This window comes from Anguilla rostrata, chromosome 16, assembly GCF_018555375.3.
Source record: "Anguilla rostrata isolate EN2019 chromosome 16, ASM1855537v3, whole genome shotgun sequence".
Classification (NCBI taxonomy): Eukaryota; Metazoa; Chordata; class Actinopteri; order Anguilliformes; family Anguillidae; genus Anguilla; species Anguilla rostrata.
The window spans coordinates 10612443-10684531 of NC_057948.1; the positions used below are offsets into that span (position 1 = coordinate 10612443).

Consider the following 72089-nt stretch of genomic DNA (forward strand, 5'->3'; position numbering starts at 1 on the left):
CTTATGTAGTTAGTGCAATAACCCACAGAGAACATTAGCCATGACCCAGGCCACTAGAGTGCATCAAGTCCATCATTCAAATTTAGCCACGACTTCCTCCATTTAAATGAACAGCCAGTCACCATGAGGGACTCATTACGCTGGTGTGTTCGAGGCAGTTATGGGGTTATGGGCGTTGACATGGGTGTAGATGTTAGATATGGAGATATGGGGGTAAGGGGCAAATATGAAAGTATTAGCAGTATGGAAGCAGGCATAGGGGGGTATGGGGCAGTTATAGGTGTATGGGCAAAGATATGAGGTAAGGGGGAAAATGGGGGGGGGGGGGGTATGGGGCAAATAAGGGAGTAAAAAGGCAGGTTTGGGGGTATGGGGGTAGACATGGTGGTAGGTGTCATGCCCTTCTTGCATGGCCAAGGTTGCTGCACAACTCATTCGCGAACATCAAAAGGTGTCACGGCGTCATTTGTAATGACGGCAGATATACATAGTATTTTTATAAATTCAAATAACAAAACGGCCGATCAAACCTGGCCTTTACCGACCTTTTTGGAAACAAAATGCAATTCTTCCTGGCCACGAGATGGCGTAATTTTACCTTATTTATCCACGGTTGTAGTTTCTGACAGAATGCTGTTGCCGGAAGTGCTGTGTGGATCATCGTAGCAATAACCAAATATTATAATTGGAGGATTATATGTGCAAGATTATATTTAGCCTATTTGCGCTCAGTACAACAAAATAATTATTTTAATTAATTGAAAGCGTAAATTGTAACGTTAATTGTGAAATTTCTGGCTCACGCGCGTACCGGAAGTCACTGTCTTATAATTGCCCCACACTTTTATCGTAAACGATTTAATTGCGTGAAGAACCAAAGAATTATTTAAAAGGTGTGTATTTGAACCTCCGCGTTAATTAACATGAAGTATCCTGTTTGAGCCCCTCTATTACAGTTTATATAGTTGTTGTACTTCTCAGTTATCCCATCCGAAGTGGGAAAAAACTAGCATTTTCCTTTTCTGAAGAATAAGGGAAATACACCCTTATGAATCGTTAATGTACATAGGAAATACACCTGTGTACTGTCTATCAAATGAATGCACCAAGTACCAAGTGAGTTCACCTTTCAGACATTTTTTAAATCATATTGTAATGAACTCTTGTGTAAGAATGCTCTAGCCACACCTCTGTCGGCATCTTCTGGAGATCATATACGTTGTTGGAAATTTGCTTTGTATTGTTTTTTCTGTCAGAATATGCTTCAGCAATAAACAGTTGTATGGGTTACTTATGCAACTGAAACATTTGAAATTCCAAGTGAATATTCCACTATGTACTTCACTCTTACCTTAAGATACTGCCACATGTGTGTAGTACGTGTTGTGTCAGGTGTTGTGTAAGGCTTGTGTTTTAAGTAGCTGAGGTGTATGTATTACCTGAAAAGTGCTTGTGTGTATGTTGTGTGTTTGTGGACTACAGCAGTGGTGCATTGGAAGTTCCGTTTTGGCAGCCAACCCAGTCACATGTAGTTCACTGTTTTTGGCCACCAGAGGGCATGATTTCCCTGAATGTACCTGAGATTGGATCGAGAACCCCAGAGGGAGTTATGTTGTGTTTTTGTGTTATGTACACATACAGAAGGTGTGTGTGTGTGTGTGTGTGATTTAATGAACCATGTATATCTATATGTGTATGTACAGTACTGTGAAAACATTACCGATTTCCTCAAATGATGCACATTTGTCACACTGAATGGTTTCAGATCTTTTGTCAAAATGTAATATTAGACATAGAGAACCTGAGTACACACAAAATGCATTTTAAAAATTATTATTTCATTTATTTTATAAAAAAAAGTTATCAAACATATTACCCATGTGAAAAAGTAATTGCCTAAACTTAATAACAGCGATAACTGGAACTAAACGCTTCTTATAATTTGATAACAGTCTTTCACGTCACTGTGGAGGAATTTTAGCCCACTCTTCTTTGCAGAGCTGATTTAATTCAGACAACTTGTTAGGTTTTCAAGTATGAACTGCTTGTTTCAGGTCCTGCCACAGCATCTATTGGGCTTGAGTCAGGACTTTGACTAGGCCTCTTCAAAACTTTAATTTTGTTTATTTTTGGGCCATTCAAATACAGACTTGCTTTTGTGTTTTTTGGATCATTGTCTTGCTGCATAACCCAGTTACTCTTCAGCTTCAGCTCACAGACAGATAACTGGGAATTCTCCTTAAGAATTCTCTGGTACAGAGCAGAATTCATGGTTTCATCAATAATGGCAAGTCATCCATGTCGTGAAGCAGCAAAGCATCCCCACACCATCACACTGCCACCACCATGTTTGACTGTTGGTATGATGTTCTTACTGTGAAATGCTGTATTTGCTTTATGCCAGACATAATGTTACACATGTCATCCAGAAAGTTCCGCTTTTGACTCTTTTGTCCATACAAAAGCATCCCAAAAGGCTTGGGGATCATCCAGGTAATTTTTTGAAAATATGAGACCAGCATTGACGTTTCTCTTGGTTACTACTGGTTTCCGCCTTGCTACCATCCCATGAATCCCATTTTTATCCAGTTTCTTTCCTATTGGGAAGTCATGCAGACTGACCTTAACTGGGGCTAGGGAAGCCTGCAGTTCTTTGGATCTTCTTCTGGGATCATTTTTGACTTTGTGGATGAGGTGCCAGTGCGCACTTATAGAAATTTTGGCAGGCCAGCCACTCTTGGGAAGACTCACCACTGTGGGAAGTGTTCTCCGTTTGGAGATAATGGCTCTCTCACTGTCATTTGGTGGAGTCGCAGACCCTTTCCACACTGATATATTTCAGCAAGTTTTGTTCTCATCACTTCTGGAATTTACTTTAGTCGTGCCATAGTGTGCTTGTGGAAACTTTGTGGTGACTGCCTCACTCTGATGCTAAGGATCAATATGAGTGAGGTTTAGATTCAACAGGGCTGGTTACAATCAATCCTGGCTGTGTTCAATTAGTTGATTATAATTATCAGTTAAATGTGGTTAATACCTTGATTAAGTAACTCAGTTGCTTTTTCACATGGGTGATATGGGTGTTTTCAAATATTTTTTTAAATATATCAAATAACTTAAATATGTGTTTTGTGTTTTACTAAGGTTCTCTTTGACTAATATTACATTTTGTCTAAAGATCTGAAACCATTCAGTGTGACAGATATGCAGTAATAGAGGAAACCAGAAGGGGGGCAAATACTTTTTAATGGCACCGTTTATGGTACTGTTATGGTACTGTGTTTGCACCCTGGTCTGTTTATTACTGCAATGTGTCTGTAACTGTATGTGTGTGTCCGAAATATTCTACTGCATTTTGTATGTGTGTGTGTGTGTGTGTGATTTAATGAAGTGTGTGAATCTACAGAATATATATGTTATGTATATATTTTGTTGTGCCATTGTGTTTGCACCATGGTCTGTGTATTACTGCAGTGTGTGTCTAAATCTGTCTGTGTCTGACATGTGCTACCGCGTTGTGTACGTGTGTGTGATTGAGTGAGTGACTGTGAGAGAGAGTGAATCAAAAAGAGAGACAGTGAGAGAGAGGGAGAAAGAAAAAGAGAGAGTGAGAGAGAGAGAGAGCACGGTTGTAAATTTCCCTCCAAATTGACTGCCGTGGCGACCCAGACACCGAGGAGACTGGGTTGTTGCCAGGCAACCACAGGTCTGGGCAGAAGAGGTGGACAGAGAGAGAATGGGGGGGGGGAGGGATGATATAGGGGGAGTGACGGACATTTAAATACCAAGATCCGGCCCATCTGGGACACACAGCTCATTTTCACCATTTTCATCTCATACTTCTGTATGATCATAATCCCTGTCACCAGTGTGTGAGAATCTAGGGATGTTTTAGTTCCGTGCCGCACAACTCAATATGCTGTCCACAGTATCTGTGTGTATAATGTGAGTGTGTGTATGTGTGTTTGTGTGCATTCATATACATGTGCTTGAGTGTGTGTGTGTGTGTGTGTGTGTGTATGTATGAACCAGTGTGTTCTGTGTTTACACTTTCAATTTTTGTATGCCAATGTGCCTCCAATGTGGATCCCAGAAGATAGCAGTGAAAAGTGGGAACTGAGAACTGAATTTTGGGTAGAACTGTGGTATTTTTTGAACACACTGTTCAGTGGGATTAGTTGGTGATCAGTGAGAGAATGCATTTTTCATTCACTTGAGAAGTTCTGACATGTATTTTTTACTCTGTGAAAAGGGAAGTGAAATGAATTAACCTCACTGCGAACCAGAGTATGGCCGGGAAAAAGTGTTCAGACCGGTCATCCTCGCGTGAGGCCGCTCCCTCTGCAGGCCGCTACAGGTACTGCAAGTACAGCGTGTTACCTTAGCCTTCCGTTTGCCGAATCTGCCTGCGCGAGCGTATCTCTTTCTCCCTCACCACCCCGCCAGCGAACCACAAAGAGAGAGTGAGAGGGATTAAGAGAGAGGGAGCACGCGGTAGCCGAGAGGGAGAGAGGAAAGGAGGAGAGGAGAGAGGCGACGGAGTAAAGTAAGACGGGGATCAAAAGCCGCCGGTCCGACCAGATTAAATCCGTGTCCCAGATTGACCTAATTTCTGCCCCAGGAGGCTGCTGCTGTGGAACGGGGACAGGAGGAGGAGATGAAAGGGTGGCGGAAAGGGGGAATGAATAATAGATGCTGGAAGATGGATGAGGTCACGGTGACGCCGCCCACATCCTTCTCTTTCTCCTCTCGTTTAAAAAAAAACATTTTTTAATCCAGACTTTTAAAAAATCTCTTTCATAAAAAGACAAATTATAAATAACTCTACTGACCCTTTTTAGGGCGCAGGCTGACGTCTGAGGCGCGCGTGCCAAAAACGTCAAAGAGGTGTCTGTGTGTGCGTGTGTGTGTGTGTATTTATGTGTGAGCATATGTGTGTGTGTTTGTGTGTGGAGAGACAGTGTGCATGTGTGGATGTGTGTGTGTGCGTTTTTGTGCGTGAGACTGTATGTGTGTGAGCGAGGAAGAGAGATCGTGTATGTGTGTGCCTGTGTGAAAGAGAGCGTTTGTGCGTGAGAGCGATTGAGTGTGTGTGTGTGAGAGAGCGTGAAAGTGTGTGTGTGTGTGTGTTTTGAGTCAGGGAAGGTGAGGAGGGCCATGTCTGTGAGCATATGTCTGCATCTCAAGGTGTGGTAATATCATTATCTCAGTTCTCTCTACTTCCTGCTTACTTGACATAGACATTTGAAGGCTGATTGGTGTCTGTTCCTCAGATGATTTTCCTGGAGTCAGGCACCTCTGATATGATAGTAATCTGCAGATGTGTGTGTTCCAGCAGCCTGTCTGTGTAAGAGTCTGTCTCATGCAGTGGTTCGGCTGGCGTGGTCAGTCTGGGTCCTCATTTGCGGTACAATCTCTGCAGAAAAATCCTCTCGCAGTCAAACTGCCATTTCTTTGCCGTTATTGTTCCATCGCCTGATTCTTTGAATTCTTTGCAATCACGGTCAGTGGCACAGAGTCAAATCAGAGTGACCGTCACTGTTGCAGTCGGTTGCACAGTCACGGTCTCTGAGCCAGAACAGTCACAGTCTCGGAGTCACGGTCGTGGACAGAGACCACCACAAACACCAGAGAAGCAAATAATTATGTGAAAAAAGCATCTCCCCGAAGCCATGCTTTCTGAAGGCCCACACTTGAATGTAATACACTTAGACTATTTTTCCTCGACACGCGCATTTTTACAGTATTTTATAGAGAAGTGACAGGGCCGTCGGCGTGCAGTGTATGAGAACAGAGCGAACAGCGACTGTGACCGAACACAGACCGCTAGCGAAGGAGTCAGGGCAGAGTCACAGGCGAGTCAAAGCGCAGTGGGGTGAAGCCGGGTGAGTGCGTCCGTCTCTGCCTTCCCGTGGGATTTAGAGAAATATCCCATAATCCTCTTTGCTCGCCGGGATCAGTCTAAACTCCCGTCCGACAATGATTTCATTACTGTAATCTCGGTGGTGAAATTGGCTTAGGGTCCCCCTCTAATAGCAAGGAGACTGGGATGCGTAGTGAAGGAGTGACGGAGTCACTGATCTGGGATCAGTTTGCGGTCTGTGCAGTAAGGGTTTTAAGGTTCTGAATGTCCCTGGAGACTGATCTAGGATCAGAGGTATGTGCAGACTGTTCTGCCCCTGTGTTGTGTTGTGGTGTGAGGTAGTAGTATGTTGTGGTGTATTTTGGGTGGGCTGTGGTAGGTTGTATTGTGGCCATCATGTAGTAGGAAGTGTGAAGTGGGATTGTTATATATTAATGTTTTATGCTTTTTGACAGGCATACCGTGGTCAGAAACATGCAGTGGGGGAAAAAAACTGCATTTTGGAATGTACCATTCAAAATTTTGTGAGGGGGGCTTGGCCGTTCGTGAAACAGCTGTGACCAGCAGGAGGGAGAGACAGGTGAGGAGGATTTGCCCTGAGAGAGAGGGAGACTTTGCTGCCATTTTATTAGAACATTATAGTCAATTCGATTAGAATAAAGATAAAAATAAAAATAAAAGAGAGAGCGAGAGAAACGCTGGTGTGCCCCTTTCGTTTAAAATGTGGAGATGTTGTTAATCGGGTGTGACATTGTTAATGTAGGTGTGAATTTAGTTTTTCTGGAGCTAAGAGCTGAATATGGAAGCTCTCGTGTTTTTCTCCTCCCTCTTTCATTCTCTCCTGCCAGCTCTCTTTCGCTTTCTCCCTCTCCCCCTCCTCCATATCCCCCCTGCTTACATAGAGCAGACTCATTGAGCACAGCAGATCCCAGGGGACAAGCCCCGCCCTCGTACATCTGGCCACGCCTCTCATGTGATGGAATAGAATACTGAGTCAAGGTTGCCATGGCAGCAGCCCACCCTCACTGGGAAGATTTAAAGATGCAGTTTTTCTGCTCTCTGTCTCTCTCTCTGTTTTTCTCTCTCTCTCTCATTTTCTAGGTTTGTATTCAACACAGAGCAAATATAGAGTGAAACAGACACTCCAACACTTGAAACTGATTGGATGATGTATGTGAACTTTAACCCTCCCTGTAATGCCTGATGTCACTAGGGGATTTGGGGGAGGGGGAGGGGGTATAGGAAAGAAGCATGTATCTCACAGGGATTCACAGATTTATCGATTTTTAAAAAGATTTCCATCCATAAATCTGTCAGTACCACCCTTGTATGCATCCAAATACAAGGCAGCAAAGGAAAAGACTCCTAAAGTGTGTGGTACAGGACAGACTGAGAGAGAAAGATAGATGGAGAGGACAGACAGAGAGCGAACGACAGGACAGACACAGTAAATTACACGTATAACCTGGAAGAACTACACAACACAGGCTAACTTTCAAACACTTTCATTATTTTCTCCACATAACTGAAAAAACAAACAAATCCCCCAAAAAAAGAACAAAAGTAAAATTTAAAAATTAAAATTAAAGAGAGAGGAAGGAGCAGGGCATGCTGGGGCATGCGATGATGTCACAGGGGGCGGAGGCAGTGGGGCGGGGGGGGGGGGGGGGGAGTTCTCCAGGGGTGAATGGTACAGTATAAAAACTACCAGAGCAGGTAAATCGTAGCATTCATCAGGTTACCATGGTTTCAGTCGGACACTTCTCACTGAGGTGCAGGAACTCAAGTCCGGTAAAAGCGCACGTCGCTCCAGAAACAAAACCTGACCTGTTTACTGGGCTTTCGTTCCTCTACATCACTGGAGAGTTTAGAGTTTTTCTAGACAGAGAGAGAGAAAGAGAGAGCGAGAGAGAGAAGGAGAGAAGTACATACAGCCAGTGGGTGTGACCGATAAGGGGGGGGGGCAACATAGAGGAAATTTGGGGAGTACAGGCCCCTCACACACATGCTATAAAAACGTCTCATCGAGTCATTGTTCATAAGCCAGCTATAAAAAATAAACAAAACACTTTTCTTTTTTTTTCTTCTTCTTCTTCTTCTTCTTCTCTCTTTTTCCCGCTTCGGCTCCGGGTCGCGGCGGCAAAGCCGCCAAAAAACGCTGGCCTCCGCAGCTCGCGCTCCGGCCCGTCCTCTCCCACCGAGGAGTCCGTCGCGGCGAACGCGCGGACGACGTCGGAAAAAAAGGTCGCTTTTTTTTTTCTACTGACACATCGGACCCGGAGAAGCCCGACAACGTTGATGTTAACACCGGGACCAGCCGCGATCCGTTTTTCGCAAACCCTCGCACTGCTTCCAAAACTAGAAGAGATTTGTTTTTTTTAAATATTTTTATCTATACAAAACTAAAACATACGTGAGCATGCAATTTTTGTTTTTACTTTTTAAAAAACAAGGCAGTTGGCGTTTTTTCAGACATCTTGCAAATAGCTAGAAAATTTTTTTTTCCTCAGTAAATAAGTTGTTTTGAAAGCAGCGGTTGAAATGTAACAGTCTCTGAACTCTATGTTGGGCGGGGCCGAGGCCGAGGCCACGCCTCTGGGTGGGCAGGTCGGAGGCCACGCCCCCAAGCCCAGCACCTCTCCGGTGCTTCTGCGGAAACATTTTCTCATAATAATGGCGGCAACTTGAGCTGCAGGGGAGGTGATGGACGTGTGGACTGGGGGCGGAGCTATGGGGGCTGTTATGGATGTGATGGCGGGGTGGGGAGAATCAGCTGTGATTGATGGGGTGGAGCTGGAGGGGTGATGGACATATTGGATTGGAGCGGAGCTATGGGGGCTGTTATGGATGTGACTGGCGGGGGTGGGGACGAATCAAGCTGTGATTGATGGGGGTGGAGCTGGAGGGGAGGTGATGGACATATTGGATTGGAAGGCGGAGCTATGGGGGCTGTTATGGATGTGACTGGCGGGGGCGGGGACGAATCAAGCTGTGATTGACGGGGGGCGGAGCTGGAGGGGTTGTGATGGACATGTTGGAGAACGCTGTTCATGTGTGCGTTTGCATATGTTTGTGAGTGCGGCGTGTGTGTTAAGTGTGTCTGCGTGTGCAGAGTGTCTGTTTATGTGCTTGTGCACGTGTGGGTGCACGTGTGTTTGTGAGTGCGGCCTGTGTGTTCATGAGAGTGTGCGGAGCGTGTGTTTGTGGACATGTGTGGGTGCATGTGTGTTTGTGTGTGTGCTTGCGTGTGTGTGTCTGTGTTCATGCGCATGTGTGTTTTTGTGCATGTAGGTGTGTGAGTGTAGGTGTATGTTTCTGCGTGCTTTTGTGTGTGTGTGTGTGAGTGTGAGTGTCTGTTCTGAGCAAAATGTCTGTTTATGTGCTTATGCACATATGGATGCATGTTTCTATGTGTTTGTTTGTGTGTGTGTGTGTGCATGTGTGTGTGTTCATGTGCATGTGTGCATGTTCATGTGTGTGCGTGTGTGTGTGTGCGCGTGTGTGTAAGTGTTTCCTGGTGCGCGTGATCATTATGGTGAGAAAATATTTCTGGGTTTCCATGCTGACATGAATGCAGTGATGAAGCCCTTTCAGACAGCCTGTCTCTCCTCTGTTGCATACGGTTGAGAGTGAGTAGCCCTGTTTAAGAATCCCTTCTTTTCTCCAGACTCCACCAATCCCACAATCCCCCGGGGCTGTGGAAAGGGGGGAGGGGCCGGTTCCTGGGAGGGCGTGTCCAAGATGGGGAGGGTGGGGATCAGCATCCGCTTGACCATCTGTTCTCCGGAAGGAGTCACAGACGCGTCCTGCTGGGACTCCCCTCCTGGTGACGGCGAGTGGGCGTGGTCTCACCATGGGAACCACTTGACAGGCAGGGGGGGCGGAGCTTCACCCAGGGGCCACAAAACTACACGGTTTTAACAAGCCCGCACCAGATTTTAATCTCTTTTTTTTTTAACTTCCCAAGAAAATATATAAAGTAATAAACCCATCAACATCATCGACAGAGCAAAACAAGGCAAGTGAGCAATAAACAGTAATAAAAAAAAAAAAACAATAATTTGCAATTTATCATAAATATCTTTAGCCAATAAATAAATAAGTTAAATTATAAGTTAAAGTGGTCTTTAAAAGGAATGTGGAAATAAGTGGGTAATGGAGGGAGCTGGGGGGGCTTGGGGGGGGGGGGGAGGTCAGGAGCAGAATGGTGAAAATTGAGCCTTTGCCGCTCTGCTAATTTTGACCTCACACATCTCTTTAATGGAGTTTCTTATTCTGTGTCGACCGTATTATGTCTCTTTGCCAAAACGGGCTGAAGAGGGTTTGGGGAGGCGGGGGGGTGAATAGCCGTGATAGTTTTCATATTAATTCATAACAATAGTATAGATAAATAAGAAGAATTAATAGGCAATACATTGTTTAAATAAAAAAGTGAATAAACAAAATGGCCACTCCAATGTTGAGCAAAATCACCATGACAACCAGAATAGAGCTGGAACCCTGCGTGGGACATGAAGAGAGAGAGAAAGAGAGAGAGGGACAGAGAGAGAGAGAAAGAGAGAGAAAAAGAGAAAGAGAGGGAGAGAGAGAAGCATTAAAGCACACGTTCAGCCCACTCCCACACCCACTCCTACTCAGGCACCCACACACCTCCATTCACACACTCAGCCCCTCCAGCCCTCCCCTCCCCTCCCGTCCCCGCTCCCTCCTGTATGGAACAGTCTGTAACTGGCTCTCTGTGCTGAATGTGCAGTCCAAGGTTGGGCGCGCGCGCTCGCTGGGTTTGAGAGTGATATTGTCTCCTTCGTGCCAGAGCATGCACACTGAAGGCTCAGATACCTTGCAGTGATTCAGCGTGTGGTGGTTAGCGGTGAAAAAAAGCCAGAGACACATTAAAAGCTGAAATAAGGCTATTTACCTTCCTCAGAACTTGTTAACTACCTAGGTGTGATTGAAGAATATCATTTTTGATAATTCTACAATGTGTTACAATCCACTTTTCTATCTATCTATCTATCTATCTGTCTATCTGTCTATCTGTCTGTCTGTCTGTCTGTCTGTCTGTCGGTCTGTCTGTCATTTTAAACATCAAGCTCTTTATTAAATAAACAAATAAGTCCAGATAAGATCAGATTTTTTGCAGATGTGATGATCCATTGCTGTCGGTGTCCACAAAAATAAAGAAATCTGCATTCCAGCAGACAAGGCATCAGCAGTAATAAAACAAAATTAAAACACAGACTCAGACTCATGAAACTAAACGGCCATCAAAACCAAAGCGGAAAATATAGCAGTCTCTCTACCTCCGTCACTTTATTTCAACAGGGTCTGATAATCACCCGTATGTACACGTACCTCTGCCTGTGCGTACCTTTGCACGTGTTACCAGGATGATTTCATGCCACACACACACACACACACACACAGAAATAGAAACACACACAGAAACGCGTGCGCATGCATGTGTGTAATCGCATGTGTGCATTTGCATGTGTTCGCACAGTCAGGCTCGCCAGTGTGAATGAAAGTGTGTGTGATGCGTGCGCCTGTGTGTGTGTATGTGTGTGAGAGACAGCGTGTGGTTTCAGAGGAACCTGCCATACTGAAGTCTGCTGCATTGCTTTTCTCTTTGCAGCAAACATCAACCCTACCCCCCCCCCCCCCCCTCCCTCCCGGGCTTAGAGCCAGTCCGATTGGCTGCTGCTGGAGAGAGGCATAAGCTGTTCCCTGGCAACAGAGTGCAGGTTAGCCAATGGGGGGGCTGCTCTGTGGAAGGAGCCACTTTGCCAACGCGCTGTTACTAAGGTGCTGGGAGCACGGAGAGGCTGTGCGGCAAAGGGAACGGTGGGGCAGCCAGGCGGGGCACCCAGGGGTCAAGGGTCACCACACACCAACTCGCAGTGCACGGTACGGTCCTGAGCAATCTGTGCGACACTTAACACCGCACAGAAAACGCAGGCTTGCCTGTTAGGTCCCGCAGCTGTGAACAGTTCAGTGTTCAGGGCAGTCTGTGCAAGCGAAATACACAAGTACTGTGTGTTTATACTTTTTGACATACTTGGATGACATTGCAGTGAAAATATTTCAAATATAATGATGAAATGCCTAGGTTCGATAGTGAATATATGTCTGAGATGAGAATGTCCCTGCAGATATAAGAAGATAGCCGATCTAGCGTACCCTGTAAGTTGGTGTGATTATGTGTGCGACGTGCGTGGGTTGATTGGCTGTTCGTGGTAGCTGTGCGCTAGCTTGCGTGTGTACGCGAGTGTATCTGTGTACTCGTGTGTTGATTGTGGTGCGTGCGTGTGGGTTTCGGTGGGTGTGCGCACGATGTGTGTGTGCGTGTGTATAATTGTACATGTGTGTGTTTGTGCATAGTCTGTGTGTTTATGTGGGTGTGCATGAGGATGGTGTGTGTGAGTGTGTGTAATTGTGCATAATTTGTGTGTGTGTGTGTGTGTATGTGTGAGGATGCTGTGTGGGAGTGTGTGTGTGTTTGTGGGGGTGTGAGTGTGGGGACTGATGCACTGAACCTTCACTGCAGCTACGGAGTTCTGGAACACAGAGAGCACAGCGTTCTGCTTCTCGTTGCTTGTGATTCATACGTGCTGCATGTCCATACCCTCTACAGCCTGCACTACCAACAAAGCAGAGAGCCACTTCTGTCTATTCTGCACAAAACCCCACCCCCCATCCGCCTCACTGATTGCTTCTCCCTGTTTTAATTACCGGCCCTACAAAAACACACACACACACACACGCACACACACACATACACACACACACACACACACACACGTATACTCATACACACACACACACACACACACTCGGAGCCCTTACCGAGTTTGATTTGAGCTGGGTCATGTTCTCCTCGTCCTGTTCTAGTGCAATGGGCGGAGATTTCTGTGGGGGGGAGAGGGTGAGGTCCCGACAGAGAGGCCGCGCCTCCAGCTTCTGCAACGGGTCGGGCGGGAGGCCCGCGGGCCACGCCCCCTCCCTGCCCTCCCGGGCCCCGGGGGGCCCCGCCCCCTCCTTGCCCTCGCGGCCCTTGGCCGGCCGCAGTCTCTGCTGGGCGTGGGGGCGGGGCTCGGGGTGGGCGTGGCCGTAGTGTTTCTGAGAGGCGGAGTCCATGGGCAGCAGCGGCCGCATCTCCATCTCGTAGTTGCTGAGCTTCTCCTCGTCCTGCTCCAGCAGCCGGGAGCGGGCCAGGCCCTCGCTCAGCGCCCGCTGCGCCGTCCAGCCCGCCGCCGGGCAGTCCGCCCACCGCTCCCGCGGCTTGTGGTTGGACTGGGCGTGCCGGTGCCCGTTGGCGCGCCCCCCGCCCCGCCCCTCGTCCTGGGCCGAGGGGGTGACGGAGCGGCTGCTGCCCCGGCTGCCCCCGCCCCCCGGGTGCCGCTTGTCCTCGCTCCAGCTGTTGGCCCGCAGGTAGTCCCCGCCCCCTCCGCCGCCGCCGCCACCGCCGCCGCCCCGCCCCTCCATCAGCACCTGGATCTCGGCGGCGCCCCGCTCGTCGTCCACGGCGCTCTGCCGCAGGAAGCGGGCGTTCTTGGTGCGGTGGGAGGGCTTGGGCGGGCTGCAGGGCGGGGTGGAGGGGCGGCTGGGCACCGGGCTCAGGTCGGGCGTCAGGTCCGGGGGCGTGGTGCCCTTCATGTAGAGCTCGGGGCTGTCCGGCGTGCAGCTGGAGATCGCCTCGATGTCGTTCTCACTTGAGTTCTGATGCTTTGGCCTTTGGCACTCCACTCCTGACAGACAGCAGGAGAGGGAGAGTTAATATACAGCACTGATACATAGCATGAGAGAGATTACAGCACTGATACATAGCATGAGAGAGATTACAGCACTGATACATAGCATGAGAGAGATTACAGCACTGACACATAGCATGAGAGAGATTACAGCACTGACACATAGCATGAGAGAGATTACAGCACTGACACATAGCATGAGAGAGATTACAGCACTGACACATAGCATGAGAGAGATTACAGCACTGATACATAGCATGAGAGAGATTACAGCACTGATACATAGCATGAGAGAGATTACAGCACTGACACCTAGCATGAGAAAGATTACAGCACTGACACATAGCATGAGAGAGATTACAGCACTGACACCTAGCATGAGAAAGATTACAGCACTGATACATAGCATGAGAGAGATTACAGTACAGGCACATAGCATGAGAGAGATTACAGCACTGACACATAGCATGAGAGAGTTTACAGTACTGACATGTATCTTGAGAGAGATTACAGTACTGACACACAGCACGAGAGAGATTACAGTACTGACACACAGCATGAGAGTGATTACAGTACTGACACATAGCATGAGAGAGTTTACAGTACTGACATGTATTTTAAGAAAGATTACAGTACTGACACACAGCACAAGAGAGATTACAGTACTGACACGTATCATGAGAGAGATTACAGGATTGACACATAGTGTGAGAGAGAGTTACTATTCAGCACTGACACAAAACACGAGAAAGAGTTTCCAGTACTGACACATAGCACAAGTGAGATTACAGCACTGACACATGTCATGAGAGAAATTACAGTACTGACACATATCATGAGCGAGATTACAGCACTGACACATATCATGAGCGAGATTACAGCACTGACACATAGCATGAAAGCGATTACAGTACTGACACATAGCATGAGAGAGAGTTACTATTCAGCACTGCCACAAAGCATGAGAAAGAGTTTTTAGTACTGACACGGCATGGGAGAGAGAATACTGCACTGACACACAGCATGGGAGAGATTACAGCACTGAAAACATATAAAAAGGGACTACAGTAATGTGTCAGACGCTGTGTCCAGAACTACAGTTTAATTGATTATCTTGTTCTGTGGTAAAGGGCGTGCACAATGGCTTTGATATTCTTAGTCTCCATGTTCTCATTAAACTGACACAGTAACGCACAGTAATGCTGCATGTGACTAATATCATATTAGTAAATACTTCAGCTACTGCGCTGAAGAAAGTGTAATCGCTATGAAGACATACAACTGTTCCCATCACAATTAAAGCAGTAAATAAAATCAAAACAAAACTGTAATTAAACATATAAATCATTCAATTTATTCTTCCCAATAAACATGTGAGGAGAGTGTGTGAAGAGTCTGTACACTCTCCCTGATTCAGAGTCTTTACACTCCCTACCTGATTCACAGTCTGTACACTCCCTACCTGATTCAGAGTCTGTACACTCCCTGCCTGATTCAGAGACTGTACCTCTACCTGATTCGGTCTGTACCTCCTGCCTATTTGAGACTGTACACTCTACCTGATTCAGAGCTGTCGCATCTACCTGATCATCTACATCCTCCTGATCAGAGTCTGCACTCTGCCTGATTTAGAGACTGTACACTCCCTACCTGATTCAGAGCCTGTACACTCCCTGCCTGATTTAGAGACTGTACACTCCCTACCTGATTCAGAGCCTGTACGCATCCTACCTGATTTAGAGACACTGCAGTATTGGGACTGCCTGACACATGTGACACACTATCCCCTTTATTTGGGTCCATACAAAACAGCACCTATAAAAATACTTTCCAGACTGCTGCTGTTCTCTCATTGGTACACAGTATAGATCTAAGCAAAACCCATCTACTTGCACTCGCGCGCACACACACACACACACACACACACACACACACAATCAGAATCCCATTTTGAACTGAGTATAAGCTGTCAACCTGCTTTCTGTGGTGTAATCTACAGCCAATCTTGTAACATAATCTCTTCCCCTGGCTTCTGCCATGAATTATGACATCACTTTCTCCTGGTTCTGCTCCCATATTACCCTGTTTTATTGGAGGATAAGTGGGTCCGTGAGCCTATCAGCAGTCATAGGATGGTTCTGCTCCAATATCGTCCTCTTTCATTGGAGGATAAGTGGGTCTGTGAGCCTAGCAGCCATTGTAGGGTAGTTCTGTTCTTGTATTGTCCTCTTTCATTTGAGGACAAAAGGGTGTTTTAGTCAATCAGCAGTGATAGGATGAGGCTTTAAAAACAGTTTTGGGAAGGGGAAAGAGAACTTTGTGTTCTTATAGTGCTTTGTTGTTTTCTCATTCTCCCAGTAAATCACCATTTGCAATTAGCTTGTTACACAGTGTTTTTACAGGGGACATTTTCCATGGGGAATTAAAAAAGCTGGAAATTGTTTATTGATTAATAGATTAGTCATATATAAATATATGTATTGAATTGTTCACTGGGTCTGTTTGGTCCACCGGTCTTGATGATTATGGGGGATGCAGATTACGTCATGTACCGCCGGAAAAAATGGCTCATTTAACCGATGTGTCAATAAAACAGGTCAATATGGCCTCGATTTCTCCTGCGTGTGTGTCTGCGTGCACATGTACATGTGTTTGTATTTTCAAGTGCGAATGATTTTGTGTGTGTGTATAAATATGGATGTATTGTGTATATTTACAGTATGCGCATGTTTGTATGTGTGTGTATATGTACATGAGCATGTTTTGCAGATGTGTGTCCGTGTTATTGTGCCTGTGTGTACTGGGAGTGTGTACATGTGAGTATGTTTGAGTGTGTATGGGGTATGCATGCATATATGTATGTGTGTGTGTGTGTGTGGGGGGGGGGTATGTACAGTTAAATGCAAAAGTATTGGGACAGTGACACAATTTTTGTCATTTTGGTTCTGTACTCCAGCACATTTCATTATAAATAAAACAATAAATATGAGCTTAAAGTGCAGACTGTCAGCTTTACAGGTATGCAGGTATTGCATCCATATTGGGCGATCCATGTAGGAATTTCAGGAGTTTTTATACCTAGTCCCACATTTTATGGGAGCAAAAGTACAGGGACAACACTTTCCATGATGTAGGCGTAGATGTGTCAAAGTCTGCCATAGAGAGAAGACTACACCAGCGTAACATCAGAGGGTTCACCACAAGCTGCAAACCCCTGATAAATCTTAAGAACAGAACAGGTAAGAGTTTAAAAAAAGAATAGTGAAAAACTGTAGAGTTCTGGAACAAGGTCTTATGGACAGATGAAGTGAGTATTAACCCGTACCAAAGTAACGGAAAGAGAAAAGTGTGGAGGAAGAAAGGAACTGCTCATGATAAAAATCGCCCCCTCATCGGTGGAACATGGTGGAGGTAGTGTTATGGCTTGGGCGTGTATGGCTGCCACTGGAACCGGCTGACTTGACGTTACTGCTGAGGGCAGCAGGATGAATTCTGAAGTGTTCAGAAGCATCTTATCTGCTCAGATCCAACCAGATGCCTCAAAACTCACTGGATGGTGCTTCGCCTTGCAGCAGGGCAGTGACCTCTAACACACTTCTAAAGCAAAAGTTTTTCAGGACCCAAAAGTGGAATGTTACTGACAGGCTAAGCCAATCAACCGTCCTGAATTCAAATGAATATGTGTCTCACTTGCTGAAGACTAGACTGAAGGCAAAACACCCCGGAAATAAACAGGACCTGAAGATGGTTATAGTGCAGGCCTGCCAGAGCATCACCAGGGAAGATACCCAGCGCCTGATGTCTATAGATCTCAGACCTCAGGCACTGAATTATCTTCATCTGTCCCATTACAATTCCTCCAGTAAAATGTGGGACTACGTAGAAAAAGGGTTGTAATTCCCACGCAGACCACCCAAAATGGATGTAAGTACCCTGAAATTAGTCGGCACTTTTAATAGTCTGTACTTAAGTATTTATTGTTTTATTTGAAATCAAATCTGAGAGATTGCAGAGCCAAAACAAACCGTCACTGTCCCAATACTTTTGCATTTAACCGTGTGTGTGTGCGTACGTGTGTGTGTATGTGTGTGTGTGTGCGTACATGTATGTGTGCATGTGTGTGCATGTATGTGTGTGTGCGCGTGTGTGGAGGACACAGGAAGTGCAGTGAGGCGTGATATGTAACAGGAAGGCCTGGGGGTCCCTGCGGTGTGACATGCTAATCTGGGATTGCTAAACACTCGCTGGAAAGTATTATGAAACACTCCCTCGTCCCCTCCCTCCCCTTCCCTCTCCATCTCTCAGTCTTTCTCTTTTCCGCTCCCTTTCTCACTCTCTTTTCATCTTTCTTCCTCCCTCTCACAAATTCACATTCAGAGCGAGCTGCACTGGCATGACAATAGAAATAAGGGAAAGGGTGAAATACACGGCAGAGCAGAGTTTTGTGTGTGTGTGCTTGCGTGTGCGTTCATGTATTCATGTTTGTAAGTACATATGTATGTTGGTATGAGTTGTTGTATGTACAGTAAATGCATACAGTGAGCTCCATAATGTTTGGGATGAAGGCATATTTTTTTTCTTACTTTGGCTCTGTACACAATTCACATGCAGTTGAAGTGCACATTCTCAGCTTTTATTTACGGGTATTTTTATACATTTTGGTTTCACCGTGTAGAAATTACAGCATGTTTCATACACAGTCCACGGCATTATGATGTTTAGGACATATTGATGTTATGTAAATGAAAGATTCATGTTCAGTACTTTGTGATATATCCTTTTCTTGGAATGGCTGCTTGAAGTCTGTGACCCATATTCATCACCAGGTGCTGAGTATGTTCTCTGGTGATGTTCCGCCTGGCCTGCACTGCAGCCATCTTTAGCTCCTGCTTGTTTTGGGGGCTTGTTGCCTTCAGTTTTCACTTAACCATATGAAACACAAATTCATTTGAATTCAGATCAGGTGAATGACTTGGGAAGCACGGTGGAGCAGTGGGTTTCAATCTTGGTCTGGGCCTTTCTGTGGTGAGTTTGCATGTTCTCCGCATGTACCTATTCCTGCCTCTCGCCCAATGCATGCTGGAATAGGCTCCAGCCCCCCTCCGTGTCCCTGACCAGCAGGTATAGATAATGGATGAATGACTTGGCCAGTCAAGAATTTTCCAGTTTTTAGCTTTGAAAAACTCCTTTGTTGCTTTAGCAAAATGCTTGGCATCATTGTATTGCTGTAGGATGAAGTGGCATCCAATGAATTTGGAGGCATTTGGTTGTGCTGATAAGATGCTTCTGTACACTTCAGAATTCATTCATCAATATTAACAATTGAGCCAGTACCTGGTGCAGCCACATATGGCCAAACCATAACACCCCCCACCACCATGTTTCACAGATTATGGGTGGTGCGTTGGTTCTTGGGCAGTTCCTTTTGCCCTCCACACTTTGCTCTTGCCAAAAATCTGATACAAGTGTGTCTTGGTCTCATCTGTCCACAAGGCCCTTTTTCCAGAACTCTGGAGGCTCTCTGAGTTGCTTCTTAGCAAACTATAACTTGGCCATTCTGTTTTTGTGGCAAGCAAGCTAGCAAACAATTGATTTTAGAAAGCCTAAGGTTTGGCCTAAAAATGTTGGACTTTTTTCTCATCCTCATAATGGTTTCCTTTACTTTCATTGGCACAACTCTGGTCCTCATGTTGACAAATGCCATTCAGCGACTCCAAAGGCAATCAAAAGACTAGAATCAAAACTAGATACTGATAACTCTGTTATGCCTGCACTAAGGAAGCAATTGAACACATCTGACTAATCAGGAACCCCTCTGACACCGTTTGTTCCTAACATTATGCCTGACATGGGGGGGACTATGTATAAAAAGTGAATGGTAATGGTAAAACCAAAATGTATAGAAGTACCCTTAGATAAATGTTGAGAATCTGCACTTTAACCACATGTGACTTGTTTCATTACAAATCTAAAATTGTGGAGTACAGAGCCAAATCAAGAAAAATATACATGTCTGTGTCCCGAACATTATGGAGCTCACTGTATGTATGTTGGTGTGTTTGTGTGTTCTTGTTTGTAAGGACATATGTATGTGGGTGTGTATTCTTGTGCGTGAGTACATATGTATGTGGGTGTGTGTGTGCTTGTGTGTTCTTGTGTGTAATTACACATGTATGTGGGTGTGTGTTTTTGTGTTCTTGTGTGAAAGTACATATGTATGTGGGTGTGTGTTTGTGTGTTCTCATTTGTAAGTACATATGCATGTGGGTGTGTGTGTTCTCATTTGTTAGTACATATGCATGGGGGTGTGTGTGTTCTTGTATGTAAGTACATATGTATGTGGGTGTGTGTGTGTTTGTGTGTTCTTGTGTGTAAGTACATATATATGTGGGTGTGTGTTTTTGTGTTCTTGTGTGAAGGTACATATGTATGTGGGTGTGTGTTTGTGTGTTCTCATTTGTAAGTACATATGCATGTGGGTGTGTGTGTTCTTGTATGTAAGTACATATGCATGTGGGTGTAGGGGAATTGTAGGTTCTGCTGTCTCAGTTGTAAAGGTCATATCTGGCCTCCCTCCAGCTTTCTCTCGCTGCTTCCATCACTCAACCAAAACGCAAAGCATTCTGGGTAACATATCCGACTAAAACTGCCCCCTTGCCCTTCTCTTCCTGTTTATTCGCTACATGTTAAATTCATAAGCCGGGAGCAGGTGAAAATATTCACTGGGCAGGAAAATATTGGCTGTTTGCATTTTGGCTCAAGAACTGCTTATGTGAATGATCAGGCGTTAAATGGACCGATGCCTGAAACAAGCTCATTTGAACACATCTCCCCTAATTAACGTCATGCTGTCAACAAATGCTGATTACACATAATGACACAACTGTCAGCTTGACTCAGGCACAACATTGCAGGAGCTGCGTCTGACAGTGTGTGGGCTATGCGGGCAGGGGCAGCCAGTACACGTGGGACAAATATCAGATGGCCTTCTTCCTGCATCTTTCAACAGGAAGTGATGTCGTTAATGAGTCTGAGCTACAGGAAGAGAACTGAAGCGGAGGAGACTATGGGGTGATAGTGAAGGGAGTTTACATTACGCCTACATTACAACACAGCCATTTTGGGGACACTTATACAGAGAGAACATAAAAAAGCCAAGTTCATCACTGCATTGTGAAAGATTAATAAAAGCAGCAGTAACACCAAAACAAGTTAACGCTTACAGGGAGTAACAGAGTGAACAGAGAGTGTGAGAATCAACTATACTGTTAGCATCCTGAGAACTATATTCAGCTATACAGGCGAGGAGGAAAAACCCTACAGTTTCCATAGTGACCGCCAGGGCAGAAACACCTCGGTTACTTAACCCTTCCAGTGCCACTGTGTATGGTATACATGGCACCCAGTCTGTCTGCTGGATACTGGGTACGAGCCGGACTGGACTCCAAAACATCTCTGGCAGAACATCAGACTGACTGGAGTGTTCCAACAGGCTGAACTGTGTACAAAGCCAGTACTGCAGTGTGTGTGTGTGTGTGTGTGTGTGTGAGTGCGTGTAAGATTGTGGAGGAGAGGTAAGAACCTTTAGCCTCCTGCTCCTCCTAGAGACAATTTGGCCAGGCCCCAGCAGATTCGGTCTGAGTCCCTCTGATCTCCTCTCACCTCCCCTTCCTCTGTTCCCTCCCCTCTCCCCTGTCCTCCCTTCCTCCATTCTCCCCTCTCCCACCTCCTCTGTTTGTATGTGTGCATCTGTGCCTGCGTGCATTAGAGAGAGAGAGAGAGGGAGACCGGTGCTGCTGGGTGCGCTAGTTGCCATGACGGCGGAGCACTGACCGTTTCCGCGGTGATGGAAGGAGGGGGAGAATTCTTTGGCAGTGACCCTGGCCAGCCGACACTCCTCCTGCGCCTTCTGAGCCGCGCCCATGGCTGCCTCCGCCTTCCCCCGAGCGTGGGCCGTCCTGCCGGGGAGAGGAGAGGGCTGGTACTGAGCACAGCAGCACATATACACACACGCACACATACACACACACATACACACACACACACACACACACACACACACACACACACACACACACACACACACACACACACACACACACACACACACACACACATACGCACACACACACACACATACACACACATACACACACACATGACACACAAACGCATGCACCACATGCCCCGACCCCACACCTGCACCGCAGCGCCTCACGCCTCCCACACGGCACACCCACAGGACATGTACGCACACAGCAGCACATGACACACACGCACACACACAACACACATGCACACATCATCACACACACAACACACACGCTACACCACCACACACCACACACACACACACACATGCATACATGCATGCACATGCACGCACACACAGTCACTATCTATTCTCATACACTTACATAGACACACATGAACACACATGTAAACGTACACATGCAGTGGGCTCCATAATGTTTGGAACAAAGCACTTTTTGTACCCCGCAATTTTAGATTTGTAATCAAACAATTCACATGTGATCAAAGTGCATGTTCTCAGCTTTCTCGTTAAAGGCGATTATTTATACATTTAGGTTTCACCATGTAGAAATAACAGCACTTTTAATAAGCCCCGCACCCCATTTTAGGGCATCATAATGTTTGGGACAAACGGTTAATCAGGTGTTTCTGATTAGTCAGGTATAAGAGATCTTTCAGTATCTAGTCTTCATTCTGAGCTTTTGATTGCCATTGGAATCTGTTATTGCCGTTAATCAGCCTGAGTTGAGCTCATGAAGATCAAGGACGCCATTATGAGGCAGAGAAATAATAAAAAAACTGTCAGAGACATAGGCCACACCTTCGGCTTACCAAAATAAGAAAGAGAGCACTGGTGAGCTGGGTCAGGTTCAAGCAAATGTCTCTAATCTCACTGGGTGGCACTTTATCCTACAGCAAGACAATTATCCCAAACATACAATACTGCTAAAGCCACAAAGGAGTTTTTCAAAGTGGAAAAACTGGGAAATATTTACTGGCCAAGTCATTCACTCAGTCTAAATCCAAATAAACTTGCGTTTCATATACTGAAGAGAAAACCTAAGGCAACAAGCCCCTGAAACAAGCAGAAGCAGAAGATAGCTGCTGTACAAACCTGGTATTGTGGCACTATGTAAAATGCATAAAAAGTCCTGTCATTTCTACTTTGGAAAACCAAAGTCTATTAAAGAAATACCCTTAAATAAAAGCTGAGAATGTGCACTTTAACCATGTGTGTATTAATTGATTACAAATCTAAAACTGCAGAATACAGAGCTAAATCAAGAAAAAGACGTCTTCTTTTTCTCAAACCTCATATCGCTCCCTGTAATGCATTTATTAAACCAAAAATCACATGTACTTGGGAATGATGAAATGACAAATCTTGCAGATAAATTAGCTGCCAGAGAGAGAGATGCAGTCATAGACGGTTGGGGGTTCTGGATCCAGAGAGAATGGGTGTGTTGGAAAACATGGGAGCTACAGTTTACCCCCCCCCCCTCCCCCGAGGCGTCTCATCCTGTAGTGGGCCAATTGCAGATAACCCTGCTTGTCGACCACCTAGTCCGGTAAAAATCACTTCTTAATCAGAACCTCTGTGTTACATCCAACCCAGTCAAATTATCTCCCTTTGATCTGCAGTACCATTGTGTGATATCTTCTACCCCATATTTCAGTCCAATTCCCACACTTGTTTTTTACTCCCCTTCCTCCTGTGATGTGTATTCATTTAAGGCAATGACCATTTGACCCTTAGTTTCTTTTGAGGGACAGGGTATAGGTATTGACATTCTCTTTCATTTGTTGTTTTTTTTTTGTTTATCTGTACTTGGGTAACAGACCCACTAGTTACTTTACTATATTAAACAATATTTTAAAATGAAGACGTGCCTGCATTTATTTTTCTACTTACAAAAGTATGGCATAATAAATTGAACTCTTCAAAATTCCACAGGGTGCAGTCCTGCAGACGGCTCAGATGATGTTCTGCCATGAGCTCTTTGAAGGCTTTTAAGTACAGAGACAGAGACCTTCTGCACGTGCCCGGTAGCCTACACTTGTCTCTTGTACTTAAGCGCATGAAATCTCACTCCCCCATCACTAGTCGGTTGTAACTGTGCAGACTTGGGTGATGAAAGCTAATGGTAATGTAATATGGGACCTGTTAAAGATCTTTGTTTCAAGACAGTCAGTTTGAAGGAAACGTATTTGACGCGATGACGATGAGGCAGTGCACCGATCTTTGCTCTGATTGGCCCTCCCGTACGACATGACCAATCAGACCAGAGCTTTCTCATTCCCCTGATTGCCGGCACCTTTTTTATCATTATGGGTAAAATTAGGCAGTTTCTCTTGTTTATTTGTACGATTGAAATAAACGCGCTAGCTTGCAAAACAGCCAGCTGGAATGTTCACCCACTTTAGCAGCGCTAGCAGCCTTTTGGGTGGCGAGCTGCGTCCCACGAGCAAACGAGAGAGAAATCCCTGCAGTCTGTGACTCACGCAAAACCGAGCAGTGGAAAAAAAACATTTCGTCCGGATGCCCCGACGTAGTGAAGATAAATCCGATCGCTAAACTTAGATACCCGAACGGCCGAACGTACTGACCAATCGGGGGGGCTGACTGATCGCTGGAATATCAAAAACCGTTATTACCATTATCCTGTCCTAAATATAGACACGCCCGGGAGATACGTTCTAGTTATCATAATCTTCGACAAAGCCTCTGGAACAGTGTGCTCAGACTCTCGGTTTTTCTGCAGAAGCCTGAAGATTCCTAGTGACGGCCTGTGGGAGCCATGTTGCTGCGGAGTCCCTGTTTCTCAGGGTTGCGAGCTGAACAGAGCTGGCCACAGGACTCAATACGACACAGCGTCCATACAGCGGGCCCCAGTGATTAATTAGGACCAGCCAGCCAGCAGGCCCAGTTATAAATACGATATTATGCGTCAGTGGTGGAGGGTTTGAGGAGCAGGTGACCGGCAGTAAAGAAAAGGGTTCGTGAAGCCTGTTAGCGACCGTTAGCGCTGCCAGTCTCTCTGAGTAGCTTGAATGAGCTTTTTTTCTCTCCATAGCAGCACAAAGACTGGTTCCGAGTGTGAGTCACTGTCAGCATATGGTAGCTCTGCCTAATTTTGGTTTTGTGACAGCTGACTCTCCAGTCACTAGTGTTTGGTGGTGAGTGTGGGGTTAATTCAGTGTCAGGTCCTGGCAGAAGGCATCAGTGTGTGTGTGTGATGCATCTTCTGTCTCTCTCTCAGAGCTGGCTGCTCTGGCATAAAGACCGTATGCCGTTTCAGGCCACAAAGTTTATATATATAATGTGGTGAGTCTCTGAGTGCGTCTGAGTCTCTATTTGAGTACGTCTGTGTGCGTGTGATTCTCTGTGTGAACCTCTGAGTCTGTGTGTGTGTGTGTGTGTGTGAGAGAGAGCTCCTGTATTTTTCTAATTGACGCTTTGTTTCTTTTTCCTGAGGCTCTCACAGCAGTGTCCCCCCCCCCCCGACCCATCCACCTCCACCACCTCCCAGGACTGAGCCCAGCTCGCACTGCCTGATAAATAATTCACTCTGACAATCAATGCAGTGCGTGCGTACGTGCGTGTGTGTGTGCCCGTTTGTGTTTCCTTACGTGTGTGTGCGCATGCGTGTTTATGCATGCGTGTGTATGTGTGTTTGTGTGTCCTTACGTGTGCGTGCGCATGTGTGTGTTTATGCATGCATGTGTATGTGTGTTTGTTATCATTCTGGTGTGTCTGAGAGTTCCTATGCGTATGTGCATGTAAGAAGGTTTGTTGGTTTCTATTCCTTTGTTTTCACTAAAGTTTCTCATGAATCTCTGACACCTGTTTTCTCTTTATTTTATTATAATAATAAAAAAAATATTTGGCTGTCCTGTCCTTGTTTCTCTGGGGTTGTTATATATGAAGTGGGGGGGTGTACCTGTACTTGCTCTTGGTTTATTTGGCTGTCCTGTCCTTGTTTCTCTGAGGTTGTTATATATGAAGTGGGGGGGTGTACCTGTATTTGCTCTTGGTTTATTTGGCTGTCCTGTCCTCGTTTCTCTGAGGTTGTTATATATGAAGTGGGGGGGTGTACCTGTATTTGCTCTTGGTTTTTGGCTGTCCTTCCTCGTTTCTCTGAGTTGTTATATAGAAGTGGGGTGTGTACCTGTATTTGCTCTTGGTTTATTTGGCTGTCCTTCTCGTTTCTTGAGTGTTATATATGAAGTGGGGGTGTACCTGTATTTGCTCTTGGTTTATTTGGCTGTCCTGTCCTCGTTTCTCTGAGGTTGTTATGTATGAAGTGGGGGGGTGTACCTGTATTTGCTCTTGGTCCCTCAGGTGAGAGGTCTACAGGTACATTACCACAGGGGTCCTGACGTTAACACTCAAAACACTCCTTACTCCTCCTTCACTCCAGCTAATGGAGGACCAGACGCCGGCGTGCGTAGTCATTCCTCCATCTCTCTTTCTGTGTCTCTCCCACCCCTCTCTCACCCTCTCTTCCTGTCTCCCTCCCTCCCTCCCTGGCGCAGAGTAGCATGTGGAGGGTTATTGATTTTCTCTCTCTGTCTCTGGTCCCTCCAGGCTCTCCTCGCCCCGGCAGCTGCTTCCGCGGCTGACAGACAGAGCGGGGCGTCTGAGCGGGTCGGCGTGAATCCGTGAGTCAGTGCGAGCCAGCGCGCGTTCGCATGAACGGGTGTGATTCAGTGTGCGTTTGTGTGAATCGGTGTGATTCAGTGTGAGTCAGTGTGTCAGTACGTATCAGGTTGAGTCAGTATGAGTCAGTGTAAGTCACGGTCAATGACTGTGAATCAGTGTGAGTCATGGTCAATGACTGTGAGTCAATGTGAGTCACAGTCAATGACTGTGAGTCAGTGTGAGTCAGTGTGAATCAGTGTGAGACAGTATAAGTCATAGTTAATGAGTGTGAGTCAGTGTGTATCATTGGGAGTCAGTGTGAATCAGTGTGAGTCACGGTCAATGACTGTGAGTCATTGTGAGTCAGTGTGAATCAGTGTGAGTCACGGTCAATGACTGTGAGTCAGTGTGTATCATTGGGAGTCAGTGTGAGGCAGTATGAGTCATAGTTAATGAGTGTGAGTCAGTGTGTATCATTGGGAGTCAGTGCGAGGCAGTATGAGTCATAGTTAATGAGTGTGAGTCAGTGTGTATCATTGGGAGTCAGTGTGAGGCAGTATGAGTCATAGTTAATGAGTGTGAGTCAGTGTGTATCATTGGGAGTCAGTGTGAGGCAGTGTCAGTCATGCTTAATGACTGTGAGTCAGTGTGAGTCAATGTAGGCCAGTATGGTTTACACTGTGATACTGAATTCTGTGTGAAAGACTTGGACACCACTCACCCTGACACTACAGTGACCTCTGACCCCAGCTTACCACAATGGATTTCATAATGCCATTTAACATTTAATGCTATTTAGCTATTTAACACAACACACATTTATATACACACACACACACACAGTGCTGCTGTGATTAGTACAGTATGTATTGTGTTAGCTCAGGGTGTATTGATTTTATCTATAACATGTCGCACTCTGAGCATTAGGGGACATTAGCCAGTATATGCAACCTCACACATTTGTGTAAAGGGTGTGGGTAGTGTGTGGGTTGTGTAAATATTATGCACATAGTGTGCGTATTGTGTGTGAGTGTAATGTGTGTATTTGCTTCTTCATAGTGCGGGAAAGAGAATGTGTGTACAAGTGTGTATGTAGAGTGTGGGGAGAGTAGGTGCGTGCGTCTGTAAAGTGTGTGTGTATGTGTGTGTGTGTGTGTGTGTGTGCACGCTCCTGGCCTCTTAACGACGACCTCCAGCAGCTTAACAGGCTTATGGTTCTAAGGTCTGTTCCCCCTCCCACCCCTTCCCCCTCTCTCACTTCCTCTCTCCTTTCCTCTTTTAATTTCTCTCTCTCTCTCTCTCTCTCTCTCTCTCAGAGACATAGAGTCATTCCCATCTCCCTGCTGTGGAAGTTGAAACGAGAGCAGGTCCTTCTGGCTCTCTTCGTGGCCACATCCTGCTTTATAAACCTGTCATTTTGTGGAGCCGCTGATTTCAGATGGCTGCTGGCTGGGGCCCTCTGGGTCCCCCCTGAACCCCCCCCCCCCTTGCGCTGGCCCTGCCCTTCTGACCCTGACATGGCCCATGTGCCCCCCCTGCTGTAAGCCTTGTGGGACCAGCTGCATGGGGTGTAGTGACTTTAATGGATTTTAATCTGGGGAACGAATAAAGCATACATACGCATGCAGGCTATAAACACACACACACACACCCACATGCGCACACACACACATCCATACTTGCTCATTCACAAGCATGCGCACTATACACACAAACCCACACTTACTCATTCACACACACACACACACACACACACACATGCACATGCTCAAGTTTCACAGGTTAGTTTCACACTTTCTCAAGTATTTTGGTGTGTGTGTGTGAGAGACAGAGAGAATATGTGTGTATGTGTGTGTGTGAGAGAGAGAATGTGTGTGTGTGTGAGTGAGAGAATAAATGTGAGTGTGTGTGTGTGAGAGAGAGTATGTGTGTGTGTGTGTTTGTGTGTGTGAGAGAGAGAGTATGTGTGTGTGTGTGTGTGAGAGAGAGTAAATGTGTGTGTGTGAGAGAGAGAGTAAATGTGTGTGCGTGTGTGTGTGTGTGTGTGAGAGAGAGAGAGAGTATATGTGTGTGCGTGCAAGTGTGTCTGTCTCCTGCTCTGCTCAGCAATGTATCTGGCTTTTGCTTGGGCTTGCAGCCAACACTGTGTTGGCATAATGCGGAAATCTCTCTCTCCCTCTCTCTCCCTCTCCCTCTCTCTCTCTCTCTCTCTCTTTCTCTCTCTGTCTCTCCAGAATACTCCACAGGGCTACCACCATGACCCAGTACTCAGTACAGGAACACACCAGGACCGAAACCCGACATTGGTACCTTACTAGGACAAACCAGATGAGCAGCCACTCCCACCACTGACAGCCACAACCTTAAATCACTGAAGAAATTCAGCAACTACAGAATGCATGCTGTTATCAAAATGTATGTCAGCAGGTATTAATGCCCGTACGCAATCTGCACACCCACTCACACACACACACGGATGCACACACACACACACGGATGCACACTCACACACACATACACACACACTCACACACAGACACACACGCCGACACATGCGCACACACGTGCTGACGCGTGTGCTGACGCAGGTTTGTGCCCGGGGCTGAGCAAGACTGGCGTCAGTTCAATTTCAGTTCAGTCGATCCAGGCCGCGATCCAGGCCGCCTCCGACATCGAAATAACGAATTCGCAAAACTATTAAATTTTAGCGGGACTCTTTAGCGAAGTCACCGTTTGTTATTTCGCTGAGCAAGACGGCTCACGAATGGAATTTTGATTCACTTCCTGAACCGACTCAATTGAAGCGAAAGCCGGGCCCCTCCTCCCCCCCACCCCGGCGGGTGGGCGGGGCTTACCTGGACAGGGCGATCTCGGCCTTCTGCTTGGCGATGTCGGCGGCCTTCCCGGCGGCGTCCACGGCGCGGTCCACCTTCTCGCGGATCTTGCTGGCGCGCAGCGGGATGAGGTTCTTGCGCTTGCCGCTCACCAGCGCGTTCTGCTTGTACTTGCCCTCCTCCTTGGTGCCGTCGGGGAAGGTGGTGCAGCCGTAGCCGTGGCGGCGGTTGGCCAGCCACTCGCCCTCGTAGCGGAGGCCGTCGGAGCGCCGGCTGACGCCGCAGCCCGAGCGCTTGTCGTTCTTCCACTCGCCGGCGTACGCCTCGGTGGTGGTGGCGTCCAGGTCGTCCTCGGCGACGGAGAGCTCGGCCTCGCCCTCGCCCAGGCTGACGGTGGAGTTGACGTCGGACGCGGCGGAGCTGACGGTGCTCATGCCCGCCTCGCTGCGGAAGGAGCTCTGCTTGCTCCGCTGGCTGGCCAGCGAGCTCTTGGACTCGGACTTGCGCAGCTTGAGGCTGCTGAGGATGGAGCGGCGGAAGAGGCCCTTCTTCTTCCCGCGCGCCAGCTCCGACTCGCCGTGCGCCGTCAGGACGAAGCCGCCCCGCGACACGGCCGGGCTGCCCGCCGCCCCGCCCCCGCCGCCGCCCCCGCCCCCGCCGCCGCCGGCCCCGCCCCCGCCCGCCACGCCCGGCCCGTCCGGGTGGAGCGCCGTGCCGTTGCTGTGCTCGGAGCGCAGCGAGTTTATGGACGTGCGCAGCGGCGAGCGGATGACGGCCGCCATGCCGTACGGCACGCTCTGCCGCACCCCGTAGCCGTGCCGCATCCCGCCCACCCACTGGCCCTGGTACGTCCCTGCAGGGCGAGAGAGAGAGAGAGAGGGGTGGTGAGTCATTACATTACATTACAGGCATTTGGCAGATGCTCTTATCCAGAGCGACGTCCAACAAAGTGTATTACCATAACCAGAGACATGTCATCATCTTACCCACACATACATGCATATATAGACCTGGGTCAAATACGTATTTGTTTTGGATTCAAATACTTTTCTATGCTTTACTGACTGGGTGTGTGTCAAAATCAACAGTTTGATGCATTAAAAAGCAAGAATGCACTGGTGAGCTCAGCAATAGCAAACAACCTGGTAGACCACAGAAGACTGTTAGTGGTTAACCAAAGAATGCTTCCAACTGTGAAGAAAAACCCCTTTTCAACTGTCAATAAGATGAAGAACACTCTCCCGGATGTAGGCATAGATGTGTCAAAGACTACTATAAAGAGAAGAGTACACCAGCATGACCTCAGAAGGTTCACCACAAGATGCAAACCACTGGTAATCCTAAAGAACAGCTAGTTTAGAGTTTGCTAAAAGGTACTGTACGTTAAAAACACATGTTCTGGAACAAACAAGATGAGCATTGACCCATACCAAAGTTATGGAAAGAGAAAAAGAGTGGAGAAAGAAAGGAACTACTGATGATTCAAACCACTGCCCCTCATCAGTGAAACCTGGTGGAGGTAGCGGTATGGCTTGGTCATATATGGCCGCCACTGGAACTGGCTCAGTTGTCTTCATTGATCATGTGACTGCTGAGCACAGCAGCAGGATGGATTCTGAAGCGTACAGAAGCATTCTATCTGCTCAGAACCAGCCATAATGCCTCAGAACTCTGGACGAGCTTCATCCTGCAGCAGGACGATGAGCCCAAATATACCGCTATAGCAGGTATGGGTACACTCTTCAGGTATTATTCTAAAATGACACCTTTGAACTTAACAAAATGTATTAAGAGGTCCAATTTTTTCTGTCCATGTAACATGTTCCAACGCCAAGGTGGATAATGATTAAAAGCTCTCTTACCAAGTTCAGACCTAACTCAAGGTTGATTGTCTTGTTTTTATTTCAGTTGTCGAAACTACGGATTTATGTTTCCTGGCATGTAAAAAAACACAAGCTAGAAAAAAATGGCTAAAGTATATATTTTTTGCTCCTTTTCCTTAAAATATAAATTTCAGCCTAAAGGGAAATGTGATATTAAGGGTTTGATATGTATGTGTATTTTGAGACAGAGAGAGAGAGACAGAGAGAGAGGGAGAGCGCAAGTGAGAGAGAGAGGGGGGAAATCTCTGTGTAGTGTGAGAGGAGCTGTCTAGTGTCTCTGACTCTCTAACAGAGAAGCTGAAGGTGCGAATTCCTCAGTGACAGAACAGGAACAGCGGGTAACGGCGGCTCGCTCCACGCCACACAAATTATTTTCGTCATTTAATTCATTTTCCAGAAGACAGCCGTAACCCGTGGCAACCTACGAGGCCCGTAGTTTTGCCTGTTGTAATATCCGCAGCCTTTTTTATTTATTTATTTATTTATTTATTTATTTTTAACACCGCGTGTGTTTTTGGCGAGAGTAAACAAACAACAAAAAAAAAACGAGAGACGCCCAAATGATCTATTACGGATTTCACCAGAGCCGCGGAAACAAAATGGCTCCCCCGTGGGTACCGTAACAGTTCAGGCCCGCGCGCCATATGGACGTGGGCTCAAATCCCAGAGGAGAACATTGCAAACCTGGAACCCTTAGCAACATATACCTTAATTAGAAAGAAGGCATTTAGAACCCAGCTGCCTAAATATATTGCACAATGAGTTAGACCTTGACCTGGAACATAATATCTGTAATACATGAAATATCTCAAAATCAATGTGGAATATTTTACACGTGTAATTATTTGTAAAATAATCATGTTACTTATAGGGGGTCATGCGAGACTGCCACACAGCACATTAATAAGGCCACTGTGGGAGTGTGTTGTGTAACAGTGATGTAAAAGGAAGCTGTTCACACTTGGGCTTAAGTGTCCCTTTCAAAGAGATTGATGCTTGAGATTTTCATCAAAAAGAACAGCCTTGCTTCTGCATTAACAAAAGGACTCTGTCCTCTCTGCCTCTCTCTCTCTCTCTCTCTCACTCTCTCTGCCTCTCTCTCTCTCTCTCTCTCTCTCTCACTCTCTCTCTCTCACACACAAGCAGGACCTCTCCAGGGTGCTGATGTGCAGGCCGAACTCACAGTCTGTCCTTCTCTAATACAGCCGTCCTTTCTGTTTGCTCCTGTTTGTCCTCCTCTTTCGTTCTCCGCCCTGTCCCACCTCTCTTACACTGTCTACACATCTCTGCCAGCACTGGCCTTCTGGCCTGTAGACCGCTTACCATACACACTCACTCATACGCTCACGCACGCACATTCACACTCACATTTCACAAAATTTCACACGCAAAGACAAACAAGCCAACTCGCGTTCAGCCACATGCATTAGCATGTGCACACATGCCACATATACACACTGATGTAAAAATTCATGCTCTCTTTCTCACACACACCCACACACCCACATACCCTGCCCTATGTGGATCCATTGATCTCTCCAAGCTGTATGACAGAGTAATGCTTGGGGGGGTTGAGATGATCGATAAAGCAAAAGCAGAACAGGCCTATGCAATTACCCCCACCCCCCAACACACACACACACACACACACACACACTGCTGCTGCCAACACGTGCTGACGAACATTTCCTGTCCTGCTCGCGCATGTGTGTCTGTACTGTGTGTGTATTCATGTGTGTCTGCGTCTGTGTGACTATATCCGCACTGTATGTATATGTGTGTGTGTGTGTGTATGAGAATGAGTGTGTATATAAGAATATATGGCAGTATGCTAGCATTTGCATGCAAGTTTATGCATTTGTGTGTGTGAAACAGATCCTTCCGTACAGCAGTGTGTGGCTCATGCTGGTGGGGACCCTGTCTCACATTCTCGTCCCCGATTCTGTTGCCGCCGGTGACAAGGAAAACACCAACCCCGCCTTCTCCCCGAAACGCTGACAGCTCCTGCTGTGTCATGGACCGCTGGCTCCATTCTCCGACTGTCACTCATCCAGCAGCGACGTTTCACACGGCAGCCGGCTCCAAGTGAGGTAAAACTCACTCCTAATCTGCAGGGATTAGGCGAGGATATTCCCACACTGAGGTAAGACTCACTCCTAATCTGCAGGGATTAGGGGGGAATATTCCCACACTGAGGTAAAACTCACTCCTAATCTGCAGGGATTAGGCGAGGATATTCCCACACTGAGGTAAAACTCACTCCTAATCTGCAGGGATTAGGGGGGAATATTCCCACACTGAGGTAAAACTCACTCCTAATCTGCAGGGATTAGGGGGGAATATCCCCACACTGAGGTAAAACTCACTCCTAATCTGCAGGGATTAGGGGGGAATATCCCCACACGGAGGAGGGAAATTATATCACTGCATGTCCACCAGAGGGAGAGGTGGCGTTTCACCTGTGCTGCACGTTGGTGTAAAATATATACATGTGTGTGTATATGTGTCAGAGGGCATGTGGGTGCAAATGTATGTATGTGTGTTAGTTTCAATGTGTGTATGTGTGTGCACGCGCGCGCGCGTGTGTGTGTGTGTGTTAACCAGCGTCCTGTCTGCTTTTCCTGATACTCCAGGAGGCTCCAGGAAGGAAGTGAGACATGATGTCATTTCCTCAGCTGCTTAAATGGCAAAGACATTATCCTCTTCCTGGAGCTCCACTGTCATAATAGCTCCATCAGGTAATCCCTCTCTGTCTGTGTGTACTACGAGCGCAGGAGCTGGTTCTTAACATAATTGCGCTGATTAAGCTCTAGAGTAAACCTCCCAGCGCTACCCTCAGGTTAACCTCATCAAAGCCGGACCTACATAAACAAAAACCTACAGCACAGAGCACCGCAGTCCGTCACCCTGGCTGTTCAGGGTTGATTGGCTCCCGGCAATTACGTTCTCCTCCCCCCACCTGCTGTTTGCCTGAAAAAAAACTGGAGAGGCACTTGAGCCGTTTTCTGTACCCCTGTGAGATGTGTGTGTGTGCGTGCGCACGCACACACACACACGCACGCCAGTAACCCTCCCCCAAGCACACACGTATGCCGGCTCTCTGGACTCGGCTAATTTGGCTGGATTGACCTGGAGTGACCCCTCACATGTGCAGAGATGGGAAAAGCTGGACGGGGATGGGGCCTAATGCTCAAACTGAGGACAAGAAAGAGCCGATGGCAGAACTCACTTCATTTGCTCCTCTAACGGTCGCTTCTTTCTCCATCTCTCTCCCTCCGCCTCTCTGTATGCCCAGTCTCCTTTGTCTCTGGCTTTCTCTCAACTCAATTCAATCAGCTCAATTCTCTCTCTCCGCTGGCGCCAGTTCTGCCCCCACCCCCCTCCCCCGACACTGAAGGGGAGCACACCCACACACATAGTCCAGCGCCTCTGTCTTTTTAAAAATTATCTGTGCTACACAGACACCACATTCCCAAAGCACCCTGCTGCCTGACCTCACCAAAGTCCTGTCCCACCCCCACCGCAACCACCCCTGAGGTTAAATGGATAATTACTGTGGAGTTATTCGCGTAATATCCGTTCCGGCTGCACAGCATTCTAGTTAATTCCTTTGTCCCAATTTCCCCCTAATGGTAATGTCATTATGATTATAACGGCTCCCACGTGCTCCGGTGGTGCTCATGCTGCTGTCGCGTGGCAGTTGTGAGGAGGAAGACGTGCAAACCCGTCATTCCTGTCAGGCCGCCGCGTGGGCGACAGAACTGTCCACGGTCCTGAAATTGAAACGCTCGTCGGAGGGGTAAAATGCTTATTTGCAGTTTCCTTCAAACGTGCAGAACTTTCGACGTACATTGATTAATGTTGTTGATAATCACAAAGTCGAGTACGCTACTGTTTTTTTTATTTTTATCATATTGCAGAGTCGTGTAATCGACCAGTGTGTTGGCCAGTCTGATCCTGGCGAAAGTATTCGTGCAGGGTAAGCGTCTCTCAAAAGACTCGTGTCTATTCCGCTAATCAGTGAACAGCTGATTAGACTACTCCATTTCCCTTCAGCGGGGAAAAGTGAACCACCGTAAACCGTGAATATCACATATGCTTCCCGGTCGATGTTTCGAAGCTTCTGTCGCCTTCCACGTTTTAATATGTTTCCATCTCTTGGTGGATCTCGAATATGTTTTCTTCGTAACTCAATCACTGTAAATAATGTATTGGTTTAGAGAATAAACACGGCATCTGTACCATCGCATTAACTCAACGGCCATGCAATGTTTCTCTGTCTACGTATTCCTGTATTGGAGTCATACCTTCAGTCACCCCTCCCCCCCTCCGCTGTCAAAACGAATTCTCCGAGAGTGGCGCCAGGAGGCCTGTCAAATTCTCTGCGCAGATAAACGTAGCATTGAACTAAAACGACCAGAGACGCAAACACATCGCTAGCAGCGCCACTCTGATTTTGTCAATGGAGGGAAAGCCATTGTTTGTCGAAGGGCGCACATCCGTCGCGTGGCTGCATGGCTTCGTTTGATTCTGCCATTGACGCAACGTGACATTAGAGTGGCAGTGCCTGCAGCGCGCTCACTCCATTGAACACCATTCAGCTGTCACGCCAGTGGTGTTACGCGCTCATACACAACCGATTAGGCTAGAATGAACACATTTTTCATGCCCAAGATGGCAGACAGAATTAACCCAGGGAGGGACGCCGATCACACAAAAGAATCGAGAAGACATTTGGAGAAAAGGCGTAGTCTAGTCTTTAGGCACTCAGAGCACGCTTTGCAAACAGAATAGCACGTTCACGTTCAGAGTTGAGTACTTCAGTTTACTTAGTTTGCAACTTAATTTTGAAAATGAAATCTTGCTGGTTGGGAAGGCTACTTTACAGAACAGACTTCATAACGGAGACCCCGTTACCCTTAAAGAAAGACAGCAGACTAATTCTACAAACGAGTCAAGGTGGTGTAGTCTACCGATACACTAAATACGGAATTCTTACGCACTAGAAATCTTAACATTGTAATAATTCTTCCCTTCCCCCAAATACCTGGGAGGTCGGTGGGGTATTGTGCAAAATGCGTTTGTTGCTAATGTAAATAGATCAAAGAAATGGCAGGGTGGCTGGAGTCGAATTTAATTACACGGCTTCTGTGGGACACTATTTATAATCTTTTATTTATTCCAGCTTTATTTCAGAGATGTTACTAAAGATGTGTGTTATAAATGTATTTATTTCGCTTCTCTAATTAAGTTACACGGTAAAATGCTTTGTTGTTTTAATCTAACTCTTAACATACGATTTGAATTCGAGAGTGATCAGATGTGCTATGTCAGTGTAAAATGCACCCAGTCATAGTGATTTAACACTCATTTTACTGTGTACTATGATTTATTTTATACAGCAACATTTCAGTATCAGTAATATTTCCGGTAATATATGCCGCTCTTGTTACCGGTGCAGGCTCGTGCGCTACAGCGAGTTGAATTCATAGGTGCAGATTTCGACTCCAGCTCAGCAACCAAAAAGTGTATTTGGATGGGCTTCTGCATGAATTATTAATATATCTCATTTTTCACTAAGTCAGCACTTGCACTGTGGAGTAATTGTGTGCGCGCGCGTGTGTGTAGCTACTGGAGGGACGAAATCGCGCCTGTTATTCCCCCTATTGTCGTGATATGCATGGGATACAAGTATACCACCCCGAACTGCTTTCTGGCGGCGTAGCAGGCTCAGTATCATTTCGTAGTGCAAAACCGTCTACATCCAGAATTAAAGTAGAAGTTCTGAAAATGAGTTCACGGTCACCAGGTCTTTCTAGATACCTTGGACAGTGTTTTGCCTACTAGAGACCCGTATCCAAGGTGTTTAATGGAAGGCGAGAGCAGATTAGGTCTTACCAAATGAATGTATCCTTATTTTATGACTTAAGAAACAGACTCCTATCAGTGGGATAATTTAGCTGACCTATGTAGGCTACATGGCCTATACATTCCGTGCTCCAAAGTGAAATTAAATTCTGAAATGTAGTTAGGCACAGTCAAAATGGTGGAGTGACTTCGCTCGATAAGACCTGTCAGAGAAAAGCCTTGGAATCGTGGTGTGAACAATAATAGATATGTGTATTTAAATTTTACGTAATGCACAACAACAGCACCGAAACCAGCTACGTGAAACCGATAACAGCAAACGCGTCGCTACTTAACCTCGTAATCTGGAGTAAAGGTATCTGCGCCCGTGGCTGGTCCGTTCATTAGTTCGTCTGTTCTTACCGCTGACCATGCACTTTGGACTGTTCCATTATAAACAGGCAGGATTTAATCGTAATGGCTATTGGCTATTCAATCAAAGGTACACTCAACCCTTCTCCATATGCGTTTTGAGAGTAAGAATCTTGGAACACATTGTAGTGCCTATTCTGCTGCGAAATATATGCAGGCTTGAGAGGCAGAATCATATTTGATAGCCGTTACTAAAAATCGCGTATTTAAAAACCACGTGTCCCTACACGTGAAAACCCAACATCTGCAGAGTAGGCCTACACATGTGAACTATAAACATAACCCCACATATAAAATAAGAGCGGGACCTCCCATTTTATAAAGGTAATCTACGCTGTTTCATTTAGTTTGCTTTCGTGTCAGAAAATTGTTCTCATTTGAAAAAAATCTGTCACCTGCGAAATGTGGAATTTCGTGTGATTTCATGCAAACAAACTTGTGAAAAAAGCCAATCGCATATGAAAGGTCCAATTCACACATGGCATTTAGTTTAAATGTTAAATTCACATGTGAAATTGTGATTTGCACATATAAAAAGGTAAATTTCACTTGGGTTTTTATTTCATAAGGGAGGCTACATTTCTCAAATAACGGAAACTAGCTTGGTAGCTTGACTGATTGCTAACCACTATTTTATTTCGTGATAAAAAAAACACTCTGGAAATTAACCGTGTGGTTAAAGATAATTGGAACAGTGCTTTAACAAGATGAGCCACGCAGCAGCCCGACTCTCATTCATATAAATGGCCTTCTTTTATTCAAGTCAAGATTCAGAGAAGCAAAGTGGCCTACGTTAACAGTATGATTAGAGATATCGTTGAAACATCTAAAATGTATGTCTTTGAAAATATCTTTGCAACCTATTCTTTCTCATAAAGGGCTGAATAAGGAGCATGTGCAGTGAAGATATTCATTCATTAATAATGTATTGTTTCCGGAATGCTTGAGTGATCTATAACTCAATAACTGTACAGAGACCACAAACAGATAGGCCAACATGATGGATATGCTACGCTCACGTTTTGCAACCTAAGTGGGCCTCAGGTGTTTCAGGAGCACGATAATCGATTGTTTTCATTTCTCCGGCTATTTCGCCGGCTTGTTATGATTATCTACTGCCTCTTTAACCACACTGCTCATTTACACTTACATTTGCATTTAATACTCTTTAACAGAAATTCCCACATAAAGGACGCAAACTAGTTTTGAATGGAGAATGGTCCATTTCAAGCAAAATCAAATGGAGACTGCAGGCTAAACAGCCAGTTGACGAAGACGGTATTTTTGTTACTTCCCGTATGTATGACTGCCTCGTGAATATTTATGAATTTGGTCCTCGTGGGGCAGACACTTCTGCTGAAAAACGTTATATGTAGCTAATATGTAAATCAGTGTCTCGTGAGTATGCGGTTTTGGCTGAGAACATGTCTCTTATTCCCGCTTGAACGATATCCGGCTAAGCAATGTGAATTGTCTTTTTTTCGTCAGGGTAAACACGCCTGTTTCTGCAATGTTTTCCCTTCATCGGTATTTTTTGTTAAACTCCAAGTCGGTTTTATTGCAAACAACGACATTCGGAACCGCTAGACGCATTGTAAATAAAGCACACAATATAAATAGTCTGTTTGGCGTTCTAATTACTAGATTCCTTAAACAGCTCAAAGCACTATTGTGAAGATGACATGACAATTATCTGGTTTATGTTTGGGTCTGTAAGTATTAAGTATTTTCCTGGTTGATGTGAGATGGAGTGTCGTGATGCAGTCAATGTCTTGATTTCAATATACAATTATTAATAAATACACCAAAAATGGAAGAAATATTAGTTATTTTTTTTTATATATCCCAAACTATTTTGGGATACATAAAATTTTATTTGTCTTTTTTTGTTCATGTTGTAAAATTCTCCATGGCGCCTGGGTGATTCTGATCTCTGTTTCACATCTGACCACTGCTCCACACTACTGCTGACCACAGCTTCACACTGCTGCCCTGCCCACTGCTCCACACTGCTGCTCTGGCCACTGCTCCACACTGTTGCTCTGGCCACAGCTCCACACCGCTGCTCTGACCACTGCTCCACACTGCTGCTCTGACCGCTGCTCCACACTGCTGCTCTGACCACTGCTCCACACTGCTGCTCTGACCGCTGCTCCACACTGCTGCTCTGACCACTGTTCCACATAGTTGCTCTGGCCACTGCTCCACACTGCTTCTCCAACCACGGCTCCACTCTGCAGCCAGTAAGGGGGTGTAATTGTGTTCCGGTCATTGGGGTCACCTCCCTTGGAGGGAGAGAGAGAAGGGGGCGCAGACTGAGGCCACTGTGTCATGTGTCCAGACAGTGTCTAGAAGCTGTCGGCGGAGGGATCCATACCTGAGTCTGCGGCTAATTGACAGGTTCATGCTCCCTACAGGGACACCTGAGTCCTGGTGGTCACCTAGCAACAGACAGCTTTCAACCCACACCACACTATGCATGGTTCAATAGCACAGTGAACTGTACGGGGTTTGGATTCTGTTTTTAACCAGTGTACATGCCGCTCATGCATTCTTCTCTCTGTTTCCCTATCTATCTCTTTTTGTCTTTCCTTCATCTGTCTTCCTCCTCTTTTCTCTATCTGTCTAACCTGTTCATTGAACTATCTTCGTTCTCTCTCTGTGTGTCTTTGCTACGGTCGTGATTACACAGCCCAGATTAACGCTCAAGTAAGTAAACACCATTAGCTGTGTCAGCCGCCAGCCAATCAGAGCGCCGCGCGCTGAGTCCCCTGTGACACGCTGACCCGCTGCATGTGCGTGTGCTTGTTTCCACAGCAACTTTCTGCGCCGAGGCTCCCCTGCTCTAATGCAGTGAAACGAGAGAGAGAGAGAGAGAGAGAGAGCGAGGGGAACGAGTTGGAGGGAGGATGATGTAAATGTAGAGATACTTCAGTGTTTCCCACTCAGAGTCCGGTAGGCTAACGGGCGAGTGGGCGTGCGCGGTGTTGGCGGAGCGATCCGTGCTCCGAGCCTTCGTCGGCAGTGTCAGGAGGCGGCGGGTTCGGCAGGGAGCGAGTGCGTGCCAAACGACAGCGCCGGAACAAACGCGGGGCGCAGGAGCAGACGTGGATGCCAGCATCTCTGTCCTGTGTGGGCGTGATGTAGCACACACTGATCAAGCATCTCTGTCCCCTGTGCGGGTGTGATGTAGCACACACTGATCAAGCATCTCTGTCCCCTATGTGCTAGTGATGTAGCACACACTGATCAAGCATCTCTGTCCTGTGTGGGCGTGATGTAGCACACACTGATCAAGCATCTCTGTCCCCTGTGTGCTAGTGATGTAGCACACACTGATCAAGCATCTCTGTCCTGTGTGGGCGTGATGTAGCACACACTGATCAAGCATCTCTGTCCCCTATGTGCTAGTGATGTAGCACACACTGATCAAGCATCTCTGTCCCCTATGTGCTAGTGATGTAGCACACACTGATCAAGCATCTCTGTCCTGTGTGGGCGTGATGTAGCACACACTGATCAAGCATCTCTGTCCTCTGTGTGCTAGTGATGTAGCACACACTGATCAAGCATCTCTGTCCTCTGTGTGCTAGTGATGTAGCACACACTGATCAAGCATCTCTGTCCTGTGTGGGCGTGATGTAGCACACACTGATCAAGCATCTCTGTCCTCTGTGTGCTAGTGATGTAGCACACACTGATCAAGCATCTCTGTCCTGTGTGGGCGTGATGTAGCACACACTGATCAAGCATCTCTGTGCCCTGTGTGGGCGTGATGTAGCACACACTGATCAAGCATCTCTGTGCCCTGTGTGGGTGTGATGTAGCACACTGATCTAGCATCTCTGTGCCCTGTGTGGGTGTGATGTAGCACACTGATCTAGCATATCTGTCCCCTGTGTGCTAGTGATGTAGCACACTGATCAAGCATCTCTGTCCTGTGTGGGTGTGATGTAGCACACACTGATCAAGCATCTCTGTGCCCTGTGTGGGCGTGATGTAGCACACTGATCAAGCATCTCTGTGCCCTGTGTGGGTGTGATGTAGCACACTGATCTAGCATCTCTGTGCCCTGTGTGGGTGTGATGTAGCACACTGATCTAGCATATCTGTCCCCTGTGTGCTAGTGATGTAGCACACTGATCAAGCATCTCTGTCCTGTGTGGGCGTGATGTAGCACACTGATCAAGCATTTCTGTCCTGTGTGCTAGTGATGTAGCACACACTGATCAAGCATCTCTGTCCTCTGTGTGGGCGTGATGTAGCACACACTGATCAAGCATCTCTGTCCTGTGTGGGCGTGATGTAGCACACACTGATCTAGCATCTCTGTCCCCTGTGTGGGCGTGATGTAGCACACACTGATCAAGCATCTCTGTCCCCTGTGTGGGCGTGATGTAGCACACACTGATCAAGCATCTCTGTTCTATGTGGGCGTGATGTAGCACACACTGATCTAGCATCTCTGTCCCCTGTGTGGGCGTGATGTAGCACACACTGATCAAGCATCTCTGTCCCCTGTGTGGGCGTGATGTAGCACACACTGATCAAGCATCTCTGTCCTGTGTGGTAGTGATGTAGCACACACTGATCAAGCATCTCTGTCCTGTGTGGGCGTGATGTAGCACACACTGATCAAGCATCTCTGTCCTCTGTGTGCTAGTGATGTAGCACACACTGATCAATGAGCCACCAATCAATGGCCTACCGGAGATGGTTGACTAACACACTGCAGTGTTACATCAAACAGGCGTACTGACTGGCCCGAGCCGTTCTGTGTGTATGTGCGCTACCGTGAAACTCCCTGAGCGGACCCTCCTCCCACCCACACGCACACGCACACGCACACGCACACACACACGCACACGCACATGCACACACACACACACACACACACGCACACGCACATGCACACACACACACACACACACACGCACACGCACATGCACACACACACACACTCAAACACGCACACGCACACACACACACGCACACACACACACAAACACGCACACGCGCACACACGCACACACACACACACAAACACGCACACGCACGCACACACACACGCACACACACACACAAACACGCACACGCACACACACACACACACACACACACGCACACACACGCACACACACACGCACACAAACACACAAACACGCACACGCACACGCACACACACACACGCACACACCCACTCTTTCGCAATGTTTTCATATCAGAGAAAGGAATTGTATGGGATTTTAAGCTGTAAATGATAAAATTTGATGTGTGTTGGACTCATGTAAACAATGTTTGTGCTATATTAACTCATCGTCTTACTGCGTAGTCTTGTGTAACCAAGTGCTGGAGTTCACACAGATGGTTCACACTGGACACACATGGCCTGTCCTGTACACACACACACACGCTCACACACACACACACACTATGAAAGTAATAGAATTATGTCCTGTCACTGAGTGGTCTGCGCATGCACATTATTTGTGGAAGGAGGGGAGGTCTTAATGCTTTCACAGTGAGGAAAGGTATCTCTCTCTCTTCATCTTTTCTCTCTCTCTCCCTCTCTCCCTTTCTCTTTCTCATCTCTGGAGACCCCCTGCTACAGGCTCTAGCACAGACCCAGGCCTGACTTGGCCCCCTCTCCCTCCCTCCTTTCTTCCCACCTCCTCCCCTCCCCCTCCTGAGTGATATCACTCCCATGGTGCCTCAGTGGGCCCGGACCCCGGGGTGCTGGAGAGAGCAACGTGGAGGCCGACGGCCCGGCGGAAACAAACGCGGTCAGGCTTCCAGCAGCGCGCGTGGGGCTCGCTGAGAGAGGACCCGGGTCCTGTTCCTGAGCGCAGGTTAGCCGTGCGGCTGTGGAGCGCTAGTACCTTCCACAACCCCCTCCTCTCATTACCGCCACCCCCTCCCCCACCCCCTCCTCTCCATCCTGCCTCGTGGCCGCGCGGCTCCCCGGTGCGTCCGGCTTCCTGCCGGCGCGAGGGTCCGAAACCTCGCCGCGCGCGTCTGAGGGGGAACGGGACGGAGTCCGGAGTCCGTCCGTCCGTCCCTTTACGTCCCTCTGTCTGTCCCGGCCCGGGTTCCGGCCCCAGGTCTGCACCGGGCGGGCGCTAACGGTTCCGGTTCCGGTTCCGGTTTGGGTTTGGGTTTCAGATGCTGCGGGTTGACCTGGAATCGCTGTCTCTCAGGCTGCAGGAATCTGGATGCCCTCAATTTGGGGCCCAAATTTATCTCTCTCTCTCTCCGCAGCGAGAGGAAGAACCCGCTCGCCGAACCCACAGAGCGAGAGAGAGAGAGAGAGAGAGCGAGGGAGGAAGCCAGAGGGCCCAAGAGGAAGAGGGCGAGACTGAGAGGAAGAGAGCGAGGGATGTAAATACAGAGGCAGAGAGGAAGAAGGAGAGGGTGAGAGATAGAGAGAGAGAAGGGGGAGTGAGCGGGTGGTGGAGGAAGTGATGAAAAAGAAGAGAAGGAGAGAAGCCCATGTGGCAGCGAAGAGGAGTGACCTGAGGAGACCCTCACCATCCAGCCCAGAGAAATGCCCCTTTTACCCCCCCCCCCCCCTTCCACCCATCTGTCACTGTACAACTACCTGTCTGTCGCTGGGCCGGTTACCCCACCGTCGTACCCCCCTCCCCCCCCGGGGCGCCCCGCGCGGCCCTTACCTCCGTCGGAGTAGGTCTCGGTGCCGTATCCGTCCTGCAGGCCGGTGCTCCAGGTGCCCTCGTACTTGGCGCTGCTGCCGGTGCTCTCCCGCAGGCCGTAGCGCCCCTTAAATCCGTGCGTCCACTCGCCCTTGTACACCCACTTCCCCTTGTTCTCCACGCCGATGCCGTGCCTCTTGCCCTGGGCCCACGTGCCCTGGTAGGTGTTCCCGCTGGGCCAGGTGTACACGCCCAGCACCTCGAACCCGTGGCTCCAGGACCCCGAGTACTCGCCCTGGCCCTTGGGGCCCGTGCAGATGCCGTGGCCGTGGGCCTTCCCCTCCTCCCACCCTCCACAGTATGACCCCCCATCATCAAAGTCGAACCTGCCCCCACTGGACATGCATGAAACAGGTTTTGGCAAATCCCCCGAACCTCAAAAAGAAAAAAAGAGCAAAAGGGTTAAAAAGTGACCAAAGGAAGGAGGAAAGGGATGAAGAAAGCGGACCCGAAACTCGGGGGGGCGTAGGAGCCGGTTCCCCCCCCCTTCTCGGACGGACGATGAAACCGGAGCGGAGGAGAGGAGGCCCCACGCCTCCGGTCCTCGGAGAGGAGAGTCGGGCCGGGCGGCGCGGTGCGGCGCGGTGCGGTGCTGTGTGGCGTAGTGTGTGGTGCGGCGGGTGCTCCTCCGGGCCTCCTCAGACCATCCTCCCGGCGCGGGTCACTCCAGCCCGCTCCCCCCGCGGCTGGGATACGGGACCAGGGGCCCGGCGGCCATGCGTCTCCCCGCTGACGCTCGAGCACAGAGTTCGGGGTACACCCCTCCCCTTTCCTCGCCGACGCGGCGAGTCCCCCCCCCCCTTCCTCTCCCCTGTCACCCCGCCCCCCCCGCCTCCAGGCGCAATCTCCACAGAGCCGGTCGGACGGCCCTGCCGCTCCCTCCTGGCGCTCCCCGTGGGTCTTCCCCCCCCCGAGGCTGGCTGGGGGGTCGGTCTCCGCCTAGAAACCCGGAATCCTACGCAGCCGTCTCCAGGCGTGGCAGGGAACCATGGCGATGGCGATCCGTTCTTCCCCCTTTCCGCTCTCTCTCTCGGCCCGAGATCAGGCGCTCTGCCTCCCCGTCCCAGCGCCAGGAACGGCGGAGCGGAAAAAAAGAGAGAGAGAGAGGGACGGAGAGGGACGGAGAGAGGGAGAGAGAGGATCTGCTAGGCTTCTCTCTACGGCTCGCGATGGAGACGGCAATGCAGTCTCTCCCCTTCTCCACGGCAGACACACACACACACACACGCACACCCGCGCACACACACACACACTGTCTCTTTCGGACGCTTCCGATCGCGCTCCTGCACGCACCTCGACGATAAACAACCGACCTGATCTGAGGTTTTTTTTTTTTTTCTCCGCTTCTCCTGTTCTCTCTCGCTGTCTCTCTCTCTCTCTCTCTCTCTCTCTGTGCTGTCTCTTCCCCAGGTCCGTTCGTAGTCTAACGCTGGGGTCCTGGCTCCCGTTTGGCGGATGGAGGAAAGGTCCGCGGTCCCCTTTTTTGGGCTTCTTCTCGGGGGGCTCGGCTCCGGTGATTTTCACTTATCGCGCTCTGCCTTTTTTTTGGTCGTCATCCTTATTTCCCCCGGCCCTCGTCGTGCGGGGCTGCCTCTCTCTCTCTCTCCGTGGTGTCTCTGAATCCTGCTCATTAGAGGAGGACTGTTCCAACGCAGCCAGGTCCCCCTCCCCCTCCCTCCCCCCTCCCTCCCCTCCCCCCCCCCGCTTTTAAAGAGACAGTGGAACAGCCAGCCTCTCTCAGCTCCCCCCCCCCCCCCCCCTCATGGCCCCAGGGAGCAGAGATTGCTTTTCCTAATTGCCCTGCTTGCTTTCCTCTCCCTCTCTCTCTCTCTCTCTCTCTCTCTCACCGTTGCTCAATCCCTCTGCTCTCCTTATTGCTGAGAAATAGGTGTTTCACAGCTCAGCCAGATGAATAGGTGAATCATAGGCCCCTGCAACGGTCTCCAATTATATACAGCCTTTTTAACACAGCCAGTTTTGACACTTATTTTTGAAGAAGAGTTTAATTTTAATACAGTACTGCACCTTCGACAAGCTGTTATGCACATTTTTATTTTTACACATGTAGACATTTATATATATGTATACATATATATATATATATACACACACACATACACATATATAGAAAAAAAGAGAGTGAGTGTGTCAAACAAAAGGAGACCTTTCAGTTTCAGAGATAATCAGGTGTGTGTGTTTGTACCTGTGTGTGCTTATGTGTACATGTGTGTGTGTGACTGTATATGTATGTGTGTATTTGCTTGTGTATGTATATGTGTATATGTGTGTGTGGTGTTTGTTTTCTGCGTGTGTGTGTGTGTGTGTGTGTGCGCAAGTTGGTGCGCATCTTCCTTGATTGAGACACGCTCAGCTCTGGTCAGGTGGTGACGGCAGGGCAGGCTAGGCGCGGTTGTCAAGGAGACGTTTGGATGCAGGTTCGATTCCCCCAGTGTGACTGACGCAAAGTGTGGCCCTGGGGCAAAGCCCTTCGCCACAGCTGATTCAGTAAATATCCAGCTGTACGTGCAATATGGTATGTATGTCCAAATAAATATCCTATCATGCAATCACAGCTCTGTGTGTGTATCTGTCACAGCCGTGTGTGTCTCTATCCCTGCTGTGTGTATCTATCACTGCTGTGTGTATGTATCACTGCTGTGTGTATCTATCACTGCTCTGTGTATATATATATCACAGCCGTGTGTGTCTCTATCCCTGCTGTGTGTATCTATCACTGCTGTGTGTATGTATCACTGCTGTGTGTATCTATCACTGCTCTGTGTATATATATATCACTGCTGTGTGTATCTATCACTGCTCTGTGTATATATATATCACTGCTGTGTGTATCTATCACTGCTCTGTGTATATATATATCACTGCTGTGTGTATCTATCACTGCTCTGTGTATATATATATCACTGCTGTGTGTATCTATCACTGCTCTGTGTATATATCACTGCTGTGTGTATCTATCACTGCTCTGTGTATATATATATCACTGCTGTGTGTATCTATCACTGCTGTGTGTATGTATCACTGCTCTGTGTGTATCTATCACTGCTGTGTGTATCTATCACTGCTCTGTGTATATATATATCACTGCTGTGTGTATCTATCACTGCTCTGTGTATATATATATCACTGCTGTGTGTATCTATCACTGCTGTGTGTATGTATCACTGCTGTGTGTATCTATCACTGCTGTGTGTATCTATCACTGCTCTGTGTATGTATCACTGCTGTGTGTATCTATCACTGCTCTGTGTATATATATATCACTGCTGTGTGTATCTATCACTGCTCTGTGTATATATATATCACTGCTGTGTGTATCTATCACTGCTCTGTGTATATATATATCACTGCTGTGTGTATCTATCACTGCTCTGTGTATGTATCACTGCTGTGTGTATCTATCACTGCTCTGTGTATATATATATCACTGCTGTGTGTATCTATCACTGCTCTGTGTATATATATATCACTGCTGTGTGTATCTATCACTGCTGTGTGTATGTATCACTGCTGTGTGTATCTATCACTGCTGTGTGTATCTATCACTGCTGTGTGTATCTATCACTGCTCTGTGTATGTATCACTGCTGTGTGTATCTATCACTGCTCTGTGTATATATATATCACTGCTGTGTGTATCTATCACTGCTCTGTGTATATATATATCACTGCTGTGTGTATCTATCCCTGATGTGTGTATATATCACTGCTCTGTGTGTATCTATCACTGATTTGTATATGTATCTATCACTACTGTGTGTATCTATCACCATTGTGTGTGTGTGTACCTATCCCTGCTGTGTATATCAATCACTGATTTATGTGGATCTATCCCTGCTGTGTGTATCTATCCCTGCTCTGTATGTGTATCTATCACTACTGTGTGTATTTATCAATATTGTGTGTACCTATCACCATTGTGTGTGTGTATCTATCCCTGCTGTGGAAGTTTATCCACTGGGCTACTGTAGAGCGGATCAGACTTAGCTGAGTATAAATAGCTTTAATGTCAGAGCCCTGACATGCCGGTCAACGTCTGTCTCCCAGGGGTCACTAGAGACTGGGAGCTCACAGAAGACCCAGAGAGCAGCCACTCCTAAACACCTGGAAAGCGCTGTGTGTGTGTGTGTGTGTGTGTGTGTGTGCATGGAGGCAGGTGGAGGTACTAAGTCGTCTCTTTGTTAACTCTGGTTTGTGAGTGGAGCATTGGGTTTAATTGGCTCCATTTGTGCTGCAGAGGATGGGAACTGTCCCCTGGGAGACACATAGCCCCACCCCCCTCTCCAGCCAGCCCTGCTCCCAGCCCCCTCCCTCCCTTTCCTTAATGATAATCAATGCTAATCAGCTGACAGCAGGCAGGGCCAGAGGGCACATCTGAGCACAGCTGATGGAAATGATACTATGATCAAAACAACCTCAACCCATTCAGCACACAGCCACTGGTGCTCTCCTACTCAAACGTCTACTACACCTGCTGCCCTTCATGCTGCTCCTGTTCCTCTTCAAGCAAAGCTATTCCTATATGTAGCTTTATCCTTTAAAGTCCCACTTACTCACACTGTCTTACTTACTCACACAGTCCCACTTACTCAAACTGCCCCACTTACTCACACAGCCCCACTTACTCACACAGCCGCACTTACTCACACAGCTCCACTTACTCACAGCTTCACTTACTCACACAGTCCCACTTACTCACACAGCCCCACTTACTCACACAGCCTCCACTTACTCACAGCTCCACTTACTCACACAGCCTCCACTTACTCACAGCTCCACTTACTCACACAGTCCCACTTACTCACACAGCCCCCTTACTCACACAGCCTCCACTTACTCACACAGACCCTTACTCAAACTGCCCCACTTACTCACACAGCCCCACTTACTCACACAGCCTCCACTTACTCACAGCTCCACTTACTCACACAGTCCCACTTACTCACACAGTCCCACTTACTCACACAGCCCCCTTACTCAAACTGCCCCACTTACTCACACAGCCCCACTTACTCACACAGCCGCACTTACTCATACAGCCTCCACTTACTCACACAGCCGCACTTACTCAAACTGCCCCACTTACTCACACAGCCCCACTTACTCACACAGCCTCCACTTACTCACACAGCCTCCACTACCTGCACACAGCCCCTTCTCTTAACTGCCCCTATGCCACACAGCCCCATTACATCACAAACACCTCACACTTACTTCACAGCTCCACATTACTACAAACACAGTCATCACACTTCTAGACTGCCAGGCCGCACGTTAGCCTCCACTTACTCACACAGCCCCCTTACTCAAACTGCCCCACTTACTCACACAGTCCCACTTACTCACAGCTCCACTTACTCACACAGCCGCACTTACTCAAACTGCCCCACTTACTCACACAGCTGCACTTACTCACACAGCCCCCTTACTCACACAGCCCCACTTACTCACACAGCCCCCTTACTCAAACTGCCCCACTTACTCACACAGCTGCACTTACTCACACAGCCCTTACTCACACAGCCCACTTACTCACACAGCCCCCTTACTCACACAGCCCCACTTACTCACACAGCCCCCTTACTCAAACTGCCCCACTTACTCACACAGCTCCACTTACTCACACAGCCGCACTTACTCAAACTGCCCCACTTACTCATACAGCTCCACTTACTCACACAGCCCCCTTACTCAAACTGCCCCACTTACTCACACAGCTCCACTTACTCACACAGCCGCACTTACTCAAACTGCCCCACTTACTCATACAGCTCCACTTACTCACACAGCCGCACTTACTCAAACTGCCCCACTTACTCACACAGCTCCACTTACTCACACAGCCTCCACTTACTCACACAGCCCCCAGTCACACTGTCCATGTCACAGCCCCCTTTCCTCTTTCCCTAACTGTCCCCTATGGCCTACAGCTGTATGTACACCTGCTCAGTAAATTACACTAGCAAAACACCTGAAAAACACCCTTTTAGACTTCTAGACCTAAGCATTTCCAACAATAAACATACATATTAAGACACATTTCATGAAAGGCACACATTTTGTGTGTGGGAGTAATTGCTCAGGGCGGCTGCAGTTGACCATGCTCGTCATTGAAGGTGAGCAGGTCGAGCACACAGATTGTCTGTAACTGTGCAAACATAATGGATTTTACTTTGCTTCCCCTTTAAATGGACAAAAACATTTTTTTTTTCTTTGGTCTCGGAGGTCAATAGCTGCTTTATTGAAAGCATTGTGAGAGATCTGTGGTTTTGACTGTTCTTTGTAGCGGTAATTACTTGTATCTCTTCGTTTATAAACTGCTATACCAACATCAGAAGCTGATTTCTTATGTAGATATTGTGTGTCAGGTCGTGTATATTGTTAGGCCACATCAGTGATTCTGAGCCATGATATCAAGACCCCCCAGTGTATGATGTCAATGTTAGTTACCACAAAACAATATAGCCTAATCAGGCTTAACTGAGAACTTAGGTTAAACTTCCGTTTTATACTGCCAGCATTTTACAAGTATTTTCTGAAGAAGAAAAAAAAATTAGTTGTTGGATGTGTTAAAAGGAATTTTAAAAATATTCTAAATTTTTTACCTCTGGTAAATGTATTGTTCAATGTAGTAGTATTAAGAGGGTAAAATTAAATTCAATTTCTGATTTTTCGATTCACATTGGACTTAAAACAATGATTTGAACAGCCGGGTTACATGTTAATTTAGCGGAAAGATATTACTAAAAATAATTCACAGGAAAGGATTTATGTTTAGCTTTTTTCATTAGCACAAAACACATCTCCAGTTATTTTAAAAGATTCACACACGGGGTAAAATTTAGATCAGCGTTGAACAAACTGGTGAATCAGTTTGGGTTAAATAAATTCTGAACAAAAACCAGCAGGCACTGCTTATCCATAGTACAAGGACTGGAAAACCATGTGCCATGTAATTGATCTGTAGATATAGGTAGTGCAGTAGCTTTTAAGCATCTAATGACGTTCGCGTGTTCCCCTTGGTGAAAAATGAACGCTAGGTCCACCCACCTGCCCCCTCAGTTACATTCATTTTCTTAATATCTCGAATGGAACGACTTCGAATCACTATCAACTCGCAATCCACAAAAAGTGAGATGATGAGATGAGATATTTCGTCCGGTGGCTGCCATAAGCCCATTTTGAATCGGAACCAGATAGCAACTGCGATCAGCTGCACATGCAAAGGGAGCCGAAGGGCCCTTTCTGCGCTGCAGGAGCATCCAACAGTGCGTCAATAGCGCTCTCTAGTGGTCTTGTCCGAAAATCACATGCGCCCTTTTGGTACTCCTTTCACACAATCGCAATTTCCAGGAGTTCACGAGACAATTACGAATGAAGCTGGCGCGATATGAGTTCTACATTCAGATAACATTTCCTAATATAAACACGGAAAACACAGGCTACGGGTTGCAGCCAGTACAAAGGTACAGGACCAGTGTACCAAGAGCCGGATAAATTGAATACATTTTTCAAGCTGTATAACCCCTAGTCACCGGTAGGGTCCGTTATTTTCAAGAAAGTACGATATGTTCGGATAGGTTTAGGGACCGTCCGTTACTTTCTCAAGTTTTTGTGTTTTGTAATTTACTCCTGATGTTTATTATAGAAACGCTTGCCTGTTGTTGATATGCAAAGAACATTTAGACAAATTTGTTTTTTAAATGTACAAACGTGTACAAATGTGATATACCACCAAGTCATTCTGCGTTTAGGTGACAGCCTATCTGTCCATCTGTCTGACCTGAAATTGCGATAGCATGTTCTCCAACTAGCGCAAATGAGTTCATGAGAGCAGGCCACAATCTCCTAGAAAAGGCGCCCTTTGGCAAAGTCAACACTGCGGCATACGTGTCGTATCGATTTTCTTAAATTGAGGTATTGGGGCAAACATGACGGCATGCTTGTATTGCCAAACGTTTTCAATCGTGAAAACATTATCAAAGCAGTATTTATAACTCTTTGGCGAAGTCCAGAATTAACACAGTTTATGGGATCCCAGTGACGCTTTAAATAAAACGAAATACAATGGAAAGAAGCATCTCGTTTCACCAGTATCTTAGCTTACAGTAACTAATGGAAGGTGTGCGCAAAGATGGAAGGGGCGTCGGCGCAGAAAGGCGAACCAATTACAACGCAGTATTTATCCTGTCTTCGTGTACTATGACCAACCAGAATGTTCGGTGCCCATGTGAACCACACTCACTCCCTGGCGCCACTTGACTGACAGCAAGGTTGACGTAATAATATAGTGATGACAGAACTCCAAAAAATATTGCCAAAACCTAATGGAGACACGAGTTTGTATTTGAGAGAGGAGGGTGGTTATTGTTTCCCCCCGTCTTTCTGTAATACTTTGTGTTTAAAACTTTAATATCTAATTTAGGAAAAGTATATGGCTTATTTGCAGAGTCTGGAGAAAAATACAGTTTTTTGTCTCGGACACAGGCAACAAGCAGTTACGGGTCACAACTGTAATGGAGACGCAGCGAACTCCTAAACAAACACAGTTCCTCGCTGTCAAAATCAGCGAAAAGCATGAGCGCATGTGAAAGAGATGCGGAGTGTGGGGTCCACTCTGGCCAATCACAGCAACAAGTATAGTTGTCGACAAACAGCTCATCCAATCGTATTTCATAATAATATACGGTGGGTCGGGTTAGTGGGGAGAGTTTAGGATGGTGAACCACACAGCTGTTTTGCTCGATTTCAAAGCAAGGGTATGATAAGACTAAAGGAGAAATTATATTCTTAATGTAACGAGCACTCTGGTATGTTCCCGGATAGAAACAGCGACAACTCCTTTAAAAACGAAGGTAGGAATTCCAGCGTATGAAAAACACTCTGTGAGTGAAGCACAATCCTTCTCTTTTTTGGTATTCCAACTACGAGCTCGAGTCGCTGGAGTTTGTATATGATCTTGTTTATTGGCCGACGCTCCCTAATAATTTTAACGCGTGTCACGCTGGTGGCTACAACTGGAAAAAAGACTTTTTACTGCGAGAATCGGTCGAGAAAATGGCACGAATGGTGGATGGAGAAACGTGGACGTAGAGCGTGCTTTTTCCAGACTCTTCGAAATGGTCATTTACATTTTAATGTATTTTCCGGTGGATGTAATACAAAGGTCTTCCATAACCTACTGAGGCGGAGAGCCGGAGAACGAAGGAAAGAGGGATGTCTGGCCGTGCTGTGCCATACAGAGTAGTAGGCTACAGTAAACACAGACACGCGCTTTGTCTGCGGAGTGCTTTTATGTACAGTGACATTTAATAAATACGTTTTTAAAAATTGATTAATAAGCATAAGGGCAAATTCGCATTGATAGTACTGCGGAAGACATGCTTTGATTTTTAACGTCGAAAAACGGGAGTGAATAGGCTGAGGAAGGAACAAGAGTTTACAAAGTTACGTTTACATATTTTGCATCCGTATAGGCTGCCTCTACTTCTGGTATAAATCAGGGATTAGGCTACTTGGCTTTGTTGCAAATACACATTTGTTTAATCGACTTTGCTTTACTGGTTGTCGAGAAATGGAAAATAGACTCTTAACAAATGGAAAATAATTGCTAATCTTCCATTTAAACAAAACTGGCAATAGGACCTGCGGTGAAAATGGTAGAGAAGAGGTGTACGGTTCAAAGGGAAGGGGTGTACCGTTGGTTCTCCCAACTAAACTCCGCGCAGCGGGCGGAGTTCCTCTGTGGGCTGCTGGATCTTTGCGTGCCCATAGAGCTGCGCTTTCTCGGCTCCTGTCTGGAGGACCTGGCGCGCAAAGACTACCACTCCCTGAGAGACGCGGAGATCAAAGCCAACAACCCGGCGGACCTGGCGAACCTGACCAACATCACGGACGAGGTGGTGCGGAGCAAGCTGCTCATCTCCCTCGCGCTGCTCAACTCGGACAACCGAGAGGCCGCGGGAGTCCTCTTCAGGACTCTAACACACATCGACTCCATCATCAACAACTATGGACTGCAGCTCAACGACGGCCAGACTGGAGACCAGTTCCTGCTCTTGTTCACCATGGCATCCAACCACCCAGCGTTCAGCTTCCACCAGAAGCAGGTACTCCGGCAGGGGCTCGTGCAGATACAGGGCATCCTGCAGACGACGTGCGGCGAGCATCACTCCGGCGTAGGCAGCGGTGCGCTAGCCACCCTTACCTCCGCCAACACCGTCACCACCTACATCACAGCCGCCACCCTCAACTCTTGTTATGCCGGATGTACCAGCTGCCAAACGGTAGGTGCCACAGCTAAAAATGATACATAATTCAGGTGAACAATTATCAGCACGTGGCCTGTGTTCTTTGTTTTCAAACCAGTCTAATTGCCAGTCCTGCCCTACTGAAAAGTTTGCATGGAGGACTTAGCCTGTGCATCTGGTTTTGATATTGTTCTTCAGAGGGAGTTGGGCTTGGTTGGTACTTGTACAGGTTAGGCTTACAGTTGTTAGAGTACTGGGTATTCGTTTGTGTGGCTGGGGGCAGGGGGCATGCTAAACTTTTTGGGTCAGTGGGGGGCAGTCCTTCCTCAGCTCAAAGCAGAAAACCAGTGCCCAGGTGCAGTGATGGGGACACTGTGAGGGAGGAGATGTGGCCACCCAGACGTGACCAAGACTCATTGTCCTGACCCTTGTGTGGTCATTCAATATGCCAGGGGTCCTGCTGAGGAGGTAGGGACTTTTCCCAGGGTCCTGGGCCACTTCCCAAAACTGCTGCCTCAGCCCGATCGACTTCCATTACCGATTTATTTGGCTAAATAAACCCATCCTCCTTCGCCTCAGCTGGTTTGTGGTACTGAGAAACGCCGTGGGAACTTAGGAAAGGTGCTACAAAAACACAATTCAGTATTTCCATGATGATTATCATTGCTAGGCTTCCAAGCCCAGAGGGCTGATTAGTAGCCCATTTGCTTTTCTTTAAAAAAAAAAAAAAGTTTTTCCAGCATCTTTTTTTTTTGTCAGGCCTACTGCGTTCATTCTTCAGTGAGAGCACGGTTTGGCCTTAGGCCATGACGTTGGACCTGTTCACGCCTGGCCTGTGGGCCAGGCACCTGTATTGCCGGATAAGTGTGTGATTTTTTTAACTTAACAGCTTCCTGGTTTTGCAGGGTTTGTGTATTAAAGCTCTAGCTGCAATTGGCCAGTGACCTAGTCATGTGACTTGGTGACCATGTTGCAAACAGGTAATATAGATTATTCAGGTTGAGAACGATCATTTCTGATACTCTTTGATGTGACCTTCAGCTTTGCCAATGGCTGCAGAAGGTCACTTCCTTTTAATTCCTTAAGTGAATTAAAACACATTCATTTGTCACATGAGGTGGCAGATATTTTGCATATGCTCACTTTATGTTAAAGTAGTATTAAAGCAGTTTCATGTGTATTTCCTCCAATAAGTGTCACATACATTATTAGTGCACAGACAGTTGATCCTGTTCTCTTAGGAAGATTAACTAGTCCCTTTAACTTAAAGGTTTTGATGGTTTTTCACCTGTATTTGGAACAATACAAATGCAAAAGGATGTCTTTGTACAAACTTTTTGGGGGAGTTTTGATTTTTCCCTGTATCTTTTATTACCAAGAGGTGGGGAGATTCGTGACACCACTAGTATCTTTTCCTATGTGGAGTCACTGTGGTTTGTAATCTCTTTGGGACAACTTGGTGGAATCACATTGATTTGTACTCTCTATGGCACAGCTACGTGGAGTCATAATGATTCGTAATCTCTATGGTACCATTGTATGGAGTGGAGATTTGTTGTAATCTCTACTGTACAACAGTGTGGGGTAGTGGTGGCCTGAGGTTCCTGCGATACGGCCGAGGTTAGGGGCGGTGATGCAAGATCTCTGTGCGGCGGCAGTGTGGGGCTAAGCTGGTGATTCATAGGGATCTCGGGTTAGAGTAGGGGTGTGGGGAGTAGGGGGGGGGGGGGGAGTTGCTTTGAAGGTGGAGGGAGACATGCTGTGTAAATATGTCTCTGTGAGAAGGAGGGGGAGAAAAAACGGGAGTTTGAGAGGAAACTGGTTTTATTTTGTGTCTTGGCCCCCGTCGCGCTCGGGTCAGCACATTGCTTGGTGCTGAAGTAAGCTCTGTGTGTGAGGCTCCCCTGTGTACCGCCAGGAAGCCCCAAACTGCTGGCTGGCTGTGAAGGCCTTTAGTCAAACACATACCAAAACAGTACATGTAAACATTTGGTAGACCCTCCCCCCCCTAGCCCCGTAGTCTACAACCCCTCCCCCAGCCCCCGCAGCTGAGTTTAACCGGCAGACGTTACACAAAGCGCTGTAATGTCAGCGTTAGGTGGTGAAGTCCACGGTTGTCGGTTTCTGATGCCTGTAGTATTTTTGGACTTCATTTCCCATCAGCACCTCTGCGAATCCTTATTTTGTCTCACACGGCGAAACAGCCGCCCCTCTCCCCGAAAACGAGCCCTCCTCTCTACAAGATGCTTATAACTCTTCCCCCCGCCCCTACGTCGGAAACCGTGCCCTCTCGTCCTGTCCCACCTGCGATACCGAACCTCTTATCCCCTGTCTGCGCGATACTGTACGCTACCCCTCCTCTGCGGGTGATAGCATAGCCCCTCCCCCTCCTCCACGTGTAACGCCGTAGCCCCGCCCCCCTCCTCCACATCTGAAAGCAATTTGTGTGTTCAGGACAAAGTTCAGCCTGTTCCACTCCTCTTCCGACTGCGTCCGAGTTCGCCGCTACGAACGTCGGGGGAAGCAGGATGCTCTCCGAAACACCGCGGCCCCGTCCCGGACAGCCGAAGGGCTTTTCGCCGCGTCCAACCCCCTTAGCCATGTACCTGTGTGTGTGTGTTTATTGCGTGTGTGTATCCAGGTGTTCACCCGACGCTGAGTCTTTTTGGCGGTGTCATCGGATGTGATCTGGCTGTGGAGGGGAGGGGAGGGGAGGGGGTGGACAGAGGATGTGGCAGTAGATTTTGGGAAAAGCAGATTTAATTGGTTTCAGATCTGGTCTGTGTGCTGCAGAGCGTCAGCACGTGGTTCTCCCCTTACACACACAGCATTTTCAGTCAGCGTGGGCGGGAGGGAGGGAGGGAGGGAGAGGGAGAGAAGAAGGGCCAGAGAAACAAAAAAAGGGAGAAAGGGAGAAATGCTTCAGCACGTGGTAATGGTGTACTAAACCTCCAGAGCCTTCTGTGTTTATACAGACAGTACGAAAACACATGACTGAAAAACGTGTTGCATTTTTTATTGCACATGCAAACATACCAACAGGAACGCTGTTGTGTAGACTAGTTTACAATAAATGAGCTTTTTTATTTTCATATTTAATACAGATCGAAAGTGAGGTAAATGTGGAGCTGAGGTCAATGTTTCCCTTCACTGTGCTGGTCGTTTCGGTTGGGTTCCCGCTGCTGGCTGGTGAGGCAGCCATTTCTACCGTGTTGTGTTCTTGCACCTGCCTGAAGAACCGTGGATGTAAACTGTGGTCTGAGGGGAAGGCGAACACCTCGTCCTTAATGGCCCGTTCACCCAGGGTGTCCATCACTCTCAGGCTGGATGGTCCTCGCAATGTGCTAAATCCCTGAAGACCTTGGTGTTGTAAAACGGTAACAAAAACATGAGAACGAAAAACACTTTTTTTTAAACAAGACCAGGTTAAAACCTAGTATGTGGCTGGACCTAACACACGTGATCCGGCCGACCAATGGTGTGACTTCGTAACTCGGCCGACCAATGGTGTAACTTCGTCCCTCACTCAATCACTCAGTCACAGACATTTGCGTTTGTAGGGCTGGCCCCGCTGTTGCGGTCCAGCCAAAAACTTGTAGTGTGTACAGGGAAGGGTTCCATGACAACTACTTAAATATTTTTAAAAAATATTTCACAGTTTCATATTTGCAGTGACGAGAAAAAATCACAAGAAAAATGACCGGGAGGTTCATTTTTATATATTAAACAAGTGACCCACATTGCAGTTTTCCATATGGTCAGATTTTATGTAGGCCTACTTTTTTTGACATTGTGTATTTAGCCTTTTCTCTGTTATGTTATTAAAAACATGCTCTTTTGCCCTTGTATTTTGGTTATTATGATTCGATTTTAAAAGAGGAAATGTTTGAGTATGAGAATTTCATTAAGCAGACTATTTGTTTCCGAAACTGTGTTTAGTTTTTTCCCTGCCTTCTCAGTGGCGAGAGAGGCTGTGTTTATAGGTTCGTTTTTGAGGTCAGTGAGGTTGCCTGGTTACGCGTTGCCGGAGGGGAGGGGTGGTGTGGCTGCCGTTGTGTTTGCGGTCAGCTGCATTCCTGGGATGCGATTGAGCAGATCTGCATTTTAAGGTTGCCGGTTTTCCCCCTCCGCGTCGGTCACTTGGCACGGCAGGTTGGGAACTTGTTGCAAGAGGGGCTGCAGGTTCCAATCCTAGTTAGGGTATGGCTGTTGAAACCTCTGCAGATCATATAGTGTAAGGATGTAGGCCGATAAGCATGTTGTTAATGGAATGTAAGGGAAATTCAAAGGGATAAGTGGACAGTTCTGTCTAGACCAATGGGAGAATGAAATACGGTGTTGCGACTATGTTGTTCACTGACCCCTGACCCCTGACCTGTGACCCCTGTCTCACAGGCAACACCCCAGGAGGATGGCGCAGGTCGAGGAGATGAGGGGAGTGCCGTCGACGCCTTTCCCGCTATGCCAGCACATTCCTGCCAGGAGCTGCCCGTCAAGGTGCATGCTGGGAAATCCAGCAAAGGTGAGCACATTTACATTTACATTTTAGGCATTTAGCTGTCGCTCTTGTCCCGAGCGACATGCAATTAAGAAAAAGGCCTAGATTTGTAACCAACATTCCAAGTAGCAATTGCTGAGAGTGTAATGGTTGGACCATAGGACACCGGCAATAGATAATCCTTTGTCAGAGGAATTAACACGTAGAAGGGAAGGCAGAGAGGTTTTTTTTTTAAAAAAAAGGAGTAATCTGCTACAGCTTGGACCAGCATGCTCCTGAGGCGTGCTACAGAAGTGCACTATAGAGGCATGTTCAGAGGCGTGTCAGAGAAGCGTGTTTCTAGAGGCGCGTCAGGAAAGCGTGTTATTACAGACATGCTTCAGCAGTGTTCTCTGGAGGCACTCTCCAGCTGAATTCTGGGCCTGTGCTCGATAAGCATCTCAGAATAGGAGCTCTAGGATCAGTCTGGCCTCTTTGCTCATAATGGACAAGGTGTGGATACAGCCTGGGGAAGCCTGACCCTAGATCAGCTCTGAGGAGCTTTATGAGCCTGAGCCCTGGTCTCCTAGTTACCGGGCAGGTTGCAGTGTTGCACACCCGCAGTGGCGATACAGGCGTTTTTTTAATGGCTTCCTCCGTAATGGGGACTCTACGTGCGTCCCCATAAGGATAGTGAAAACAGAAACTCTACGTGCGTCCCCATAAGGATAGTGAAAACAGAAACTCTACGTGTGTACCCATAAGGATAGTGAAGACAGAAACTCTACATGAGTCCCCGTAAGGATAGTGAAAACAGAAACTCTACGTGTGTCCCCATAAGGATAGTGAAAACAGAAACTCTACGTGCGTCCCCATAAGGATAGTGAAGACAGAAACTCTACGTGTCCCCGTAAGGATAGTGAAAACAGAAACTCTACGTGTCCCCATAAGGATGGTGAAGACAGAAACTCTACGTGTGTCCCCATAAGGATAGTGAAGACAGAAACTCTACGTGTGTCCCCATAAGGATAGTGAAGACAGAAACTCTACGTGTGTCCCCATAAGGATAGTGAAGACAGAAACTCTACGTGTGTCCCCATAAGGATAGTGAAGACAGAAACTCTACGTGTGTCCCCATAAGGATAGTGAAGACAGAAACTCTACGTGTGTCCCCATAAGGATGGTGAAAACAGAAACAAGGAGCGAATGGGGAAACTGCCCCTGCCTGTTAGGCTGGCCGGTAATGATTAGCTTAGAGGGTCATATCGGCTGCCTGCCTGCGAGCGTCCGGTCCGGTCCCTCTGCCTGCTTTTGGCTGCTCTGTGAGCACGCTTCTGCGGGCACTGGATACCGCGATGGTCAGCAGGTGGAGGTGATTTACGGCTTTGGTTGCAGAGTGTTTGGGGGGGGGGCGGGCGGGAGGGGGGGGGGATTGCAGTTGGGTGCATGGATTCTCTAGGTATGAGGTGATATGGGGGTTGCTGCTTCTGTGAAGGGTGTTAGGGGGTGTGGTTACCCCCCCCCCCCCCCCCCACCCCCCTAAGCTGGTGACCCCTAAGGGCTGACTTTGACTTTTTTGACAGCATTACCTCACTTCTTGGCCTGGTTCCCTTCCATCACTTAACACACGCATTCTCACACATGAGAATACACACGCTTGCAAGCTCACACTCACACACACACACACACACTCGCACGCAGATGCACATTCTCACACATCAGCATACACACACAAGTTCTCACAAGTACACGGACACATGCCCGCACACACATTCTCACACATGAGCGTACACATGAATGCAAGCACCTGCACATACACACACACACACCCACTTACATGCACACACAAATTCTGACACATGAGCATAAACCCCCTCACTCACACACATACTCAAACACACACTGGTGTCATCTACCAAAACTTTTTGACAGGACACTAATGCTACACTTATTATACTCATATTCTTTATAACTTACTTTGACTGGCCTCGATGGGCCAAATGGTCTGTATATTTCTGGTAGTTTTCATACAATAACACGTGAGTTATATGAGATATATCAGCATGTTTAATCTTATTTCTGGCTGGAACTCTATTTCCCATGGTACATGCAGCCTGAGTCCGCCACACTTGAGGAAAGAAGCAGGCAAATACTGTAATGAAAAAATGGGCATTTATGGTCAGAATTATGAATAAACACTATAAAACTAATGTGTTCATATATACAGCTTCTGGAAATATAATGTTGCTGTACAAGCTGCTTTGGAGTTGCTTGAAGTGTATGTCCTTGCTTCGAACTGCAAACTCGTGAATGCCCCTATAACAGCTGTTACGATATCCCCAGGTTATCATCAGGAACTTCTGTAGGTATCTAGAATGTCCTTTATCCTACATAAAAAAACGGTAAAAACAGCCAATTAGAAACATACATTAAACCTGAAATGGGATTTTTTTAAAAATAATTATTTTGTGGTTTTATTTCCGAGTTTTATTACTTCCTTCATTTCCTGGGCAGACTGTGCTGCCTTATCTCTCCCTGGCTGGCTTTAGCACTGGCCTGGCTTGCAGTGCCGATGCGTCCTTACTGCGCGATCTCTGCGGCTAAACTAACGTAACTGTAATATGAATATCAATCATACTTTTGCCCCCTTTTTTTAACTTGATTGATGAGTTTTACAGATGCGGTAGCTATCTAGCTAGGCACATTGTTTACACCACCTGTAGTAGAAGCTAGCTAGCCATCTTATGGAATAGAAATTCGCCTAATTCTTCTGTATGGAATGACCGTAGAAACCATGCCAACTGATTACATCACATCGATGAGCTTTGACGTACTGGCTAACTGCGAATAACTTAAAGCCAGAAATCATTATTTCCATGTATCTTTCAGCTAGCCATTAGAAGCAAGTGATACTACCATTTCAGTAGTGTGGGGGTGTATGCTTTATGTGTATTTGCCCTTCAGATGGGCTGGTCTTACTCTTTCTTAACTGACAACTAAAACAGAGCTGTTTCAAAGACAGTGCAAGTGACATTTATTTCAAACAAACTTTGCAGAAGGACTGAAGCGGTTTGTTCCTCCTCACGACGAATGGGCATGATGGTTCTGTGTGCGTGTGTGTGTGTGTGTGTGTGTGTGTGTGTGTGTGTGTGTGTGTGTGTCTCTGTGGGTCTGTAGTGCGGGAGTGTGTGTGTGTGTGTGTGTGTGTGTGTGTGTATGTATGTGTCTCTGTGGGTCTGTAGTGCGGGAGTGTGTGTGTTTGTGGATGTCTCCAAAGCAGGAATGTCCCAATTTAAGTTTATTTTTTTAATTTTCTTAATTTTGTCATGTCTGTATGCATTACTGTTGGAAATATATATGTGCTTCATATATGTGTTTATATGTGTATGTACTTATATGTGTATATATGTGTTTGTGTTCATCTGTGTGTACATGCAAAAGGGTGGCAAATTAAAGGAAAACCTGAATTAATGAGTGGAGAAACATAACAAGTACAGATGCTTCCATACAGGTGTACTGTATGATACAATTATGCAATTAACATCCTATCATGCTCTTTGGCACGTATAAAAATGCTGAGCAGCTGACCTCGATTTTGGATCGAGATAGCAAGAGGAAGTGACTTTGAAAGAAGGTTCATTATTGGGGCGTGAATGGCGGGAGCTTCAGTCACAAAGACTGCTCAACTGGCTAGTGTTTCAACAGGAACAGTGACTAAAGTGACATCTGTATTTAGATGTATGGGAAAGACAACAGTAAATAAGGTCGGAAATTGTCTTTGAAAGTGCAGATTTGATGACCATGATGCTCGTGCATTAGTGTGTAAGGAAACACAGAAGAGCAGCTCTTCTTCAGGTGACTGAGAATCTCAATACAGGACGTGATCAGACTGTGTCGGCAAGAAGAGTCCATTGACAACTACATAGAGAGGGATATTATAGTAGGTTTACGGTGCATGCATCCCTCATTACAAAGACGAGTGCGATTCTGAGAGTTCAGTGGTGCAAAAACCATAGGCACTGGTCTACAGAAATGTGGAAAAAGGGATATGGTCAGATGAGTCATCCTTCACCATATTCTTAACAAGTGGGTTAGTGCATGTGTGGCATACACCAAGACAACGGTACAGGCCTGAATACCCATACAGCAAGGGGATCCAGTGGCTTTGTTATGCTGTGGGGGGCATTTTCCTGCATGGCTTGGGTCTACTTGTCCCCTTAGAGGGAAGGGTCACTGCAAATCAATACAAAGTTATTCTGAGTGATCACTTCTATCCTATGATGAAATATTTAAGTCCTGATGGGAGTGGTCTCTTCCAGGATGGCAATGCCCCCCATCCACAGGGCACAAGGGGTCACTGAATGGTTTGATGGGTATAAAAGTGATGTGAATCATAAACTATGGGCCTCCCAGTCACTGGATTTCAACCCAATTGAACACCTACGGGAGATTTTGGACCGAGGGGTTAGACAGCGCTCTCCACCACCATCATCAAAACACCAAATGAGGGAACATCTTTTGGAAGAATGGTGTTCCATCACTCCAGTAGAGTTCCAGAGACTTCTAGAATCTATGCCAAGGCACATTGGAGCTGTTCTGGCAGCTCCTGGTGGCCCAACACCTAAGACACTTCATGTTGGTTTTTCCTTTAATTTGTCATTGTATGTATGTTTTCATACGTTTATGTATATGTATTGTGTCTTTACGTTTTTGTGTGTGTGTAGCAGGGTGTGTGTGTGTGTTTGAGTGTGAATTTGTATAGAGCAGGCTGTGTGTTTGTACACTTGTGTGTGAAGGGCAGGGGGCGGGGTCTGAAATGGGTGGGGTTTTTAATATGGGCGGAGGCGGGGTTTGTAATCGGGGCAGAGGGCGGGGTTTGTAATCTGATCTGACCTGCTTGGCAGACCCTCCTGGATTAGTGAGTCTGGCAGCTGCAGCCCGAACCCCACCTGACATGGTATGCCTGTGGGGGAGAGTATGCGGGCAGGGGGATTGACTGTGCGGTACAGGATAAGGGCAGGGGGGCGAGGGGGGGTGGGGGGTGGGGAGGGGGGGGAGTTCTCTGGCCAGGTTGTCTGTCAGTGGGTCTGTGGCACGGCAGCAAGGAGAGAGACGCATCATACAGTCAGGCAGAACCTACTGTGGCCTAGCAGTCAGGCTGTGTGTGTGTGCACATGTGTGTGTGTGTGTGTATGTGTGTGTGTGTGTTATATCTGTGTGTGTGTGTGTGTGTGTTCCTTTGTTGTTCTTGTCTTTGTTTTATGGCCCTGTGCTTGACTGCCAGTCACCCCAGTTCACGAGCGTGCCTGTCTGGAAGAGTGAATGTCTGCTGGAGGTGCAGTCATTTCCTAGTAAAAGAACAGGAACTGCGCGTACAGTTCACTGAGTCAATCTCCCTGCATTTCCTCTACTACGCCCGGCCTATATAATGTAATCAACTGCAGCTGAGCCTGGTCTGAGGTCATGGGGTGAGGAGTAAGTGTGTCTCAAACGTGTCCCTCATACGTCTGAAACACGTCTCCCATACGTCTCAAACCTGTCTCCCATACGTCTCAAACGTGTCTCCCGTACGTCTCAAACCTGTCTCCCGTACGTCTCAAACCTGTCTCCCGTACGTCTCAAACCTGTCTCCCGTACGTCTCAAACGTGTCTCCCATACGTCTCAAACCTGTCTCCCGTACGTCTCAAACCTGTCTCCCATACGTCTCAAACCTGTCTCCCATACGTCTCAAACCTGTCTCCCGTACGTCTCAAACCTGTCTCCCGTACGTCTCAAACCTGTCTCCCGTACGTCTCAAACCTGTCTCCCATACGTCTCAAACGTGTCTCCCGTACGTCTCAAACCTGTCTCCCGTACGTCTCAAACCTGTCTCCCATACGTCTCAAACCTGTCTCCCATACGTATCAAACCTGTCTCCCATACGTCTCAAACCTGTCTCCCATACGTCTCAAACCTGTCTCCCATACGTCTCAAACCTGTCTCCCATACGTCTCAAACGTGTCTCCCGTACGTCTCAAACCTGTCTTTCGTACGTCTCAAACCTGTCTCCCATACGTCTCAAACCTGTCTCCCATACGTCTCAAACCTGTCTCCCATACGTCTCAAACCTGTCTCCCGTACGTCTCAAACCTGTCTCCCATACGTCTCAAACCTGTCTCCCATACGTCTCAAACCTGTCTCCCGTACGTCTCAAACGTGTCTCCCATACGTCTCAAACCTGTCTCCCGTACGTCTCAAACGTGTCTCCCATACGTCTCAAACCTGTCTCCCATACGTCTCAAACCTGTCTCCCATACGTCTCAAACGTGTCTCCCATACGTCTCAAACCTGTCTCCCGTACGTCTCAAACCTGTCTCCCATACGTCTCAAACCTGTCTCCCGTACGTCTCAAACCTGTCTCCCATACGTCTCAAACGTGTCTCCCATACGTCTCAAACCTGTCTCCCATACGTCTCAAACCTGTCTCCCGTACGTCTCAAACCTGTCTCCCATACGTCTCAAACCTGTCTCCCGTACGTCTCAAACCTGTCTCCCGTACGTCTCAAACCTGTCTCCCATACGTCTCAAACCTGTCTCCCGTACGTCTCAAACCTGTCTCCCATACGTCTCAAACCTGTCTCCCGTACGTCTCAAACCTGTCTCCCATACGTCTCAAACCTGTCTCCCATACGTCTCAAACGTGTCTCCCATACGTCTCAAACGTGTCTCCCATACGTCTCAAACCTGTCTCCCGTACGTCTCAAACCTGTCTCCCATACGTCTCAAACCTGTCTCCCATACGTCTCAAACCTGTCTCCCATACGTCTCAAACCTGTCTCCCATACGTCTCAAACGTGTCTCCTGTGCATCTTGTCGCTTTCTTCAACGTTCTTTTTTTTGGAGGGAGGGAATAATGGAGCCGTTTGGCCTCGGAACAGACAGAGTGTTTAAGGCCTGCAGAATCACTAAGCTGTTACCTGTTGAGCAGGGATGGGGTGGGGGTGTCTGGTTTTTTTAATGAATTGTGGGGGCTGTTGCTATGGAGAACTGGGTGGGTCAGCTGTAATTCTCACACTCACACACACACAGTTATACTCAGAGCGCAGTGATAGTGTTTGTGTGTGAGACGGGTCCAGCGCATCCACAGATCTGTGGGTTCACCCCCCCCCCCCCACCTGCCCTCACTGTGCTCCCCATGTTCACTGTGCTCCCCATGCTCACTGTGCTCCCCATGCTCACTGCGCTCCTTTCCCTCACTGTGCTCCCCATGCTCACTGCGCTCCTTTCCCTCACTGTGCTCCCCATGCTCACTGCGCTCCTTTCCCTCACTGTGCTCCCCATGCTCACTGCGCTCCTTTCCCTCACTGTGCTCCCCATGCTCACTGCGCTCCTTTCCCTCACTGTGCTCCCCATGCTCACTGTGCTCCTTTCCCTCACTGTGCTCCCCATGCTCACTGCGCTCCTTTCCCTCACTGTGCTCCCCATGCTCACTGTGCTCCCCATGCTCACTGCGCTCCTTTCCCTCACTGTGCTCCCCATGCTCACTGCGCTCCTTTCCCTCACTGTGCTCCCGTGCTCACTGCGCATCCTTTCCTCACTGTGCTCCCCATGCTCACTGCGCTCCTTTCCCTCACTGTGCTCCCCATGCTCACTGCGCTCCTTTCCCTCACTGTGCTCCCCATGCTCACTGCGCTCCTTTCCCTCACTGTGCTCCCCATGCTCACTGCGCTCCTTTCCCTCACTGTGCTCCCCATGCTCACTGCGCTCCTTTCCCTCACTGTGCTCCCCATGCTCACGCTCCTTCCCTCACTGTGCTCCCCTGCTCACTGCGCTCCTTTCCCTCACTGTGCTCCCCATGCTCACTGTGCTCCCCATGCTCACTGCGCTCCTTTCCCTCACTGTGCTCCCCATGCTCACTGCGCTCCTTTCCCTCACTGTGCTCCCCATGCTCACTGTGCTCCCCATGCTCACTGCGCTCCTTTCCCTCACTGTGCTCCCCATGCTCACTGTGCTCCCTGTGCTCCTTTCCCTCACTGTGCTCCCCGTGCTCTCCGCCCTCCTCACGCTCCTCGCTCTCCTGCTCCTCCCCGTCAGTGTGCCTAGCGACAGCCGGCGGCTGCGGCTGCTTATTTTTAGAAACTGCGTGCAGAGGCACGTCGGCCAGCCTGCGCGGCTCCGCGTCTGTGCAGACCTGCGCAGCTGCTAACCTGGGGAGTTCTTTCCCCTCTGACCCACTTCCTGTCCGTGGTCCCCCGGAGTGCGCTCCGTAGGGTACTGCACTCTGACCACCGGGAATATCCCCGACTGGCACCCGCTGTCTGTGTACAGTAGGGTGTGTTAGGGTGGTATGTGTGTTTGTGTGCAGTAGAGTGTGTTAGGGTAGTGGGTGTGTTTGTGTACTGTAGGGTGTGTTTGGGTGGTATGTGTGTTTGTGTGCAGTAGAGTGTGTTAGGGTGGTAGGTGTGTTTGTGTGCAGTAGAGTGTGTTTGGGTGGTAGGTGTGTTTGTGTACTGTAGGGTGTGTTAGGGTGGTGGGTGTGTTTGTGTACAGTAGAGTGTGTTTGGGTGGTGGGTGTGTTTGTGTACAGTAGAGTGTGTTAGGGTGGTATGTGTGTTTGTGTGCAGTAGAGTGTGTTAGGGTGGTAGGTGTGTTTGTGTGCAGTAGAGTGTGTTAGGGTGGTATGTGTGTTTGTGTACTGTAGGGTGTGTTTGGGTGGTATGTGTGTTGGTATGTGTGTTTGTGTGCAGTAGAGTGTGTTAGGGTGGTAGGTGTGTTTGTGTGCAGTAGAGTGTGTTTGGGTGGTAGGTGTGTTTGTGTACTGTAGGGTGTGTTAGGGTGGTGGGTGTGTTTGTGTACAGTAGAGTGTGTTTGGGTGGTGGGTGTGTTTGTGTACAGTAGAGTGTGTTAGGGTGGTGGGTGTGTTTGTGTACAGTAGGGTGTGTTAGGGTGGTAGGTGTGTTTGTGTGCAGTAGAGTGTGTTTGGGTGGTAGGTGTGTTTGTGTACTGTAGGGTGTGTTAGGGTGGTGGGTGTGTTTGTGTACAGTAGGGTGTGTTAGGGTGGTGGGTGTGTTTGTGTACAGTAGAGTGTGTTTGGGTGGTGGGTGTGTTTGTGTACAGTAGAGTGTGTTTGGGTGGTGGGTGTGTTTGTGTACAGTAGGGTGTGTTAGGGTGGTGGGTGTGTTTGTGTACAGTAGGGTGTTTGGGTGGTAGGTGTGTTTGTGTACAGTAGGGTGTGTTAGGGTGGTGGGTGTGTTTGTGTACAGTAGGGTGTGTTGGGGTAGTGGGTGTGTTTGTGTCCAGTAGGGTGTGTTTGGGTGGTAGGTGTGTTTGTGTACAGTAGGGTGTAGGTGTGTTGGGGTGGTAGGTGTGTTTGTGTGCAGTAGAGTGTTAGGGTAGTGGGTGTGTTTGTGTACTGTGGAGTGTGTTTGGGTGGTAGGTGTGTTTGTGTACAGTAGGGTGTGTTGGGGTGGTAGGTGTGTTTGTGTGCAGTAGAGTGTGTTAGGGTGGTGGGTGTGTTTGTGTACTGTAGGGTGTGTTTTGGTGGTAGGTGTGTTTGTGTGCAGTAGAGTGTGTTAGGGTGGTGGGTGTGTTTGTGTACTGTAGGGTGTGTTTGGGTGGTAGGTGTGTTTGTGTACTGTAGGGTGTGTTTGGGTGGTAGGTGTGTTTGTGTACAGTAGGGTGTGTTAGGGTAGTGGGTGTGTTTGTGTACAGTAGGGTGTGTTAGGGTGGTGGGTGTGTTTGTGTACAGTAGGGTGTGTTAGGGTGGTGGGTGTGTTTGTGTACAGTAGAGTGTAGGTGTGTTCAGGTGGCAGGTGTGCTTGTGTTTTGTAGGGTGTGTTAGGGTGGTGTGTGTGTTTGTATACAGTAGGGTGTGTTGGGGTGGTGGGTGTGGTAGGTGTGTTTGTGTGCAGTAGAGTGTGTTAGGGTAGTGGGTGTGTTTGTGTACTGTAGGGTGTGTTTGGGTGGTAGGTGTGTTTGTGTACAGTAGGGTGTGTTAGGGTGGTGGGTGTGTATGTGTACAGTAGAGTGTAGGTGTGTTCAGGTGGCAGGTGTGCTTGTGTTTTGTAGGGTGTGTTAGGGTGGTGTGTGTGATTGTATACAGTAGGGTGTGTTGGGGTGGTGGGTGTGGTAGGTGTGTTTGTGTGCAGTAGGGTGTGTTAGGGTGGTAGGTGTGCTTGTGTTTTGTAGGGTGTGTTAGGGTGGTATGTGTGTTTGTGTGCAGTAAAGTGAGAGTGCTGTTTTAACCACACATTCCAGATGTGTTCCCACTCGCCCTGCAGACACATGTGATCTGAAAGCTGTCCTGCACATTACAGCAGTGAGAGGGGTGAAGATGCCTCTCTCACCCAAATCGCCGTCCTGGGATGGCAGTCAGGGCGGTGGTCTCACATCTGTTCATTTCTGCTTCCTTAAAACACACATTCAGATCTGTACTTCTGCTATTCCTTTCTTTGAATTACAACACAGCCAACCTGCAGGCTCACGCAATGCACTGTGTGTTTGTGTGTGTGTGTGTGGGTGTGGGCGCGTTTGTGTGTGGTAAATGGTAATGGTAAATGGACTGCATTTATATAGCGCTTTAATCCAAAGCGCTTTACAATTGATGCCTCTCATTCACCCATCCACACATACACACCAACGGTGAAAGGCTGCCATGCAAGGTACCAATCAGCTCGTTGGGAGCAGTTAGGGGTTAGGTGTGTGTGTGTGCACGAGGGTGAGTGGGTGAGAGTGTGTATGTACGTGTGTGTGGGCATGGATGCTTCTGTGTGTTTGTTTATGCGTGGGTAGGTGTGTGTGTGTGTGTGTGTGTGTGTGTGTGTTTGTAAGTGTGCATGTTTGTGTGTGTGTGTGTTTGTAAGTGTGCATGTTTGTGTGTGCGTGTGTGCGTGCATGCGTGCGTGTGTGTGTGTAGGCGGGAAAGAGTGTCCCTCCTGAAGTGGAGTTCAGCTGTAGTGCTCATCAGCTCGACAGCAGTTGCTCAGCTGTGCCTGTATTATAAACCAGGTTGCTTTATAGGAAAGAATTACATCTTTAATGCGTATTTTTCCAGTGCTTACAGTGTAGATGAAATTCCAGCAGTAACGCTGCTTGACACTGTGTTAGAAGCACAGGGATTCATTTAACAGGATTTTTGGCTCACAGAGGCTGAACTTGACAGTGACAACACTGTATATCTGAAACACAGTATATCATTTTACCAAAAATACATTCACTTCGAATTCAATTTACGATATAAAACAAATGGCATTCTTAGCATTTATAAAACTGATTCAGTAGTCAGCAGTAGAAGCTGGAACCAGGCTGGCTCATTATACCTCTTTCCCACTGTAGAGCTGAACCAGGCTGGCTCATTATACCCCTTTCCCACTGTAGAGCTGAACCAGGCTGGCTCATTATACCCCTTTCCCACTGTAGAGCTGAACCAGGCTGGCTCATTATACCCCTTTCCCACTGTAGAGCTGAACCAGGCTGGCTCATTATACCCCTTTCCCACTGTAGAGCTGAGCCAGGCTGGCTCATTATACCCCTTTCCCAGTGTAGAGCTGGAACCAGGCTGGCTCATTATACCCCTTTCCCACTGTAGAGCTGGAACCAGGCTGGCTCATTATACCCCTTTACCACCGTAGAGCTGAGCCAGGCTGGCTCATTATACCCCTTTCCCAGTGTAAAGCTGAACCAGGCTGGCTCATTATACCCCTTTCCCACTGTAGAGCTTGAACCAAGTGGCTAATTATACGCTAGTGTAGGAGTGGCAGTGTAGCATATTGGCTTGGGACGTGGGCTAACTGCTGTTGCACTGAGCGCGGTACTTAAATGAGTTCAGTACCCGCCCGAGCGCATGCAAAAGAATGTAAGCTGTGTCTGCTTAGTCTCAAAATGTGTAAATGCCCCTTAGCATTTAGCAGCAAAAGTGTGTTTTCTCCTCCACAGGGTTTTTTAAAAACGGTTTTCCCTTTCCCTAATTTGGGGATAATCGGGCTGCATTTTTTGTTATTTACATAACCTTTATTGTACCGGGAAGCCCTCTGAGATTTGAGTGTTTTACGGGGACCAGGCCAACAAGACGGCCTGTAAACAACACTGAAGTATGCGCTGAAACCACAGCGGATTCTGGGTCTTTGTGTTTGAGCGCTGGAGATGGCACAGGTCTGTGTGTGACTGCGCTCTCTGTCTGCAGCTGCGCGGTCTGTCTGCGCAGGTCTGTCTGCAGCTGCGCGGTCTGTGTGCGCAGGTCTGTCTGCAGCTGCGCTGTCTGTCTGCGCAGGTCTGCGTGTGGCTGTGCGATCTGTGTGCGCAGGTCTGTGTGTGGCTGTGCGATCTGTGTGCGCAGGTCTGTGTGTGGCTGCGCCGTCTGTCTGCGCAGGTCTGTGTCCGGCATCCAGCGTGCAGCTGGTCTTGTCTGCGCATCCGGGCCGCTCCAGAGCAGAGCTGGCGTCAGCGTTCCGTCTCAGTGTCGCTGTGTAAAGCCGGGCAGCAGGGCAGTTAGCTTTTCTTTTTCCCTGGTTCCCATCTCTCTTTCACTCTCTCTGTCCCTGTCCTGTGTGTGCACTCTCTCGCTCTCTTTTGTTTGCTCTTTCTTTCTCTCTCTCGTTGTCTCTCTGTGGTTTTGCGAGATTGCTACCTTATGGGTTTAAATAAACACCTGGGGATGCAGTTCTCAGTGATTTTCCTGCACTTTAATATGTAATTATACTTCCCCCCTCCCCCTTGTTCTGATCCACCAGCACGCCTGCCAAATACTGAGACTCTGTTTCACCTCCCATAAGCCCCCCCCCCCCACCCCAGGCCCTCTCTACCCCAGGTGCCCTGTACACCATTTGCTATAAACCTCACACCATTTTGCCGTTTTTTTTTGCCCACAGCCACCATCGAGAGGATAGAGTTGAAGGGGTTCATGCAGAAGAGCGACAAACCCAGCGAGTATTCCTTTGAGGTGAGTGTCACGTGACGCACAAATCCAGAGTGTGTGTTTTGGTGGGACCGGGTGGATGTTTCCTATTGGACAAAGGCTTCTCAAGCCCTCGCGTATGAAACGTATTTGGTCGGACTGCCCCTCCCCTACCTGTCCAATCAGATTCCGGCATGGGCTGCCCTGAGACGTGCTCGCTGTTGCACGTACCCTTTAAAGATGACAGATTGTCGTGACGACCGCCCTTTGACCCTGCTGTGTGGCTGGGCGTGTGTACCTGCGGAGGTCATGTCTCTTGGCCCTGAAGTGGGTTAGGGCACTGACGGAGATCAGGGCTCTGTTTTCACTGAGAGAGAGAGTGTGCTTTCAACAGCCTCTGAGGGTGTGTGTATGTGTGTGAGTGAATGTATCTGTGTGTGTGTGTGTGTATGTGTGAGTGAGTGAATGTATGTGTGT

At 47.7% G+C, this 72089-nt stretch overlaps 2 protein-coding genes across 2 annotated transcripts in view; one reads left to right on the forward strand and one right to left on the reverse strand.

Moving 5' to 3' along the window:
• Positions 1 to 9095: 9095 nt before the first annotated feature.
• On the reverse strand, positions 9096 to 45638 carry jph3b (junctophilin 3b). Its single transcript, XM_064313004.1, has 5 exons — positions 43958 to 45638; positions 29146 to 29977; positions 21448 to 21572; positions 12710 to 13611; positions 9096 to 10363 (listed from the first exon to the last, which is right to left on the reverse strand). Exons 1-5 carry the CDS (start codon positions 44337 to 44339, stop codon positions 10283 to 10285), a joined length of 2322 nt encoding a protein of 773 aa, XP_064169074.1. The 5' UTR covers positions 44340 to 45638; the 3' UTR covers positions 9096 to 10282.
• A 7000-nt stretch (positions 45639 to 52638) lies between these two features.
• Positions 52639 to 72089, forward strand: part of zcchc14 (zinc finger, CCHC domain containing 14) — a 41447-nt gene continuing 21996 nt past the window's right edge. Inside the window, exons 1-3 of the mRNA XM_064312635.1 lie at positions 52639 to 54299; positions 58659 to 58785; positions 71587 to 71657. Of these exons, the coding sequence (XP_064168705.1) occupies positions 53670 to 54299; positions 58659 to 58785; positions 71587 to 71657 (828 nt within the window). The 5' untranslated portion in view covers positions 52639 to 53669. The remainder of the gene's footprint in view (positions 54300 to 58658; positions 58786 to 71586; positions 71658 to 72089) is intronic.

What these genes read in the sequence shown, in the direction of transcription:
- jph3b (XM_064313004.1), bottom strand. Translation starts at nt 44,339, where the DNA reads ATGTCCAGTGGGGGCAGGTTCGACTTTGATGATGGGGGGTCATACTGT. An exon ending in CGAGACCTACTCCGACGGAG is followed by an intron (nt 29,978 to 43,957) that starts GTAAGGGCCGCG and finishes CTCGCCCTGCAG; the next exon opens with GGACGTACCAGGGCCAGTGG. An exon ending in CTTCCATCACCGCGGAAACG is followed by an intron (nt 13,612 to 21,447) that starts GTCAGTGCTCCG and finishes GCTGTCTGTCAG; the next exon opens with GAGTGGAGTGCCAAAGGCCA.